General features: G+C 37.9%; 1 protein-coding gene across 1 annotated transcript; it reads right to left on the bottom strand.

Moving 5' to 3' along the window:
• Nucleotides 1–2,334: 2,334 nt before the first annotated feature.
• LOC140238824 (uncharacterized) lies at nucleotides 2,335–37,566 on the bottom strand. The gene is made up of 13 exons (XM_072318723.1): nucleotides 37,256–37,566; nucleotides 30,661–30,949; nucleotides 28,400–28,482; nucleotides 25,012–25,281; nucleotides 23,169–23,228; nucleotides 21,450–21,606; nucleotides 18,611–18,711; nucleotides 15,737–15,907; nucleotides 10,384–10,442; nucleotides 9,346–9,543; nucleotides 7,995–8,107; nucleotides 3,403–3,578; nucleotides 2,335–2,547 (listed from the first exon to the last, which is right to left on the bottom strand). Exons 1-13 carry the CDS (start codon nucleotides 37,523–37,525, stop codon nucleotides 2,335–2,337), a joined length of 2,160 nt encoding a protein of 719 aa, XP_072174824.1. The 5' UTR covers nucleotides 37,526–37,566.
• Between the last annotated feature and the right edge of the window lie 23,382 nt (nucleotides 37,567–60,948).

Here is a 60,948-nt window from a genome sequence, read left to right as displayed (position 1 = left end):
AGCTTATTCTCCAATAACATTGCAGTACAATGTACCAACAATTCAGGAACAATTCACTACATCCTGGTAGCCAAGGTACAGAGTTTCCTTATGTTCCAATAATCACTGGCGCTTAAATCAGTCTGGGCACAGACAGTTGCACAACATTCTTTTATGTGTAACAGTCAGCTCTCTAAAATATGTTTTTGGTTTTCTCTGTATCCATTCATCCAATGGCAAAAAGAATCATCCAAAAAAAAAAATAATAAAAATAATAATAATTGCATAATACTACTTCTGATAACAATAATCATAATAACGAATAACAAAATAATACCATGTTATCATCATAATATAATGAACTAAATTGTAACAATGTACATACTACAAATGAAATTATAAAGGCAATTCAACTGCCCTACTAGTTCTACTTCACTACTTCTAATAACATCCATCACAAAGAAGGAATTACACCTACTTTATGGATGCAAAATCTGATTAAAATATCTGTCCTTTAATAGTAGATAACAGGATCTTCTCTCACCCTTCTAGCACTTGAAATGGTATAGAACCTTCTTGTACAAAACAATAATTGTAATAATAATGATAACAATAATGATCATAGAATAATAATAATAATACCAATAATAACAAAAACAATAACTACAAGGAATATCGTAAGCGAGAAACACAGTAATGCAAAAGTTTGAAACATGAAGCATGAAATATTAGACATAATCATACATTACTTTGAAATTGAGTGAAATGACAATGACTGATTTGAATCAGCAGTTTCAGACAGAGTACTAAATGAAAATTGACGAACTTCACAAAAAACTAAAACTAGTTGATAGTCTGAAAATGACATGGATAATAATTTTGATGAAATGAGCGAAGATACAGTAGCTTCGGTATTTATGATCTGCACTGATGAAATGATTAACAGCATACATACAAAGAAGTGAAGACATTAAGAAAATCATTGTTTTGGTAATCCCATGGTAAAACGTGTCATACAATCTACCAAAAAAAAAAGAAAGAAAAGAAAAGAAAAGAAAACAATTACAGGGCACGGACTTGTCCATGCATAAGACCTTAGAGATAATATATTGTTTGTACATTCATCAACTCAATAATCCTTGAACAATGTTCAGTATGTTCATCCTTTACGATGAGTGCATTCATTTGAGATTCATGAAATCTAAAAAAAAAAAAAAAAAAAGAAATTCACATCTGTGAATAGATTGACATCGGAATAGCGAAACTGGAACGAGGAGAGGTAAGTGTAAAGCACTCTGTACGACACCATCCTGAACCATTTCAAGCTGGTTACGAAAACTAGATGCATACACTTTCCAACGTATGAAAACTTGCCAAGAGCTCGAGAGGGGTAAACCCTCAGCTCAGATATACAAGTGCCAACAAGGGCAAGACAAAATGTACCAAAAGTAAAATAAAAAGCAAAAAATTGGAAAAAAAAATGCTCTTGAAATTTGTTTTTCCCCTTGGAAATTGGAAAAAAAAAGAATGAAGACTTGTTTCTGTAGAAGACTTATTCCAAAAGAGTTTTATATGATTAGCAATAGCTTCAGACATTTTGCCATTGCTGAGAATCCACGATTGGAACCCCCCCCCCCCCCCATTCCCCCCCCCCCCCATCCCCCTTACCCTATTTCCCTGTTCATTGAACATGCCATGGCTAATTGGCCTTCTGTTGGCATGTCAGCATTTCAAACATTAAAGTGAGCCCAACTTCATCCTACAGACATGCCCTACTGGCAAAAAGAAATCACTACTAAGAGATGCAATCTGATGCAGAGTTGTTTTACATTTCATAATATCTTGATTCTTCACATTATTGTACCATATCGGTTAACATCTCTCAACTCACTTCACACTTACAACATCAAAATTACCCACGCAATTACACCTCCAGTCTCACAGAGATACATATTCAATCGGCTCACAAAAAATTCCATCAAAACATTGACAGGCAATCACGAAGAAAAATATTCATCTGGAAATCCCTCAGATGAAAAACGGGAGTGAGGAGATCTAGACAAGTCTCTTGCTTCATGGCAAAGTGTCGTAAACTTGCTCAATACGACTATAAAAGTCTGAGCAAGTAACACACCGCCACCTAGCTACAAACATCTTTGTCAAAACCCTCACAATTTTTTTTAGCTATATCACTAAAATAAAGCTGAAAAAAAAAATGATAACCCTCTTATCGCTTTGCCTTTGCAAAGCTGTAAGGTAAGCAAAAAGGAAATAATTAATCAATAAAAAAATTGAAGCAAATTCGAAATTAAGAGTCTGTCGGTGCTCCCGACAGGATTCTGCGACAATGGAGAATCAATGCTTTCTTCCATTCTCCGGCTCCGATGACATAAACTCCTTGCAATTCACCTTATGGAATTTCTCCCACGCATCCAGCTGGCACTCACGTGAGCAATAGAGGGCGGTGCAGTTGGAGCAGCGCTTCAGCTTTTTGCCCGTCCCCTTGCCGCACCGGTCGCAGGACGGGACGGGCTCGGTGCCGTGCTTCTGGCGGAACCGAATCATGACCTGTGTGCAGGAAGTGTATAAACAAAGTTTGTGTGTTACTTTTGAAGCCCGAGTTGTACTCTGTTTGACTGTCACTGCTTGATATATGAACATCAACGCACATTCTTTTATTTAAGTTACTTTGAAAAGGGATGACACTTTGCTCAAGGTAGCTGGGCATATTCTATTACTTGTTTCTGAAAAACATTTTTTTTTACTATGCTTTGATAAATTTACTAGTTGAAAAGGAAAACCATAAAATGAAATATCTTAATTCAGTCTATGTAGTAAAAAATTAGCCTCATGTAGAATGTCAATAGGTGTGTACACAACAACTGAAAATATATCATGTTGTTTGAAGGTTTGCATAAAGTATATAAGGAAGAGAGGTTTGCAGTAATGCCATGTGTACATAGTCCTTGCAGGGACGGTTGCTTGGCAGAAGAAGAGCCTAGAAAGAGGAGAGTTGAGGAGGGAAACGACATAGGGAAAGTGTAAGGAAGACAAATAGTGACAATTGAGGGGCAGCAGAGAGCTGGAAGTTGAAGTCGCACTAGTGGAGATGGGCAAATTAGGAACAGAGAGAGTTTCAAAGGAATAATATGTGACTTCTGTTGCCTCATTGTCCTAGAAATGTATTCATAGTTCTTTTATCATAACCTCTGACATCCTTGAGAAAGATTTGAGAAATTAAGATCGGAAATTGTTTCAGTACACATGCAAACACATGCAACTACATGTATATACGTAGCAATAGCCATTGTGTGCTCGAACACAAGCCGACAAGATTTTACATTGGTGCTACTAGTAATCAATTCTTGCAGAAGAACTTCAAAATGGTGGTTACTTTCCTCATTTCCCAAGAGGGTAACTCACTTTGTCTTTGAAGGGTACAAAAATGTCGCTGGTCGGTTCTCCGCGAACGCAGAGGGAGATGTCGCATATCGCCCTGTGGTAGTCACGTAGAGTAAAGAGAGCTTTGGCTCTGCGGAACAGAACTTTTCGTAATAAAATGTTGTTGCGGTTGGGGCTGATCTCAGCAGCATGACACACTGCAGGAGGGAGAAATGGGCATGATGGAATGGCAAGTTACATGATATGACCAAAAATTCCCCAATTTTCATGAAAAATAAAAAATCTGTCTCTTTCTTCTTTCTCGCTCTTTCTTTTCTCCTATCTTAATATGCAGAGTACTGCAAACAGCAATACCAGCTTACGCTGAACTTCTATGATACGTACCTGCTTAGACGCCTGTATGACATGCAAAACAATCAAAATAAATCAAGGGTTTATACTAAACTGGCCTCAAAGTTCACATTCAGTCAAAAGCATACAAGATCAGACATGTGAACACATTGGTCCAAATTTGAGAAGGTGGTCTAAATTCAACCCTAACTAGGCCGGGCTATTCAGATAGATCATAGAGCCGGGGGGGCTCCCAGGCCTCCCCTCCAGATCTCGGCCGTCGACCGCGCAATCGCGACGAAAATTGGCACACACATTGCCTATGATGTAATCTACAGTACCACAAAGTTAAATTTAAAAAAAATTATCATCTATGCTAAATTATGCTAATTTATGCATAATGATGCAGGAAATCAGACAATTTGGTATAAATCACTAAATAAAGCTCAAAATGGGCACATTTTTGTGTAAATGTTCTTTTTCGTGTCCTGAGCAAATATAAGAGGAAAAAATTGTGCCAATTGTGCCATCAGGAAAGATTTCTTAAGTATTTTATTGTTTTTTGAATTTCTTATGTATTTCTTTGTTTTTTCGACTTTATGTTTTTCATTGTTTTTTCAATGAAACTTGTCCGTGACATTGTTCTGATCAAGAAAATGTGTTATTAATTGATTTTAATCAATAAAACCCCCAAAATTTTGCCTGTAAGCACAGTTTGCATTGAAATTGTACACGAATTCACGTTTTTGAGCAATTTTGGGTCTGACATGCACGGACATATTTATGCGCAACTTCAGAACCGCGTGCCTGGGCATTGCAAATTTGGTGTCAAAAGATGCGGGAGACTCGAAAGAAAAAAGTCATGAAACGTCGCGGCGATAGCTTTTCGCGTTAGCGATATATCGCGCCGAACGTCGAGGGGGGGGGGGTTTCAGAGGCCCACTAGATAGATGAACAGAATAGATGAACACTGCACATTCGGTGCAGCAGTTGCAACTGTTTACTCAGCACTAACAGCAGTGCAATGGGTCTCTAGTTAGCCGGGGCCAGCGGGGCAGGTGTAGGGAGCAAAAGGGTTACAGTAGCTTCCTGCTGGCGGCCTGAAGCTGTACAGTCTTGATGTTGGGGTATGTTTGACTGTTTATTATTATTACATGATGAAACTGTCACTATGCGAAACTTCAGTTCAATGCAGGTTTATCATAAAGAAAATGACTGCTGTGATAGTTAATTCTGTTTCAATAAGGAAAGTGCAGAAAGTCATAGACTAGCATATGATGATCAACTGGAAGGCATGGACACTCCAACGTCTGAATATTTTCAATAACATTTTTTATCCTTAGGTTATCTTATCATTATGGCATTATTATAGGACAAGATTGATATAAATTTGAAAGAAAAAAGCACAATTCAATTTATATTTTCAGCTTGACAAGATACAAACACGAATTGTCTACTTTCAGGCCATCATCAGTCACAAAATCAGAAATTACACAAAATGTGTGAAATCTAGGTTGTAATTGCCACAGACTTTTGTTCATATAATGAAAAGTACTGATGCTACTGATGAAAAAATCATACAATCTGAAAGCTGAATAAATTCTCTACAACATCTATGTGACCTTTTTGTGATTCAAGCTCATGTTGTATGGAAAAATGAGGTGGTAACATGTAGAAATAAGTCTGCATTGATAATTATGTGACATAAGAGGGCGTCCTACTTAAAATTGAAGTGCGCCCTCACTCAGATTATTATGGAAAATGAAAGTTTAGACCATAAACTTTCAAATGATGTATAACATGACACATTTATGTCAATAATAATAATCAGAAATGGCCATCAACAATCTTGTGTCTGCGCACTGCAAAATGTCTGAGCAGTCTGGCTACGGCGTATGTGACAGATATAGGGTTAAACAGTGCTGTATAAAAAAAAAAATGGCAAAAAATAATGACATTTGTAACAAGGAAAAGTAGAAATTACGCGGTGCGTAATATATGTCCCCGCCGGAAGTAGCATTTAGTAGCAAAATGTACAATATGGGTAAAAAGATCAAGGTCAAAGGTCAAAGAAGTCAAAGGTCAAAATTCTATGTAGAAGTTTTGAAGCCCTCACCTAGTGCCATCACATAAAGCAAACGGAATCGAAATCGGGTTAGAAATGGCGAAGGAGTAGCATTTTGTAGCCAATGTACAATATAGGTCAAAAATCAAGGTCAAAGGTCAAAGAAGTCAAAGGTCAAAATTCTGTGTAGAAGTTTTGAAGCCCTCACCTAGTGCCATCACTTAAAGCAAACGGAACTGAAATCGGGTTAGAAATGGCGAAGGAGTAGCATTTTGTAGGCAATGTACAATATAGGTCAAAAATCAAGGTCAAAGGTCAAAATTCTGTGTAGAAGTTTTGAAGCCCTCACCTAGTGCCATCACTTAAAGCAAACGGAACTGAAATTGGGTTACAAATGGCGAAGGAGTAGCATTTTGTAGCAAAATGTACAATATAGGTCAAAAATCAAGGTCAAAGGTCAAAGGTCAAAATTCTGTGTAGAAGTTTTGAAGCCCTCACCTAGTGCCATCACATAAAGCAAACGGAATCAAAATCGGGTTAGAAATGGCGAAGGAGTAGCATTTTGTAGGCAATGTACAATATAGGTCAAAAATCAAGGTCAAAGGTCAAAGAAGTCAAAGGTCAAAATTCTGTGTAGAAGTTTTGAAGCCCTCACCTAGTGCCATCACATAAAGCAAACGGAATCAAAATCGGGTTAGAAATGGCGAAGGAGTAGCATTTTGTAGGCAATGTACAATATAGGTCAAAAATCAAGGTCAAAGGTCAAAGAAGTCAAAGGTCAAAATTCTGTGTAGAAGTTTTGAAGCCCTCACCTAGTGCCATCATATAAAGCAAACGGAATCAAAATCGGGTTAGAAATGGCGAAGGAGTAGCATTTTGAAGCAAAATGTACAATATAGGTCAAAGGTTAAGGTCAAAGGTCAAAGAAGTCAAAGGTCAAAATTCTATGTAGAAGTTTTGAAGCCCTCACCTAGTGCCATCACATAAAGCAAACGGAATCGAAATCGGGTTAGAAATGGCGAAGGAGTAGCATTTGGTAGCAAAATGTACAATATAGGGAAAAAATCAAGGTCAAAGGTCAAAGAAGTCCAAGGTCAAAATTCTGTGTAGAAGTTTTGAAGCCCTCACCTAGTGCCATCACTTAAAGCAAACGGAATTGAAATCGGGTTACAAATGGCGAAGGAGTAGCATTTTGTAACAAAATGTACAATATAGGTCAAAAATCAAGGTCAAAGGTAAAAGAAGTCAAAGGTCAAAATTCTGTGTAAAAGTTTTGAAGCCCTCACCCAGTGCCATCACATAAAGCAAACGGAATCAAAATCGGGTTAGAAATGGCAAAGGAGTAGCATTTTGTAGGCAATGTACAATATAGGTCAAAAATCAAGGTCAAAGGTCAAAGAAGTCAAAGGTCAAAATTCTGTGTACAAATTTTGAAGCCCTCACCTAGTGCCATCATATAAAGCAAACGGAATCAAAATCGGGTTAGAAATGGCGAAGGAGTAGCATTTTGAAACAAAATGTACAATATAGGTCAAAGGTCAAGGTCAAAGGTCACAACTGAAATTCTGTATAGAAGTTTCAAAGCTCCCATGTAGTGCTATCATATAAAGCAAACAGAATCAAAATCGGGTTAGAAATGGCGAAGGAGTAGCATTTTGAACATTTTGATCACACACGGACGCACAGACGGACGCACAGACGCACAGACGGACAGACGGACACACACACGTACGGAGCCCGTTTCATAGTCCCCTGCTCGAACTCGTTCGGCGGGGGCAATAATACTGATACTCAAACAAACACTGCATAACTAGGTAAAATCTTCTGCGTTTAGTAATAAAAACAGCGGGGCAATCAGTTAACAGGCCGTTAACGATCGCCCCGTCACTGTACAAGCATGCCAACCTCGAAACATTAAACTGCACATTACTTGAATGTGAGACCATTCTGAAGCAACTAATTTTCACACAACAATAGATATAAAAATAAAATGTACTCTTAAATGAATCCCACAAGGATTGGAACAATCATCCCAAAGCATTCCCACTGATTCCCACTGATCAGTTACTAGCCATCCCCTTAAAGAGAGTCCATTTGAATTGAGTTACACATCATTTTAAAGCTTAGAGTCTGCTCTTTTAGAATCTGCCCTCAACTTAAAAGTCCATATCTGGTGACTTTGTTGGTTTTGTGATGCAGGGTAACAAATGAAACTTACCATCAATACATCTGGCAGCTGCTTTGTCACAATCCATGACTGCTTTCGCGTGGTTTTCAAGCATTAGGTGACATTGGGCTCGATTAGAGTAGAGGGTAACAGGTAAATCATACCTAGTGAGATTGTTAAAAGGAATTTGGAGTCATTCAAATTTTATAGTGGGTGGGGGGGGGGGGAGAAAAACTTGCATTGTGAATATATTTTTCTTTTGACAGATCTTTTGAAACTGTGGAGAAATTCTACAGACACATGTGTGACATCAGAAATACAAATTGTATGTGAAGATTAAGAAATATCTGTATGCGGTATATCCATAAGCAATACACATTGCTGGAAATGTCAAAATTTGTATAAATTATGGATATTCATAGCACACTATTGAATGCAGTATTCATACCTCTTGTATTCAAATAATCACAAAAGCTGATCTCTTAATACTATTGATGTTATACTTATGTGCAACTTAACTCATTGAGGATGGGCTAATTAAGCTAAAACATGCATTTCTGACAGACACTTGACCAAGTATTCTCGGGATTAGTCTTCAGAGGTTAATCTGCAGTGGCTTGAGAGACTGTGATAAAATGTGACCCGCTACAACAAAAGGATCCGAAAGTCGGGGGAGGGCAATTTTCTGAAAATGGCATGACATCATTCCCTTGCTCTTCTACTTTAATTTCATATATACCACAACTCATAAAAGTACTTGGTTGCGGAGATATCGATGATCTAATTAGCGCATGTCAAGAGGTTGAGGAAATCAGAGTTTTGAGAAAAACACCCTTCAAAGTTTTCCTTCCAACGCTATCATGATCAAGGGGAGGCGAGACTGTTTTCACCACTTGACAATAGAATGCATGCACCTAGCGACTACCGCGATGTTCATTCAAGCTTAGCGCCAGCGGTCTACGCACGACCAATCAGTAATCAGGATGCCACGCACTGACCAATAAGATCACTCCCTCGTTGCTAGGGGCGGAGTCTAGCTGCGTCGCTAAATCCAAACCTTCGGACACGTTTCTCTTACATTGAAAGTCGGAAAATCATGGCCCAGAAAAACACCGATTTCTTGCCTTTCCTTTGATTATTTCGCTTCGAAATTTCAGCAGATGATAGACAAAACAATAGTACTACAAATTTGTGCAAAGAACAGAAATCCGATTGTTTTGACCAATTTGGATGATGCAACTTCAAAGGGAATTTTCTCAGCTCGGCCGTCAGCGACTTTAGGATCCTTTTGTTATAGCGGGTCGCAAATGAATCCTCTTGTAATGACAGTCACCCACGGTTACTCAAGGCAAGATTCATGAATACGGAAGGTGTTGGTGTAAAGTTCCAATGTCATACATACCAAAACATTTTGTCTTTTCTCTTCTCCAGTGGCGGGCAGATAACGATGGCGTCGGTGTACTTCTCGATGGCCTTAGTGTACAGCTGCTTCCTAAAGAAGGTGTTGCCCTCCTCCTTCAGTACCTCTGCTCTCTGCTGGTTCAACTTTGGACTTGTGGCACGACGATGGTGGAATGCGGCGGTGGCCTGATCGTAAGCTCTGCGGAGAGATGCACACCCACAGAATTTGATTCGTTTTGCTGCATTTCAGGAAAGCCATTATACATTCCCTCTCCTCTCTCTCTCCAAGGGCAAGATAACGTGCATCGCCCTCTCATTTAGATTATGGTGAGGAAAGAAAAAATCTTGCATGCATGCTACTTGGCTGACTCTTGACCTTAAAGATGACCTGAAAAGTCCAAAATGCCACATTTTTTGGTGGTTTGGAGATGCATGTTTTCTTCATAATATTGACTTTTCCCTGTCACTGTTTCATCTGGGTAAGACAAATAATAATAAAAAAGAATATCTCTTTAACTTGAACCATTGGTGTTCACGTCTAATAGCTCGTTTAGTTGTGGAACCTTCAAAGCCTCTTAAAGGCATCATTTAACATTTGCAGATGAAACAAAAACCGAGCTTTAGTGCTTCAAAATACTGAGATAGGGATAGAATCATCTAACATATAAATCTAAATCAGTCTAATTGACCTTCACATATGCATCAAATATGACATCTTGAACATTTTTTAAATCACTGCTCCCAACAGTAAACAATACCTTTAATTGCTACATTGTATACCCGGTCCCAAAACTGGCAACACTATTTTAGGAGAGTTACACTACTGTATAAGTGGAAATTTTCGCGGTGTTCAAATTTTCGCACATCCAGAAAGTAGCACGAAAATAAAAGCACGCGAATATTTTTGCTTGCCATATGTGCCTGTGCGTGATGTCTTGATTCCGCGGAATTAAAAACACGCGAAACTCTTCCGACCCGGCCAAGCGCGAAAAATTAGTCACGCGAAAATATCCACTTTTACAGTACATTCTGGACTTACCCTTTAGCATAGTGTTCATATCCCTTCAGCAAATCAGTCACTGCCATATCAAGATCGTGCTGAGGAGAGGGAGAAAATAGAATTAGATTACAAGGTATATTTGCACAAGTCTGTATTCAGGTATACCAGAGTCAGCATATTGTTATATTAACTGGTATACAAATAACAAATGAAGAGTTTGTTTGCAAAAACCGATAAGTCCATATTTGCCAAATGGAGATATTTGCGATTAAAGGTCAAGAAAAATAAGGAGAATAATAAGAAAATTTTTGCTTCTTTTGACCATAACTTCAAAAATATACCTCTATATGTAGTGACCAATATATCATTTAAAAGGTGTTATTTTGTACTTTATGACAGAGATCGTACTTCAAAATCTTCAAAAATGGACTTATCGGTTTTTGCAAACAAACCCTTCATATGAGTCCAATGGACAGAATATTTCATGATGAAATGATCCATTCAACGAGGCGCAGCCAAGTTGAATGGATCAAACATTTCATCTTTCACCGAATGAAATATTCTGTCCATTGCATGAATGAAAACATTATACAAAAATTTGTTTGATATACAGTTAAACTCGCCTAAGTCGACGTCGCATATGTCGAATAATCGCGTAAGTCGATGATTTTAAAAAGTCCTGATTTTTCCCCATTGACTTACGTGTATTAATTCACTCACAAGTCGAATTTTGTTAGTTGAATACTCGCCTAAGTCGATGAAATTCCAAGAACACTTTCACGGAAAACCCATTGAATTCACTGTGCCTAAGTCGAATAAGATTTTATTGTGTAATAAATCACTTTTATTATTCATTATCTATTACTCATTATTATTTTGTTTGTCAGATGAGCTTGAGGTGACAAAAAAAAAAATGATCTAAAGTATCAAAATTCAAAGCTTGAACTCTCTTCGTGTTTGGAGGTACAGCCCTGTCAGCTGTCGCGCTACGTATGTACAGGGACTGGGCTGTGTATTGCTCCACTCGCAGTAAGGCGTTCGTACAGTACACATGCGTTCATTTACATGTACGGTATTATTGAACTTGCAGCGTAGCTTTGCATTTGCAACGCTGTGCAGTTGAGTGGTATGGATGAAGCTGCTGAGTTTTCAAAGCGGAAAGTAGGGGGAAAGTTACGGGCACGGGTAAATCAGAACTGCACCTCTACACGCATTTCAAGACACGGTATGGTAAACTGGAATCAATCACTGCTCAAATATCGTTCATATTCACTTCCCCAAGGTTTAACAAGTTAATTTGTAAAGTAATCGGACCTGTGCCAATACTAGTGCACTGTCCATGCAAAGTTAGCCGCGGCCCTGCCGGGCACCCGTGCTGCGGCACCGCTCCATCTCTCGGCGGCTCCAGAGTAGACAACATACATGTACATTATACATATGTATGTGTGGTGTAACTGTAAGTCGATTTTTTTTCGACTTACGCACAAGTCGAAAATCGCCTAAGTCGATGTGTTTTGCTCAGTCCCGAGAAGATCGACTTATGCAAGTTTAACTGTACTGCCAAAAAGAGATCCTTGTCATTTCATGTTTTATTAATGTAGAAACAAGAGGGAATCTGAGATTGCAAGAGTGCTCACTGAGCACTTTAAGCTAATAGCACGCCATCGCATGCATGTATACACTGCAAATGCAAGCGCTTTAATTTACACGTAGTGTGCCGGGCTCTCATCATCAGCGAGCGTGCAAAGGAGCAAATCATATGGATCCAAAATTGCATGGTAAGTGGGGCCATAATTGCATGGATGATGACATCATAGTGAAATGGGCCGAATGATCAATTGCAAACAACCAATCACATGACAAGGATCTCTTCAGGTGTTATATAAAAATATATATTAGATGGCTTAGACAGTTTCTGGTATGCGATTGGTCAAGAGCTCGTCACATGATACTGTTTGCGAGGATCGCAAATGTTATATTTTCCCAGCTCGTTATATTTCACCAACTGGTCAAATGAATATATTTCTTCCATGTGTGTCGCCCTCTTACGGTTGAAATAAGAACAATTACACCAATATAAGGGTGTGGGACCACATCGGTAACTGGGACGAGCAAACGATTACTATCGATTGCTGCAGTCTGGATCGATATGATCTGTTCCTGATCCCCCCCCCCCCACACACACACACACGATGTACGTGAGAGAGTAGACGGCATGCACGGCGCGACGCGGAGTACCGTCATGCGCTAGGCTTGCCTGGTTGGGGTAGGTACCGTACCGATGTACCGTTTACTACATGCACGTATCACTCGGCCCGCGAAGTTTGGATTCACACTTCCAAATGGAACCCCGTTTTGTCTATAAACGACGACGAGCTCGATAAGAATTTGGAGGATAAGGATTCTAACTCCACTAAACATCTCCAAAAACAAGCGAGTTAATAGTCTGTGAGACATTTTGTTCAGTTCAGTTCTTAGAACGAGGACAATTCATTCATCTTTATTGACGTAACTTATTTAGACTAGTCTAGATCTAACTGTTGGCCTAACGTTACATCGAACAAGTGGAGGACTACGACACCGAGTAGACTGCTTTGCAAATCACTGTGTTTCTACAATGTTCATCTCTGCAACAGAGTAAAAAGGAGACTGATTTTGAAATTGCTGCAGATTCCTGATGACAGAAGGTAGGTACTAGGCCTAATGTTGTAATGTCTATACCGGTCCTGGCACAAGACAAATTGACTAAAAATCACGGGGAAGAAAAAGATGATGCACTGGGCATGGGGAGCCAATTTGATTCTAACGTTAGTTCTAAATTAGGCCTAACATTTAACAAACATTAGAATCTAACTGTTAGGCTACCTGTACTACGAAACAAATGTCAAATGATAAAAATTGCCCAGCAGTAGGCCATAACGTTAGGCCTAAGAGTAAAGTTAGAATTGTTTTGTGAGTAGACCCTAGAACATCTGCTGATATCTTTTGGACCTGAGCCTAACTTATAACTATAAAGCGTCGTTACTTGAGCTTAACGTTAGTAGGGCCTACTGTCGTTAGAGGACCGCTGTACAAAATCGCGACAGCGCGCACACAGCGTCTGGTCGGGCTAACATGAGCGTATAAACTGTTAGGCTATAGGCTCTTCTGTAAAGCATAATCAAGGGCAAGGCCATCTAATATAACAGATATCGACTGGTAGGGGTGGAATGTAACAATCTTTGGAACGCCAGGAAGTTATATTTTCCCTCGTGATCATATTTTCCCTCAGCGCTGCGCGCTTCGGGAAAATATAATCCCTTGGGAAAATATAACTCCCTGGCGGTCCAAAGAATGTTATATTCCACCCCGTACCAGTCAATATCTGTATAATATTGACTCGTGAATATAATACAGCTGTCAATGCAATACTTCACAATGGCATGAATAGACACAACTGAAATTCCCCTCTCTTGTAGGACATTCATACGTATGGTAAATCAGGTTCTCATGAGCTGTAAGTGACGTTATTGTTGATGTGACGATCAAATGAATGCATTAATCAGACCAGAATTTTGTGTACAATGTTTTTAAGAAAAGAAAAGGGGACTCTAAAGACACTCTTAATCCATTATTCGGCCGAAAATGTTCGAGATACATTGTAGACTACTAAAAAACACACTTTCCTGCCCATTTTATGATCCCAAATTTTTGCGTAATGTAGAAGACTTGCTCTTTCACAAAATATGAAAAAGTCAAGATCGGCTCGGTTGATCCATTTCACCTACAGACTGTACGTGCATTTTCAGTCCTCACACAAAATCAGTGTGTGCGACTTTTTGTTCGTTTTGTGATGCATGGTCACATATATGGTAGCTCTAAAACATGGCTGTTTGTGATCATCAACCAACCAGTGCAATATCTCATCAAAGGTGACACGAGTGCTCCCTGCCATTTTATTCTGTGTCTAAAGACTCCATATGAACAAGAATACAATCATTTTGCAGTCTGTTTTAGGATTATGTTATTGATACCACACATTTGCAAGAAAAAAAAGCCACAGCCTGGTCATAAAATTTATATCACAGGAAAGCCATCTGCTTTCTCTACAACTTTGTCACTGCATTTCTGGCATATACACTTCTACAAAAAGTTACTATGCCTTTAGAAAATAGAATGCTTTCCAAAGCGCTTATACATTGTGCTCTCAAGGGTGCGTTCGAGCATAAAGCAAACCAAAGCAAATCATACCGTACTGTGCCAGATTTGGAGCGTTCGAGCACTCTACAGAGAAAGCGTACCTCATGAGTTATTTTTAAAGGGGGACAAGCATTTTGTAGCAAGAGGGTCATTCACCTGATGTGTTTAAAGGACAAGTTCACCTTCATAGACATGTGGGTTGAGTGAATGCAGCAATATAAGTAGAACACATCAATGAGAGTTTGAGGAAAATCGGACACTCCGTACAAAAGTTATAAATTTTTAAAGTTTCTGCTCAGTCACGGCTGGATGACAAGACTACTATGATGTGATACTATGATGCCTGTGATGTCACATGTGTACAACGATATAAAGAAAGTATAAAGAAGTGAAAATTTCTTGTAATCATGTGAAAACTGCTCTATCTAATCTTGTAAATATTTTGATTCTGTATGATTGATTTGCTGATTTGATCAATAAAGACTTAAAGAAAAAAAAAGGAAAGTATTATAAAGAAAATTCAACATATTTTCACTTTTCTTGCATAACAAAAGGTCACTCCACGTCTCTCTTTCAGAAGGCAGGGGGAATAATATTACCCTTAACTTATGTCAGTAACAAGTTGAAGAAATGTGCACTTTACTCAAAAAGTAAAGTTTTGTGAAATTCTCTTTTTATTTTCCTTATATCGTTGTACGAATCTGACATCATACACTGTAGCAGTCTTCTCATCCAGCACTGATTGTGCAGACAGTTAAAAAATTCATAACTTTTGAACAGATTGTCGGATTTTCCCAAAACTTTCACTGATGTGTTCTACTAATATTGTTGCATTCACTCAACCCACATGTCTTTGAAGGTGAGCTTGTCCTTTAACACGCTTACAGCTGTCCTGAACAAAGAGACTGAACCCTTTGTATTATGACGCATGTTCATTATGATATGCGTATCCTTCGCATGCAAACATTTGGTATGCTTTTGGTACCCTTTTGGAGCACATTGTGAAGTGGTCCACTTTCGGCTTGGTTCAGTTCGGTATGATACACTTTAGGGGCATTTGAGCACTCCTCTGGCACGAGTTCGGTATGGTTCAGTTCGCTTTAGGAGAGTGCTCAAATGCACCCTTGGAATAATGTGACACACGGCTGGTTTACAACACGGAACACAGAGAGTGAAACACTGCCAGAAAAGTCGGCGTACACATTTTACTCACAACATCATTGGAGTAATACATGGGGTAGTGGTGGATATGGTGAGGGCCGAAATACTTGATCATGTGGTATACGCCCTCCGTTTCAACGATGTGGGTGAGGTAGGCGAAGACGAAAAGTTGAAGATCCTGGGAGTTACAGTACATGTGAATGGCCGCTGACCTGGCTATGCTCTGGAGACAAAAAAGAAAAATGAGACAAAAAGAAAAATATATCACTCTGCATTTTACGAAGGCTAATCACTAGCTACTCCCACATAGAGTTGAAAGTGAAGAGTGTGTAAAGGGTTTTTTAAAAATGGAAAGGGACATCAAAGATATGTGTAATTTGACGATATAACAACGAAATGGTGTTCCACAAAAACTACAAAAATCACATTTTCCTTTTTGATTCATGATTCCAAACTTACAAATGATTTAAAAGAAGAATTGCACTTTTAGAAAACAAACAAACAAACAAACTAAAGACTAGGCTGACTGATTTCATCCTTTTTTAGTCCTCACATAAGACTGGGCTGTGCGACTTTCTGTGGGTTTTGTGATGCAGGGTCACAAATGAAGAAGAGGCATGACATTCTCTCTCTGAAAAAACCAAACATAATTGCGAGTGGAGGCCACTCTTTCTACTGTTCACCACAGCCCCTGATTACAGCTCATACAATGGGCCTGTATACTGCAGACCAGTGCCGTATATAAAGAGAGTCTGGCCAACTGCTAATTTGGACGCCATGTCGTTACCGCGCGTATTACGCGTTACAGGGTTAGCGTGTACGCTCAGACGTAACAAAATAACCAAGCCAAATAAGGGGTAGTTAACAATGGGCACTGCGTATGAGCGCACTTCAGTAACGACATGGCGCCTGTAGATCACGGGACCAGCTTTTGACCAATCACAGGCTTCAAAACACATAAGCCAAAAACCGAGTTGGCCAGACTCTCTTAATATACGGCACTGCTGCAGACGCATCAGCACTTACTCGTTTTTGTCCTTGTTTTCTCTTTGTTTACACAGTGAGAACGAAGTCATACAAAGCTGAAGACATACATTGTATTTCGGGTAATTCCAGTTTTTATTTTTCATCTTTTTTTTTAAAACCCCCAAATGGCCAGGATTTTCCACGCCTGTTAAGCCGAGCAAACTTTTTTGACCTCGCTGCTCGCTGACTTTTTACTTTCAAGTCTCGCACATCTTTTGACACCATTTTCAATAAAATTGGGCATACTGTTGCACAATTTTCATTAATATCCGGCATACCGTTGCATCGCTGCCGACCTTTCATACACGTACATGCTTGTCAGACCAAAAATGGCTCAAAGACATGATTTTACATACAAAGTCAATGCAAATGGAGTTTTCTCACCTTATTCGAAAAGAACTGATGATTTTCATTTTCATTTTTTTTTTCTAGTACGTTGTTTGGAATGCTACATAGAATGTTATCACTTATAATTAGGATTCTACAAGTAGGAGCTTTCTTTTTTGACTTAGAGCAAAATGTATGATTTTATGCATATATTAGCATAATTGATTAATATAATGAAAATGTCAATGTCTTTTTCTACAGTTTGGTAGATTACACCACAAGTAATATATGCACCAATTTTCGTGGCATTTGCGCAATCGACGGTTGAAGTATCTCGGGTGGGGGGGGGGGGGTTTGAGATTCAACCCTCCCCTGGCCACAGAACAGCCAAAAGAGCCTGGTCTGGTTCAAAGGGTCAATGAAGGAATGAGAGATGATGGCTGTTCTGAACAGCCGGCAACAGAGGGGGATTTCAAGTTCGGTGCTCGTGCTAGTGCCATCTAAACACCAGCACCGGCGACAAAACTGAACTGAAAATCAGTCGCTGTTGGGGGGTTGACCTCATAATTATGATGTATTTCCACTAGTTAGAGCTCCATCATTTGTGTTGGCAATATAAGTTATTAGGGCGGTGAGTTGGCTCAGTCGGTAGCGCGTCTGCCTCACGATCACGCGGCCCGGGTTCGAATCCGAGTTTGGACTAAGCAATGTTATGTGTAAGCATACCGTCCCCTCTAGCAAGAGGCAAAACACTCTGTCCCTCGGATAGGACATAAAATGGGGGTCCCGTGTTGGCTAGTATGAGAAAGTAACAACTCATGCACGTAAAAGATCCCGCTTCATTCATTCATCGTAAAGAGCAGGGTGTTTAACCCAGTGAAGTGGTCCCACCTCAAATCCAACTGGACCCCATGGACGACCAGCTTAACGTAGCTGAATATGGGCTTTCCAGCCATCTTCTCAGATGGAAAATGAACAAACAAACAAACAAGTGCTTTTTCCCCCACTGGCCAACACTAGCCCCTAGGGATTATCATCTTTGTCAGTTCAAGTTCGGTGCTGGTGTCAGCGTCGATGTGCAGGACCAACATTCATGTCCATAATAGAAGCGCATTGTATGTGCAATTATGCCCGCATACCATACACAAACACTCCAGACATGGCTATAACAGGGAGCAAAATTAAGATTGTTGTGTTTTGGAGAAGGGGTGACATTTTGACATTTTAGTCTATCTTCCTCATTATCTGTCTAAAACTAAGCAGTCATGACTACATCTTTTAATATCTAATTTGAACCATGCGCCATCACTTTCTTCATTGCGCAATTTCTGCGGACTGTGCGGTGGTTTGATGCCAAAACATAGTGTTGGGGATCAATAACTGTGATCAGTGTCACTTGCGTTAATCTGACCGTTGGTGATGGAGCTCGATTCGACGCAGCGGCTTGGGAAACAGCACTAGCACCACTTGACATCACCCACTGCCTTGCTATCGCTGTACATGTAATTAATTTGTCAAAATCTGTGTCAAAATAATAGTGAAGAGCAAATTGATCAACCAGGACATCACTCACCTCCACAGCACCAATTTTACTGCGTAGCATTCCTGGATGAGAGGCAATTTTTGTGGCGACGACAAAATATGCTTTCACGAACTCAAAAGATGAGTAATATACTGTGGAGATGAAATAAGAGGAGAGATTAAAGATAAAGCATAGCTTCCATATGACAGCAGAAACTGCCAATCTTTTTTTTTTTTGCGTGCAAAAGAAATTAATAACGATGAGATAACATGATTTCAGTTGGGTAGTGGTGAAAGTGTGGTGAAAGCGTGAAATATTATCCCTAAAGATACCACAGAATCATTTAATCTCAGAGCATTCCAGATCATGGTTGATGCTTTATAATCGATTACAATTATTTTATTGAGTCATTGCATAATCCATCCCACAAGAGTGAATACAACAGTCAAGCAGTACATGTATCCCCATTCCACCATCAACAGCATGTGCCTTCGAACAATGCAGAATATTGATTGGATGCGAGATATGAATAAAGCGAGCGCTGCGCTCACAAACTCTTATGTTATACACAATAAGGGCACCCAAATGGGGTCAGCGAAAGTCAAAATCTAGTGAGCTCAGCCTTGATTGCTTTATGTCTTCATGAGTTTTATAGCAAAACAAAAGTGCTACCAAGTTGGTAAATCTGTAGTAGACAAAAATACACACAGTTCTGATACAGATAAAGAACAGAGATTGATAGAAGAAATTCTATCTTTTGATCAAAGACACTTTTGTCTACATTTTGTGAACCTGGGATACTTGGTTCCCATAAGGAACGGGTTAAGATTTTGACAAGAAAATTGGTCTTGATCTTCAAACCTGTACGCAAGCCACACTCTAATGGCTCCAGAATAAGCATAATCTGCTAATTGCATCATCCAGTCCATAATGTAATGCGTCTGGGCTTATTATCTCCGCCACGGGAGGAGGTTATGTTTTCGTTACCGTTTGTTTGTTTGTCCATGTGCAAAATAATTCAAAAAGTTGCGGACGGATTCGGATGAAACTTGCAGGAAATGTTGAGAATGACACAAGGAACATATGATTAAATTTTGGCAATAATCTTGAAACTTTTATGGATTTTAAGAAGGATTTTCCATATTTTGGCAGGAAAGGTAAATGAACTTGACCCTACCTTGGGAGTTCAAGCTGCGTATTTCTGAGGTTTTCATACGCGCACTAAAGTGCGTGCTCTACTGTGAGGCGCGCCGCGCAGCTGAAGGTTGATGACGTAACAAAAGCCTTCGATATTTGGAAATTTGGATGATTTATAGCATGCAGTACGTATGGGTGGAAATCACTGATATCTGGAAGAACATGATTATTGGCGGAAATTAGCTGCTTGGCGGAGGTCTGCGCTCTCAGAGTGCTTCTCTAGTTCTTACTGCTACTCTCACTGACCTACAACTATGCTGACAACGCATTCAAATGATATCTCAATTTCAGCTTATAAATGGAAGTTGCATGATACAGCAAGATTTTGCACATTGCATAGCAACTGGCACGCAAGTACCATTCAACGCACTGCTATCTACTTAACACAACTGACAATCATCTGATATTGGGAATTGCAATAACTATTAAAAGAAAAAATAGATTAAATTAAGACAATATACACTGCCTGAAAATTGATGAAACTGTATAGGATGCAGCAAAACCTCACCATATCTACTATCTACGACGTGGTGCTCCAAGCGCATGATGGGATATACCTTTCTTCACTTATGTCAAAGCTTTTTTTTGTGTTTCACGAACTGAACTGGATCATGTTAAAAATGTTAAGACTTTCATAACCTGTAAAATTCAAGCGATTTCACGCTTTGTTAGCTAACTTTTTTCCTATGCACATTGAATACGTTCAAGTTCAAAATTCTAAGGATTCAAGAAAAATTGCTTCCAAAAAAAATTTTCACTTTTGTGCTTCACGTGTCTTATGGGCAATTCCGCAGTTAGGTGGACATGACATGGATAAAAGAAATGTGCCTCTTTATCTTACCCTTTAATCTAGGTATCAACTAATGCCATGGATGTTCACCAATCATTAGGGTCTTTCAAATTCAGTAGATTTTATTTTTTGTATTCATTGATTTTGTGAGATCTAAAACCATCATTTAAAATGTACATGTGGGACTGGGGACGCTGAAATTCACTTAAATGCAAATTACAGTGGGTTCCTTTGAAATTTTTTCCTCAAAGTTTTGCTAAAGGGTAAAAGATGAATACATTTAAATACTCCAGAAGTCATGTGACATTTTGTCAATTACAAAAGGGTGAAATGACCTGCGGAATTACTCCAGACAAATGTAACTTTACTAACCGTAACGTTACTAACCATGCTTTTGGGGGTCTAGCTAAAAAATTATTGATCGAACTGCTAAAAAAATTTGCATGAACATTTGTCATGATGCAATAATTGAAATTAATGCAACACTTTGTTTGAAGTAACTTGAATTTTTGCACACTTTTTGTTACAAGACATTGATTTTTTTGTCATGTCCTTTTTTCGTAACGTTACTAACCAGCCCTTTAAGTTGCTATAGCAATTCTAATATTTCTTGGATTGTGTTCATTCTTTTCTGTATTATAAACCTGGGAGGTGAACATGTTTTGACATAATTTTGACTTGAAGTGAATAAATGGTAATTTAGTGGTGAAAACAAATATCTAAATTTGTTCAAATGTAACGTTACTAACCGCGGAATTGCCCTTATGTATCTCAAGAAAGTAAGGTCTTTGATTGAAGCCATTTGCACAACGTACAATCAAAAACTCTTAACACTTTCTGGCGGGTTTCGTCTATTTGTGAAGACATACAGTCTCCTGCACACGCTCCATAAAGCGCTCTCACCTCCTTTCTCCAGCAGTCCGATGAGGTTATAGGATGATACCAGCCGGTGGCATATGGCTTCGTTGCTGCATAATCCCGACACAATGTGCAGGGTCTCCTTGACGGCGGCTCCGGCGTTCTTGCTGTTCACCGGCGCACTCAACCAACGGATACAGGGCTTCAGCACCAGAGACAGATTAGCATAGACAGTGAGTATATTTCTGTCCTAATCAACTATCTTCACCTGAGATTCTGCACGTATCTAAACCTGGGCTCGACACTAACTTTTTTTTCCCCTCTGGTTTGGCCAATTTTGGTCCCTGACATCTCTAAATTTTGAAATTTCTGGTGGCTTGAAATGAAAGGAAATACATGTTATTATATGAACATCAATTTAAAATGTTAGCTGCCCTGTAGGGCCACCAACACTCAGATAGACTTTTTGGAAGTTTGGTTGCCCAACATCACACTTTGGTGGCTCCAGGCCATGAGGCCACCGTCAATGCTGAGCCCCGTCTACAATCCCGACTTTGACAAGAAACAGAGGTAGCGTTGAATAAAGTCAGAAATTGTACCCCATGTTGGGGTTAAGTGGCAAATTTAACCCTAACTAGGCAAGGGGGGTTCCCTGAATGACCCACTCAACATTTGGCGCAATATGTTGCCATCGCAAAAAGGTACTGCCACAATGTTTCTTTTTTTCTTTCAAGTTTCTTGCATCTTTTGACATCAATTTGCAACACTTGGGAGCATGGTTTTTAAGTTGAGAGTATGCACACCATAAGTATGCCTTTTTGGAGCTTCCCTTAGTGTTTTATGTCAAATGGTCTGGTTTGATGCATGTATTATGCATAAATTAGCATAAATAATAGTCTTGCCTAGTTTAATAGGATTTAAAGACATAATTTGCCATTTGCAGATGAAATGAAAAACCAAGTTTTTAGTGCTTCAAAGTAGTTCTAAAATGTGAGTTAGGGATAGAAACAACCAATGTAAAAATTTGAATCAGTATAATTAATTTGAATTATTGTCAAATATACAAAATGTGAAAAGTTATAATAAAACGTTTCCAGACAAAACCATTATACAGTAATGATTTATTGAGAAAAATGGTGATATCTCCTTATATCTTTAGATTTTACTGCAAAATGTTTACATGGTATATTGGTAGGATGTTTTGTGATACAACTGACCTACACACATGCCTCAAATGTGATATCTCGAACATTTTTTAAATCACTGCTCCCAAAGGTAAACTGTACCTTTAAAGCTGGTAGAGGCAGACAAACATCAACATTTCCTTCCTCCTTTTCCAAAGAGTTGTGTCTCTTTCATAAGTTGGCTTTCATACAAATTGTTGGAGGATTCCCATCTACAGTGTACATGGTGGCACACTGAAGTGACTGACACTTTCCATATACTTCAGTTTTGGAACAAATGGTTTGATTTCCACAAAATCTAACTTAGTTCTTGAGAAAGGACAATTCCTACCATCTTGTGTCCTTATTGAATTTATGCCAGTCTGGGAGATGTGCACGGAATGTATTCTACAGATACAACATGACAAAATTTGATCCGTCCCCGACTGTGTACAGTGGTCATCCCTCTATAAAGTCCATTTCTTTCTTCTTCTTGTTTTTTTTCTGTATGTGCATGTGGCAACTATATGCAGGTTTTACTCTGTCTGCTCCAGAGTGGACGGTGTAGACGTGAAGAATAGAAATAACACCTCATACTCACTGTTAAAAGATCTGGATCCTTGGCGACTAAATCTGTTCCAACAGTATCCACATTACACATCTGAAATGAAAAACATAACACCGAGATAGAAGCTACCTGCTGCATTTGAAATCCGTTGCTGGTTTAAACCTGTCAAAATTGTTTAATACTTGATCATTATGAACAACTCAAAATAAATATGATGCAACAAGATGTACAGGTCAACCCACTGGGGTCAGCACAGCCAAAAACTACACAGACTTTTATTAGAATGACAACCTGTACAGCACCATACCAATTTTTGAATGAAATCCATTGGGAAGCAACACATCATTGAAATCACAGTTAAGTATTTCAATAACTGTTAATCTGGGCCAGTGCTCTTTGACCCCTGCGAGAGACAGATCAGCAGGAGTGCATTCATTAGAAATGATAAGCTGCTAGTTTTTCCTGTGTTATGAGTAAACAGAAAATTTTTCAAAGAAATTCCCCGAGATATGTGACTGGAGGTAAGCATTCCTCAAACTTTATCATTTGAGGAATTAAAGGGTGTGCACAGTCTGGTCGAGTGAGGATTTAGCTTTTAACATTTTACGAGATATTCAGAAACCACTCTATGAGATGTCAAAGAGCATGCAATTCTAAGGGGTATCAACAGTTTATTTGATGAAAATCGGTTTTGAAATGGCTGAGATATCCAAAAACATGGTGAAACAAAGAGATCCTAATAAAGTTGTGGCATGTCGCTTTTTCAAGCACTTTTTTGGATATCTCAGCCATTTGAAAACCAATTTTCATCAAATAAACGTTGAATCCTTCTTAAAGTTACATGCTCTTTCATACTTCATAAGAGGCTTTTCATTATCTCACTGGAGTAACTTAGGAATGTTCAAAACATGAATCCCCACCTCAACCAGTACTGTACAGTCCCTTTAAGTAAAAATAAAACAAAATGAAACTAGATGGAAAGAAAACCCCTCATCTTTACCACCATTCCTTCAACCATCACCACTATCACAAATACCATTACTACCATCACTGCCATGGCAGCCACCTGCACCATTACCATCACTACCACTACTACCACCATCACCACCATCACCACAATCATCACAGTACCACTATCACTGCTGCTACCACCACCCCCTACTAGCATCACAATCATCATTACTATCATCAACACTACCACCACTATCATCATCACCACCACTATCACCATCACCACCACTATCACAAGCACCATCATCACCATAATCACTACCACCATCACAATCATCTTCACCACTATCACAATCAACACTAACTACTACTATGTGTATCACCATCATCACTACCACCATCACCAACACCATCAGCACTATCGACATAACCACAACCACTACCATCATCATCACAACTACAATATCACCACTGCCACCATCACCACTATCACAATCAACACTACCACTACTATCGCCATCACTACCAACACCATCAACACCTTCACTATCCACATAACCACCACCATCACCACCAGACACTATCATCGCCACCACAACCACCATCACCACTACCATCACCATCATCATCATCATCATCATCATCATCATCATCATCATCATCATTATCACCATCACCACTTGACTCACTTCTGTTATGTCGTTTCTTTATCAGCAATAACGTTCGTGTTGGGAACCAGAACCAAAGTGCGCACTTATCAAAGGCACAGTTCACAGGCTGAAGAACTGGGAGACTGTCAGCGAAGGTGACAAACGCACTTGACAGAAGCAAAAACGTTGTTTTTCTTTTTCTTCTTGTCCTTCTTTGTCAAAAAAAAAAAAACCTCATTCATTTTTGTTTTAAATCAAAAGTTTTGAGCACTCACCATAGCCATGGTTCGAAGACTGAAGAGCTGGAGGCTGTCAGCGAAAGTGAGGGCAGCATTTCTCTGCTCCTCCTTATTCATCTCGTCCATTGCGCGCTGCGTAAAGGGCTCCTGGTGGAAGATGGGGAGCAGCCCCTGGGGCCGGTCCCCCAGCAGGTCCAGCTCATACTGCTCCACGCCCCCGCGGAACCAGTCCGTGACCATCTTCACCGCGTTGCCCTTGGTGACGTACTCGCAGAGCCGCAGAAACAGCTCTTTTTTCCTCGCAATCTGTCACGGAAACAATCGTGCGATGTGTCAAACTTACCTGCAAGGCATGACTTTACATGAATTTACATTGTACATTAGGACTTAAAAAGGGTGAAACGGGTCAACCAAGTCAATCTTGAGTTTTACATGTTTTCTGAAAGAGGTGTTTTTCTTCTACACTTTTCCTAAGTTTTGAATCATAAAACGAATGGGAAAGTGTGTTTTCGGGTCAATCCACGTCAAATCAACCAATTTTCAAATAATTTGTAACCCGACCTCCTTCAATTTTCTTTAAACTTGCACCACATGTTCCCCCAAGTGTCTGACGGAAGATTCTGAAATATTTTGCCCCAAGGTCAAACGGTTGCTAAGATACGGCTTCCCTTAGCAACCAATGCATGGTTGAACAATCGAGTTTAAATAAAATTTGCTATTTTTGATTGACTGCTGCAGCCAAGTTAGATGAGTTACATTGCTCATTTTTTGTAAACTGGAAGAACTTTATGATCCTAACATGCACCATACATGTATATATGGCGCGGATATGACTATCCGTTATTGCGCACGAGGTCACTGAAAACGGTGTTAAGCGTTAAAGTTAATGTTTTTGGGTGCATGTCTGGAAGCTGATAACTTCAAAATTCAATTAGCTTAGTACCCAATATTATGCATATTTAAAGACTCTCACTTGCTCTACAGACCCACCAAAAATCGGCCAAAAAGTATGCGTTGTTTTCTCGAAGGGCGCCCTCACAGTTGGATTTTTTTTTTCTCAAAAAGTTGCCAAGTTCAAGGTCACAAATCACCACTAGTCCCATCGAGGAGCGACACCAATTTTTGTGTACTGATAGACATTTACAGGTATGAATATTGTATTTTCATGGGTTACAAAAAAAAAAATGTTGTTACCAAAATGTTTAATAGCTGGTTTATGCATTCGAAAATGGTCATAAACATCCAAAAATTCATGTAAAATGGCATGTGAGATTTTAAGCATTGCACATTTCAAATTGTGATAAATCAGAGATGAAGTGCCAAGACACAATGGTATCTTCTGAGATGATAGGCTGTAATGAGTACCAAAAGGGCATGTATACATCACAAATTAAGTCTTAATAGCAATGACCTTGAAAATGCAGCTAAAAATCACAAAAAACAATAAATCGGTCAATTTTCCTTAACCGTAATGTTGTTAAAGTGTGTTTACATTGATATTTAGTTGTGTGCCCTTTCTTTATTAATGGTGACTTTAAGCTGAAAACTTCAAATCATGTTCCATTTTCATTCTATTTTAAGCTACAAATAGTAATTCAAGTCATCTCAAGATCTTTTGACCTTGACATTGTTTTGAAAATAGCTGTAAATTCTATGATATTAGCATATTCCCAACACACAGGATTTACACCACATTTCAAAATCAATTTTCTGTCAGACAGAATGCCTGATCATGGTTATATTTGCAGCATTGGTAGTCTGTAATGCTTATTTAGAGGATCTGGTATGAATTGATTTGTGGAACATGACAATGACCTTGAAAATATAGCTGAAAAACATAAAATCAATAATCATTCAAATTTCCAGTAATTATATGGTATTTACACCGACTTTGAATTGTGTGTCATTTTAATATTAATAATGACTTATAGCTCATAATTGCAAAATCATCTTCCATTTTTGTTCTGTGTGGTACAGATTAACCCATGAGGACGGTTTGATTTTACCACAACATGCATTTTCCATGTAGACACTTGCCCGTGTATACTCAGGACTCGTCCTCAACGGGTTTAAGTGCACAGTACTTGTACTGCGGAGCCTCTTTTCTCAGTTCACACTTTTCAACAGTGTGTGACTTCTTTCCAATATTTAGATAGGTTAGGGGAGTCCATTTGAATTGAGTTATATATCATTCTAAAACTTAGAGTCTGCTCTTTTAGAATCTGCCCTAAACTAAAAATCCATGTCTGGCAACTTTTTGTTGGTTTTGTGATGCAGGGTCACACATTGCCACCAACTCAAAATTACACCCACACCCAAAACTCTTGACGCATACAATAAAAATCTACTGGCTACCCAGAAATTTTTGGTCATGGCCAAAAAACACTATCACAGTAAAAAATACATTCAAAAAAAAAACATGTCTGCATGACTTCCTGCTTCTGCTGTAAAATCTCTAATCATCTCGGATTTCTTTTGCTCATTTACTGGATATTTTTATCCTGTTTCTTTATTGAGGCTACTACATGTACACTTGGAATGTTTGGTCTTCAGTTGAGACCTTCTGGCTCTAAATTTTCTTGTTTGTTTGAAATCAAAGAGAGCCACCCACTAATGTTATTTTGTTTACTTCGTGTTTGAAGTACATGTATCATATGTGTGTGTATGCGTGGGTGGACGTGGGAGGGGTAGTTCTTGTCAGTTCTATCCTTCCACTCGGCCTCCTTGGACCATAGGTTAAGGACTCCGCCTTCTTGGACCATAGCCAAGGACTCCGCCCACATTTGCACCCCAACCACAAACTTCTGCCTGCCGTGATGTTTGTCTTACTTTTATCATCACTGGGGCGACAAGACCTCGTACAATAAGGCAAATGTTCAGGAGAGCCAAAAAACATGGCGGCCAAAGCACTGTAGTGAATGGGACAGACTTTCCTTAGACATGCCGTGGTGGCTTCATTTTGGGGGTAAGACAGTTAGGATACGGACAGGACATCACCAAACTGATAATTTGACCAATAATCCAAAAAAGTAACTTTCACAAAAACTTCAGATACAACGTCTTGCTACCCCAGCGACGATCATGTATCATACCGTTTTTCAAGGTTGACAGTTGTTTGGTTGTCACTACTATACTAGTTACATTATACATGATTGACCGAACAGATTGTGACAAAATTAGGAAATTAAAATACTGTCTGTGAAGGAAGTGGGTGATAAAAACTACATCTTTTTTAAAGTACTTTCAACTATTTTTTCTTTTAATGAAAATCATGTACGTATAAAGACTACAGCTTCCCCACTGTATGATTTTTACAAATACCCAAACTAGAAGGCCTCACTTCTGAAAGCCATTTCAACGACGTTTACAACTTTTTCCAGATAAACACTTCCTCCATAAATCAAGAGATCACCCATCCATTTACCCTTTTTGCTGCAGCAACGTCTGCCGTAGCACAGTGATATAAAATGTGAAGAGCGAAGGAAATCATCATAGGTCTTGTTGATTCTGAGGGGGAAAAAGAGAAATGAAAGCAAGAGATGTAGAGTTAGGGGATGACTGAAATTTGATGTAAATAGGGACCTAGTTTGTAGTTCTCTTCCTTACAGACTGGCTTTATACACGATCAAGGGTCTGTGAATTGCTTATCAGTGGGGATGATTCCAAGTCATACAAGCGACAATTTCTGTCCATTAAGGTCAAACGCATGAGCTGCGTTTGAGCGCTCTAAAGCGAACCAAAAGTGAATTGAACTACAACATACAGCGTACTGTACCGTACTGTACCAGATTTAGAGTGTTCAAGCGCTCTGTTGAGAAAGCATACCTCATTAGCTATTTTAAGAAGAGGTCAAACATTTTGTACAGCAAAAGGGTCATTCACCTGGCGCGCTTGTACTACTTACAGTTGTCCCGAACAAAGAGAAAGATTCTTTGCATTGTGACACATGCGCATGATACGTGCATGCTTTACAGCGAAGTTTTGGTTAGTCTTTGGTACACTTTTGGAGCACATCAAGAAGTGGTCCACTTTTGGCTTGGTATAGTACGGTACGGTACACTTTAGGAGCCTTCGAGCGCTCCTCTGGTGCGGGTACAGTACGGTACAGTTCGCTTTAGAAGAGCACTCAAAAGCACCTATGAACTATGTATGAGAGTGATATACAGTGTTACTCTCTCGCACTTTTAGATGGCTTTCCTCTGACAATTAACAGCTTTAATGATGAAATACACACACAGATTAACATGTGCAATACACAGGACAAAAGTCAATAACAAACAATGGAATCCCCTTGCAGAATGAAGCTCTTCACCGAGTGAGCAAGTTTTTAATAGTGATAACTTAGAACCCTGTTACACACAGCCGGCCCCAAGTCAGCTTTTCGTATGTGTAAACAGTCACACAAAAGTGGGGCCGGCCTCAGGCCAACTCCACTTCAGGCCACTTCTGGAAGTGGTCTGAGGTCAGCCATGGCCAGCCTCAGGACAGCCCCGCTATACAGTATGCGTAAACGGTACCGGGCCTGAGGCCAGCTTTTGGAGCTGCATGCGGTTAACTGGTCACATGACCTTCGGGAGGGGCGAGAGTGCGGTGGAGTATCGAAACAGAGTAGGGAAAGGCGACATGAGGTGGGCCCATGTGTAAACAGGGTCCATGAGGAGCATAGTTGCTTGAGCCTGCCGGCCCCGAAGCTCATTGTGTAAACGGTCCACAAAGCAGCCTTGGGCCAGCCATGAAAAGCAGGCCTCAGGGTAGCTACACGCAGCCGCTGTAGCGACAGCGGCTGCACCTCTATTCCTTCGCAGACGTTGCCATTTTTCAGTGTGGTTGTGCGACTCCTTCATGAATATCTTTATTAATCGTGGAAAACTAAAATACAAGGAATTATCGTAATCTACAGTTGTATGATAATCATTCAATAATCGGTATGCGATTTTTTGTTTAATTACGTCAAAAACTCACCGAAATCTGTGGCTGAAATCAGGTCTGTAAACGTCCTTATTGCTTCACTCCTCATCTGCGTGTTATTTGAATGGCATTCACTCTTGTATACTACAACGTACAACGTAGGTAGTCGGAGAGGCACCCTCTAGCTCTCCGACTACCTACGTGTCTGAAGGAGTCACACAACCACACTGAAAAATGACAACGTCTGCGAAGGAATAGAGGTGCAGCCGCGTCGCTTTGCGACAGCGGCTGCGTGTAGTTAGCCTCAGGGCGCCTTTCATGTGCAACATTAACACGGATCTTATAAGGTGTACGTACGGTTTGTATTCAAATATAAAAGCAAACAATGACTCTCAAGCCAGTATGGAAAACCGTTACGCTCTTGTTTTTCTTGATGAATGATTCTGTCATATTCTACATGTATCAAATCATTTTATGCCATGTACTTCAAGAGGTTTCCATTTTCATGGATTTTAGCTGGGTGCTTTTTGGTAAAATGAAGCACGCAAATATTTTTGCATGCCACATGTTCCGGTAGTTAATGTCCTGATTCCACAGAATCGAAAACAAGCAAAATCCATCTTGACCAGCTGCAAATACAAAGTATATGAGCACGAAAAATTACTTGTGCGAAAATATACACTCTTGCAGTAATGGGTTCAGAAATCACCCAATTTACACCAAATATCAGATGAATCTACATATACCAAGAAACTCCCCTCTGGGGACAAAACTTACCCATGGCATGCTTGACCACAACGTCCAGGAAGCTCTTGTTGGACAGGACAGCGTTGAGAAAGGGCCGAGTCTTCTCCTCCGTCGGGCAGATATAGTTGCTGCCCAGAATGTTGCTGGTCAGTTCCAGGCTGTGCAGGTGGACGGACTCCCAGGCGTCCCCCAGGATGCTGCTGGCGTCGCTCTGGGTGACCTCCTCGGGCACCTGGATGCGCAGCAGTAGGTTCACGACATCGAAGATGCCGCACGTGATGAAGAGTTCGATGAGCTCTGGCCACTCCATCTTGAGGAACTGAGCATGGAGGAGATGCAAAACTACAGTCAATCATGGCATCAGATTAGTCGAATATTGCTTAATTAACATAAAATTCCTACATTTTCCTTCATGTGTTCCTCTTCTTGATACTCCTGTACACAAACCTTGAACTTCACTTTTTTTTTAAAAGTCAGACCTTTTTTTTTTTCAGTTCCAACTGATTTGAGACAGTATATGCGAGGTTGACTGCATTATGTACTTCAGTTTTAATATGTACATGTACTACACATGTACTGAAATCTCAGCTCTACTTGGTAGCAATTATAAGGTGTTTAAAAATGGGCTTAACGCAGGAAACTGCCTTACAATACAGTACACCTTCATGGAATCGTAAGCTCATGAATTGGCAAATGTGTACCAGCTGACCTTACAGTGCAGCTGCTAGAACTTAAACTTGGAGAATTCTGGCTGCCAGTGTTGACAAACAAGCAAACTGTGCGATTCGATTTTATGGTACGTGTGAACTGTGATTTCGCAATCTTGCACTTTGTGGTCTTTTGCCTGTGTGACTACAGCTGACGAGTCCTCAACAGTTGCAGCTCTTCAAAGGCATAATTTACCTTTTGCAGATGAAACGAACACCCAGCATTAGTGCTTCAAAATAGTTCTAAAATGTGAGTTAGGGATAGAAACAACAAATGTAAAAATCTGAACCAGTATTTACAATCAATGTTAAGTATTGTTAAATATACAAAATGTTAACAATAGATAAATAAAAATGTTTCCAGACTAAACCGTCTACAGAGTACAGTTACAGTTTAATGAGAACCAGAAATGTCGCTATGGCGACTGGTATGCCTCCGCCATAATGCATGGTTCTCCTAAAGGCCCGGTCCCACTGCACTTACGGATGCAAAGAGGATGTAAAGCGTACAAAAAATCTTGCTATCCGTTGGAAAACGCTACGAATCCGCTGTGTACCCATCGCATACGTGTTTCATCCGCTCTATCCATCGAGCATCCGTCCACTGTGATTTCATCCGCGCAAAAAACTTTTAGAACGGATGAACTTTCCGCTGTGTACGATGTAAATCCGCGACATACGAGCAACAAACGTTGTACACACGTGCCTACCCACGTCCGTTCTATTTCCGTTCTGTTACCGCCAATTTTCGCCAATTTTGTCAATTTCTGGAGCGGATGAAAGCGGATAAAGCCATCCCCGAAATTTTGCTCGTCCGCTGTGTCCTTTCTGCATGGATACGCTTTGTGTCCGTCGGCCAGTGGGACCAGGCCTTAATAGGTCTATAGTACATGTGGACAATTTGTGATTACATTTTCACAAAATTGGCACAATATTAAAATAACAATTTTGTCACAAATGTGTTGAATGTTCACCTTCCTTGACCTAGGTTTAATTGGATGAATAGGAGAGGATGTATTTGGAGATTTAAGAACTTTAACTTGACTTTGATCCATTCTGATTCATGAGTTTATGAACTGAGTAATTTTCAAGGTACGGAGAAAAAGTGCAATTTCTGTATTGAATAGTAAATTGTTGTAATTTTCATCTGGCCTTTGACCCTAAAATTCATATTAAGATAATCACTGTCAGGCAGAACATGCATATGTAGTAAGTTTCAAGATAACTTAAACCATTTCTTAGAAATGGAGGAAACAGTTCAGTACTTTCCCTTGATCTTTGACCTTTTGACCTTTGAGGCAAAAAAAGAAACAAGAGACCCGCGGGTCTAGCGCTCACCTGAGTATTGCAAGTTCACCTTTCACGCAGTCACTAATTTAAATTATTCAAAGCTCTACCAAAATTTGATCAGGCATTTGCAAGTAGAAGATGAAAATGTACAATAAGGGCCCAAATTTTTTAAGATTCTTTAATTTGGGGGGATTGGGGCCCCCTTGGGCCCTTTGGGTGGGGCATGGTGCCCATTTTGATACATTGAGATCCTGGCCCCCTAGGGATGCTACCTGCCAAGTTTGATGAAAATCCATCATGAGGTTTTCAGGAAGAATATGAAAATGTACAATTCAGGCCCCCATTTGGACCATCCCAGCCAAACCCCTCCCCCCCCCCCCCCCCCCTGAAGAGGGGCACCACTGGATCTACTATGAACAAACTTGAAACTACAGTCATTAATGTACTCACTCATAGTATTATCTTAGCTCTATAACTTCTAATTCTAGAGAAGATTTTTAAAGATTCCTCCATTTTGGGGCGTTTGGGCCCCCCTGGGTGGGGCATGGTGCCCATTTTAACAAATTGAGTTCCTAACCCCCTAGGGATGCTACATGCCAAGTTTGGTGAAAATGTGTCATGGGGTTCTCAAGAAGAAGATGAAAATGTACAATTTAGGCCCCATTAGAACCCCTCCCATCCCAACCCCCCTACCCTGGGTCCCAAGGGGGGCAGCACCCCTGATTCTGCCATGAACAAACTTGAAACTACAGTCATCAATGTACTAAGTCATAGTATTAACTTAGCTCTATCACTTCAGGTTCTAGAGAAGAAGATTTGTACAGATTCCTTCATTTTGGGGGGTTTGGGCCCCCCTGGGCCCCCCCCCCCCCCCCCCCCCCCCGGGGGGCCCCTGGGTGGGGCATGGTGCCCATTTTAACAAATTGAATTCCTAACCCCCTAGGGATGCTACCTGCCAAGTTTGATGAAAATCGGTCTTGGGGTTTTCAAGAAGAAGATGAAAATGTAACAAGTTTACGCACGACGGACGAAGGGCGATCGCAATAAGCTCACTTGAGCCTTTGGCTCAGGTGAGCTATGAAAAAAAGAATTAACAGAGAATCTCTATTGGGTTATACATGTACATGAATACACCAAGTGTAAAAAAAAATAATCCTGCTGGCACTGCATAAATACATACGAGGGAAATAGTAAAATTTTGAAGTGTTGCCCTTGACCTTTGACCCCTGACCTTTGACCCCATGAACCTTAAATTCTCTAGATAATCACTGCCAGTCAGTACATGTTCCATGAAGATACCTTGAACAATTTCCAAGGTACAGAGAAAAAAGTGAAATTTTCATATAAAATTTTTACTTGACCTTTTGACCTTTGACCTCATGACCTCGAACTTTCACCAGAGAATCTTAATTGGGTACATACACTATTAAAGTTTCAAGAAAATATCTTCAGGCAATGCATAGATATGGAGGAAATAATGAAATTTTACGTATTTGACCTTGAGCATGTGCACCCAAAAGTTGATAGGCACAACTTCACCTCCTAATACACATACACGCCAAGTTTCATTACGATACCTCAAAAGGTTTTTTAGTTATGCTTGCCACAAAATTCATTACGGACGGACGGAAGGATGTACGGAAGGACAACCCGAAAACATAGTGCCTCCGGCACCACTTCGTGGTGGAGGCATTAAAATGATGATAGCTCATTAGGCTTTACTGCAAAAAATTTATATGGTAGGATGTTTTGTGATCCAACTGACCTACACATTGATGCAGCAAAAGTGATATCTTGAATATTTTTTAAATCACTGCTCCCAAAGGTAAACAGGACCTTTAAGCAGCTACACGTACAATGTACCATTACGTATGTGGGTGTACATGTACACATGTACACAGTATGCTCTACGTCTCTACACCCAAGTAAACCCAAGTTAGAATCAGCATCAGCATTTTATTATAGGTATATCTTCTATAGTAGGTAGTCCTGTCGAGACTTCCGGTCATTCTTTCGAGTTGTACATGATCCTAACAAAAACTTGTAACTAGTTACAGCGTACCTGCATGGAGGGTGAATGGACATACACTGTAATTCTTTATGGAAGAGACTGGTGTAGGGAGGACCTGTGCCTGCCCAACCTGGACTTGAAATTCAAATGAAGGACCAAGATTACTGATGAAGAGAGACTGTTCCAAGATTAAACCACTCTTTGACTGAAAGTAAATCTTTTATAAGGTTTCCCCTAAAAATACCACCTTCCATTTGATTAGACAGAAAAATCTGTCTAGGTCTGGAAGAGTTTTTAAATAATTTCTTTGACATATAATGGCTCTCCTTTGGGGATTCTGTGAAGCCAGACATCGTCTCCGCGCAGAACACACCCAAGACAACAAGATACAGACCAATCTTTCAGGTCAATCATTTAAAAGGGATGGTCTAGTTTTGGTTGAGATCGGGATTCAGGTTGAGTGTTGGTTGAGATATCCAAAAAAAAAAGTGTGGTCCTAACAAAAGGTGGGACTCATACTTATTAGGACCACTTTGTTTTATTTCAATTTTGGATATCTCACCCACTGTTTTCAAAACCAATGTTCACCAAATAAACTTTGAATTCCAATGATATGCTCTTACAATGGCACATATGGATGTACAATTGTATGCTCTGTAGACTGTACTTTAGGTCCATGATTTCACTAATTACACGCAAAAAGTTAAAACCTGAATCCCCATCTCCACCAAAACTACTTGTACATAATTTATTTTCTTCACCCCAGAATTTACGGCTCAGTTTTGAACGGTAGATGTACAATGCAGACATTATTATCAAAGAATGGTCAAAACAGACGGCCTCCCGGATGGGACAATACAGCTATCTCACACATGCGCAGATAAAACACCTTTTTTTTTTTTTTTGCCTGATTAACATTCTCTAGCCTATAGACCTCTCTACAAAGGAATGGTTAGAAATAAAAGGAAGAACAGAAAAAAGGGGAAAGAAGGCCATAGTATTGTTAGTACAGAAACTCGAAACAAACATTGGTGTATTAACCCTGGGGCACTCCTTGTACACTACACTAGCCTGACCAGACGCTGTCGCTATAGTATACAGCCACTGGGCTGTGTATACTTAGGCTGTGTAGTATAGACGTTACACAGTTATACAACACGAAGCGTTAGGGCTGGTCGCAATTTCACAAGTTAGCATTGGTGGGGCCTGTTCATGTCGTTCTTTAATATTCAGGAACTCACCATTCATAATAACCTGGAATGGATATAGATCTATGTATAATGTAGACATCTAGGCCCCCTGGCCCTACTAGTACTAGATGTTGTATGGTTGAGGGGTCTAGATATCGCGCACGAAAATTTGAAATGCTCTTATAATAGAAGTTATTCCATAATCGTAACCTGAATTTCTCAATGAATATCACGAAAATGCAGAAAAATCACCTCCCAGAATCTCCTGATGATATGATGACGGAGTAGTGCGCTGTCGCCGTTTGTATGTCGGACTTAATTTTATGCGTTCAATTTCTCGGGGTATGTAAAGGTCGCGCAGCTGCCCTATGTAGTTTCATGCGTGAAAGTGTCTGCCCCTCTCTGCAGCTGTAACGTGCTTCGGCTTTCGTAGAATATTATAAATGATCGATCGAACAAATTACGAATTCTATCGGCTACGATCATACAAACGAGACAAGCGAGACGACATGTCTAGGCTACAACATCCTTTAAAAAATTTTAAGCTAAGGTAGGTAAATTATAAGGTAAAAAATGGGAAATTTAGTGAAAATTTTGTTCCAAAAAATTGGAAATTTAGTGAAAAATTTGTTTGAAATCAAAATTTCTTACCTGCTTCCTTCTCATGTGTAGCGGTTGTCAGGTATGTTTATTCCATGGGCGTATCGGCAAATTTTGCGCTTAGTCCTACGCGTAATATTGCTTGCTATACGCAGTTACGCTATGCGCGATCATTAGGTCCCTGCGCGAGACCTAGTACCCTTACTATACACTACGTCAGAGGTACAGTAATTTACTATCTAGACCCGTCTACATGCATGGTCTAGTAGTAGTACTCAGTACTACTACTAGTATAGACGATCTAGTACTAGTAGTAGTAATATAGTACAGTATTTTAATAACGTTAGTAAAATTTACGAGTAGGCCTACTATGGTCTATAGGATCATGGGATAGCTAGTAGGCCTAGGCCTAGTATACAATACTTAGGCTCTAACAATAACTGTTACTAGTGTTAGCAATGGTTAGATCTACTCTCTTAGAGGTCTACAAGATGAAGATCACACTGAACTTGCAAAGACTTTTAGAGCATTGGTTTCTAATGTTTCTTACTGTTAGTTGTAGACATCTACAGTACTTACTACTTGCTTGTGGGAGGAGCAGCTGTAATTAGATCTAACGCTGTTAGAGGTACTACGGTTTAGGCACTCCTTAATTCGTAATTAGGGTAGGCCCTAAATTTATATTGTTGTAATAATTCACCAACACTTGGGCCACAAAAAAACAAAAAAAAAATCGTTGCAACAAAACACAGAAGTAAAACAGATTCCATATTTGACTAGGCAGTCCTGAATAACGAAAATGACGACAGTTAAGGGGAGCAGTTTACCGTTGTTTTATCAGTCATCATCATAATTCTGACGATTTTCGAGACGGCCTTTAGAACACGAGTTTGCTGCCTCCGCCATTCGTGGTTGCGACCAAGCGTGAGTTGGACTGCTTCTGCTTCTGAGGGGCTGGAGTCGTATGTTACGCTTCGAAACAATTTCCTCAGGCATTTGCTCCTGGATTTTTGCCCATCATTCAAAGCTGATACTAAGATATGCAGCTGATCTTCAAATGTGGACACTTTTCGTTTTTCCTTCCCGTTGTCGCCCATTTTGCCGATATTTCATTGGGTTTCCTAAGCACTGTCGACATCTGTTCCAGTTAATCTACAGTGCTACTTCTGCATTTTCGACTCGTGCGCGTACTGGACGATCGCACACAGTTGTATACATCAACACTGCAGCATGCACTACCGTACTCACGTGTGTAATAAGAATGCCGTGGGTTGCGACATACGCATGTACACATACAATGCATGCATACCACTCACAACTTCATGCATATCGGACGTACACAAAACCTGCTGCTGGTGGGGGGGGGGGGGGGGGGGGGGGTGGTGTTGGTGGTGGCAAAGAGAGTGTTCTGGGCCCCGTTTTATCAAAAGATAAAATCGATTTTAAATTTCCTTTCACACAGGCTGTCATAGACTTACAGTTGAAATAAACTTTATAATAAATTTTAACTCTTCATAAAACAGGGCCCTGGACTATAAGAGCTCTGCACGTTCAGATCGCGAGTTGGCGTGCTTTTAAAGGTATATTTAAAGCAGAGCCTTTGTTTGTACAAGTTGTCAAAGAGATTTTTCTCCTCAACAGCTCTTTGATACCAGTTAGTACAGTAACTGTATTATGCGAAGACTTATTTTGGAAGTCAAGGTACATCCGTAAATTACTCTGCATGGATGTTAAAACGGAACAACGTGTGTATAAGTACACGAAAGATTCAATGTCTTACATGTTTCATAAGTAGAACTACCCAGTACTAGTATATTGTTTCACATCGGTCATGGAATTTACTAGGGAAACAAAAATGGGAGCGTGGGTATAGCTGCACTCTAGTTTCAGTTTCAGTTTCAGTTTTAGTTTCGGTTTATTCAATGTTGTTTTCAGTTTGTGATTCCCGATGTGCAATACTTTTAGTCTTGCTTGCGAGTGGAGTAATTATGAGCATGACCTTTTTATGTTACAACGGAGGGACTGAGAAGGCAATAAACTAAATTCACTGCATGTAGGTTTGAAACATCAAGGATCCAAGATGGAGAATATGGAAGTCATCATATTTTCAACAATTTGTTTTCAAAAAATTCTTTTTAAGTGTGTGAACTTCAGGACCTTTAAGAAGTACTTATTCTTGTATAGTACTAAGAACTTCCATAGAGATTCTAATTTTGTAAAGTGACTCTCCGTCATCAACCACGCCTAAATAATTTTTAGCAGGCTTTTGATATTTCATCAATTCTTGCAGATCTATTTTGGGTATTTTTGGTACAAAAACGTGATGAGACTCGATGGTCCACTTTATTTAAATACAACAGCTAGGTTAAATACAGGTATGAGATCGGAGAGTAACATCTCGGAGACAGGCTTGGTTAATATTACCGTCCTTTTCACATTATCAAAATCGACTTAAGATTATGGTATAGGACCCTCAGTACAACCAATTGGTTTTTTTCCCCCAGTTTTATCAGACTATCAGGATTCACTTCAAATAATAATAATTATGATTATTGTTATCAAAGTTTCCGGAAAATTCTCTTGTCACAAATATATAACTATATTATGGAAAAGTCTTGCAACATTTTTGTTTTCACTATAGACTTCTATAGGAAGTTAGGATACCATTGAAGGCACCGTGGCACAACATTTGTAAGGCGATCTTATAACTTTTACAATCGACTCATTTATTTATTTGTTGTTGTTTTTCTGAAGCATCCCCCTCCCCATTCGGTCCCGAGCCGGGCGAAAGGATTTTTATTTATTTATTTGTTTTTTAACATTTAGGACAACTTATATACAAACTTACCAACAATTCTCTCCCATCTGTGTTTGAGTCCATGTTCATTAAAAATAGATCTGTTTATTTTTACCCTGCCCGGCAATCAAAGTCATTTCATTTTCCATTAACTAGGACTATTTTTGCAAAACCTATGTTTTATTTTTCTGGCCCCAAATGTTTGGAATTCTCTCGATAACAGTATGAAAGAAGCTTTAAGTTTAAAAACGTTCACAATCAAATCGTTCATATATTCTTATATAGCGCAATGAGTTACATTAAATTTAGTATTTTTGATAAGCCTTAACTTTGACTTCTCTTTCTTATTCGTCATACTCATTTTAACCTATTCCTTTTTATGCCTCCGCCACGAAGTGGTGCCGGAGGCATTATGTTTTCGGGTTGTCCGTCCGTCCGTCCTTCCGTCCGTCCGTAATGAATTTTGTGGACAGGGTAACTATCAAAACCTTTTGAGGTATCCTAATGAAACTTGGCATGTATGTGTATTAGGGGGTGAAGTTGTGCCTATCAACTTTTGGGTGCACATGCTCAAGGTCAAAGGTCAAGGTCAAATACATAAAATTTCACTATTTCCACCATATTTATGCAATGCCTGAAGATATTTTCTTGAAACTTAGTGTATACATGTATTACCCAATTAAGATTCTCTGGTGAAAGTTTGGGTCGTGAGGTCAAAGGTCAAAAGGTCAAGTAAAAATATTAAAACTCCACCTTTTTTCTCTGTACCTTGGAAATTGTTCAAGATATCTTCATGGAACATAGTATACATGTACTGACTGGCAGTGATTATCTAGAGAATTTAAGGTTCATGGGGTCAAAGGTCAGGGGTCAAATGTCAAGGGCTACACTTCAAAATTTTACTATTTCCCTCATGTTTATGCAATGCCAGCAGGATTTTTTTTTTTTTTTTTTTTTTTTTTTTTTTTACACTTGGTGTATGCATGTGTAACCTAATAGAAATTCTCTGGAAAGTATTTTTTTTCTTTTTTTTGCCTCAAAGGTCAAAAGGTCAAAGATCAAGTGAAAGTGCTGAACTAACATTTTCCTCCATATCTCGGAAGTGCATGGCTCACGTTATCTTGAAACTTACTACATATTTATGCATGTTCTGCCTGACAGTGATTATCTTATGAATTTTAGGGTCAAAGGCCAGATGAAAATGGTAACAATTTACTATTCAATACAGAAATTTCACTTTTTTTTCCATACCTTGAAAATTACTCAATGCATAAATGTATGAATGGGTCAAAGTCAAGTTAAAGTCCTTAAATCCCCAAATACATGCTCTCCTATTCATCCAATTAAACCTAGGTCAAGGAAGGTGAACATTCAACACATTTGTGACACACTTGTCAATCTAATATTTTGCCAATTTTGTGAAAATGTAATCACACATTATCCACATGTACTATCTAGAAGTTAGGAGAATCATGCATTATGGCGGAGGCAGTCCAGTCGCCATAGCGACATTTCTAGTTATATTTATCTCAGTGATCCATTGCATCTTGTGCCTTATATTGCGTGTGCTGGTATAGACCCTCCAACTCCTCTTCCTTCTCGCCTTTTCCCTGTCTTTTCCTGTTCTCATATCTCTTTTTGTTTCTCCTTCCAAGTTATTTCCTTCTTTTCCTTCACTCTGTTTGTTCTTGCTCTCTCTCTCTCTCTCTCTCTCTCAAGAGAGCTTATTTGTGTTTGTCTGTCTGTTTGTTTGTATAAGTAAGTTTTCATTCCAGTGTTCCACGTCCCACAAGCTTGGCTTTTTAGTGGAACCTTCTTTTCCGTCGTTATGATTACTTACTTTTTTGTTACCTTAACAAAGTGTGTATGTATCCTTTTTTTAATATCATTCCTGTATATACTTTATTGTATTCGACAAACTGTTCTTATCAGATGAATGAAAGTCAAATTGACAACTTGTACCGCGTTGAATCATGTTGTCGGTTTTTTTTTTCTTTGATGGAAATAAATTAATAAACTATTGAATTGAAATTGGAAATGAATTAATAAACTATTAAATTGAAATAAATTGAATTGATTTGAATTGAATTGAATTAAGTATGTATGTATGTGTGCGTTTATTTTTTTCTTCCTAAGATCTAAACTTGCTTTTATGTTGTTATTTATTCATTTTGTCCTCGAGGACACTGCAAAATACAAGCTTGGCTTTGTCTCCTCCATTTCAATGCAATTTTAATTTTAATTCAATTTCATCTGTGATGCGTATTATTGTTAATTTCACGTATTTTTATTCGTTACGACATTGTATTGATACTGTGCAATTTTGTGTATGTATTTTGCATTATTGGAATTGAAATAAACGAAATGAAATCAAATCAAATGAAATCAAATCAAATCAAATTAAATTAAATCAAATTAAATGAAAATGAAAACGAAAAGGACTTGTGAGATCCGAGATCTCCCTCCCTCTACCAGGAGTTATCTTCCCCTACATCGGGTCTGATGATGCGAGAAGGCAATATGTCGATCTCGTCTTCTCGACTTCTTGGGTCAGAGAAGGGAGAGAAGGTTTGTTGTGAGGCCACGTCTTCCAGCCTTCTCAGAACAGAACCACATGGCTAGAAAACAAACTCTCATAGTCATTAAAGGGATGGTACAGTTTTAGTTGAGATGGGGCTTCAGGTTTCCAACATTCAACATTATTTCTGATGATGATTTTTTAGATGATGAGATAGTTATTTTGAAATATGAAAGAGCATTATAATATTCTCAAAGGAATTCAAAGTTTATTCGATGAAAATTGGTTTTGAAATGGCTTAGAGTATCCCAAACAAAGCGATCCTAATAAAAGATAGGACCCACCTTAATCGCTTTGTTTCACTTTTTTTTCATACCTCAGCCATTTCAAAACCGATTTTCATTAAATAAAGTTTGAAATCCTCTTAGAATTGCAGGCACTTCTACATTAAATAAGTGGTTTCTAAACATAGTATTTCACAAGAAAAATAGAATAAAAAGCTGAATCCTCACCAGTCACTCCAACCAATACTATATTATCCTTTAAATATCTCGCATTCTCGGCTTCTCGGACCTGAAAAGGTCATACTGCACATGAGTCATACAGCCAACGAGTCATACAGCCCACGAGTCATATACAGCCCACGAGCTACATAGTGAACCAAAGGCCCACGAACTGGACATCAAGTTATCAACTAAATAGGCCGAAAATGCTCACAAGTTAAACACGTTATATACATGTATAGGCAAATAAGGCCCACTACAACCTTGAAATGGGTTATCATATACAACAGCGGGGGGGGGGGGGGCACATTGTGCCCCCACCATATTTTCGTTTGCCACTCCTACACCCTTTACCCGATTTCAACCAAATTTGGTGACTTTTCCTAAAATTTTTATTGCAAACATTTTGATATATAATTTAGCTATGTCCGATATTCCTGGTTGCCATGGCAACCGTGAACTGACAACCATGTTTGTTAGATTTTGCATGATTTTCTGTTCCAATTTCAGTTAACAATATAATAATGGATGAAATGGGGGTTTTCTTGGCTGTAATTTGCTGAAGGACCAAAATGTGAAGTAATTATGGTTGTGAATTACCCTGAAATGGTCTTCTTATTATAAAATTTCTTTTATTTTTTTATATGACATAGGCCTTATTTGCCTATACATGTATACTTTGTATTACGTTTGATTTTCGTTGATTGGAAATAAACTATGATTGATTGATTGAATATAGATAATCGAAAAAAGAGCAAATTTTCAAAGACTACCCTTTTATTTTATGTTATCTGCACGCAAGCTTTGCCTGTAATATCATTTGTGTATCATATTATCAATCTGCAAACTCAAAATGTAATATTTTGGAAATATGAAATATGATACCAACATAATTATGTACCCATTCCAAGCAATACATCATAGGTTTCATATATTTCTTTATATTGTAATTAATAGCGCCCCCACATGTCGACCTTGAGAAATTTTAACTATAACTAATAGTGAAGGTTGACTTGCTTTTCCTTTGTGGTGAATATGAAAATGATTGATATAGCATAATTGATATAGCAATCATAGCATGATTGATATAGCACTGAGGCCTCCATCCATTTCAAGTTTAATCGCTTATGATGGTGGTCTCCTGCATTCAATTATCTCTGTTGTTTACTGAAAAATACTGTATATTTTATTTCATGTTTCTGTGTATCAACATTGCTCAATGCAATCACCTATGTGAATCTATTTATGTACTGTTATCGATTCATTTCATTGCACTTGTTATTCTTTGTCTTTGTACTTTTTGAAGTTTGCATTCAAATTGCATTTGATTGAATGCAGAAATAAAAGCAAACAAACAAACAAAAACATATCTAATGGGGATAAAAAAATAAAAATAAAAAAAGAAACCATCATTTTAGCGTATTTCCTATGTATTTCTTTATATTTTCGTCAATAGCGCCCTAAGTGGATGACCTTGAGAAATTTCAAATGTTGGGTCATGTAGAGTATGAGTTGCTCTACCCATGTGCCAAATATGACGGTCATACTGCATATAATAAAGAAGTTATATAGGGGGGGGGGGGCACAATGTGTCCCCCCCCCCTTGGGCCTGGAAGGGGTCAAAATAGCTTGGGCTTTATAGGGTTAATGTACGTAGGCCTATAGCGTCGAGCTCATGGACAAGTTTTGTCAGTCCTATATTGCCGAACTCGTGTGGGCCTGTTTTACTTAGTGTCTATAGCTATACTGACCCTGTTTTATTTGGTGTCTAGCTCATGGTATGGCTTGTGAACTGTATGACTCATGGGTGTAACGACTCATGGACTTTTTTGCAATGTCAAGCTCATGGGCATTTTGACTCGTGAGTGTTTAGCTCGTGGGATGACCCCCTCAGAACAGAAAATGCGATAAGGCAAGGTCTCACAACTCGACTCCTTGCATGCCTTCTCACACACGAGCAAGGGCGGATCCACGAATTCCGTATAGGGAAGCGCCTTTACAAAATACTAGTAAAAGGATTGCGTACGCCCCCTATTTTTTCTCTTATTTCTTCTGTTTTAACAAAAAAAATAAATAAAAAATAAAGAGGGGGCGCGCGCCCGGTGCGCTCCCCTCTGGAACCGCCACTGCACGAGGACTGGTTGAGAAGACGTCGAGATTACAGTTCGCCTTCTTATCTCAATTGATTCGAACCCGCAGGAAAAGGTTGAGAAGGGCTCCAAATTATGTCGGCTTCTCCGTGACATTCAAATAATTCCGTGGGGGGTTGTGCTCGCCTTTATAGACACAGGCGCTTTGTTGCAGATGCTGGCTTTGTCGAGCTTAGATATGCTCGGATTGATCACAATACTTGAAAAATAAGTCAATAAGTCAAGAAGAAGAAGAAGGAGAAGAAGAAACTAATGTGCTGAGTTTCTTAATGAACTCATTAATTGACCATGTCGTTCATCCGGAAAAAAAAAAATATCTTCTTATACACCTATTCGGTTTGGGTGCTGATTTTATAATATTTCAGCAATAACTAGGGGACTTCAGTATGTCTAACAACAGTTGGCTATAGACCGCCTGTACCTGACTCATTGCATAAGACATTACAGCTTTTCTAGTTATTTTAGAAGCCCCTATATATTCATGGCCGATGTTTAAGTTTTAGTGTTTTTAAACCGAATGTAGGTCTACAGCTGAGTGGAGAAGACGACGAGAAAGAAGGAGAAGAAGAGGAAGAGGCAAAGAAAAAGAAAAGAAGAAGAAGAAAAGAAGAAGAAGAAGAAGATGATGATGATGAGTCGTGCTATTTGCACTATAAAAATAATAAACACTACCATTAGTCCAGAAAGAGACGAGGTCCCCTATCTCCGCAATGCACTGTGGGAAAAGGTTTCTGCATAAATATTTCGAGAAGAGGCGTCACAACGTAGAGATATGACAGACGAGTGAATAATAATACCGAGACATCGGTCAACAGAAATAGCCGCACAAGGCATCCTGGGAATAGCGGTTATCTTTTGCTTCCAAGTACCAGCACCCCCAGCATCTGAGCCAGCGATCAATAAAATGTCACTGCTTTATGACGATTATCACTTAGAAGCAATGACCTTTACTTAAACCTATCCTCTTCTTCCCGTGTCTGTTTCTTTCACAGTTTTCCGGTCTAAGGAATTGGTTAAGGAATGAAATGGAACTCAAAACAAACGTTAGTATACTGCTGCACAAAAACAAACAAGAAACAAACAAACAAACAAACGAACAAACAAAGAAAAGTGACGATTTCCCATGAATGTTGCTTAGCGTAGATTGAACTTCGAGTAATATTGTAGTATAGTATAATGAACTTCGAATAATTATGAAAGATGCATGTGATACATTTCCTTTCATCATCCTTGCAAATTTTAACGAAAAAGTTAAGAGAGCGAATCACTTATACTTTTTACTCATACAAGTACTGAAGTATTGTATTGAGAAGTCAGTCAGTCTGTATATAACAGCCTACGTCGGATAGATATGTGAAGTGTGTTATATAATATGTTTGTTATAACTCAAAGAAAATGACAGCTTTTTTCCTTTACGCAAAAAAATAAGCCACTCAATCTGAACAGAACAAAGAAGTATATAATTTAAAAGAGTATGATTCATTGAAATGTACTGTGTTCGTGAATGTGAAGGAAAAAGTAACAAAGCGATTCACATCACTTTCTTTTCTTTCACTGTTTAAAAAAAATTCAGTCCTTAGAAACATACCCCCCAAAAAAATGATAAGTATAGTATAAAGAATTCATTGTCATGATTGTATTTCAACTTCTTTGCACAGTTTGCACAGTGTCAGAGAGAATCAACGCAGCAAAGCAAATTTTCTTGTTTTTTTTAATAAAGATATCAATATCATAAGTCACCCAGTCTGTTACAAAGCAAACAATTAATAAAAAGATACTGTCACTGTATTCAGTGTATTGTGTCATATTTGAAAATGTCAGCGAAATAAAAACAACAAAACGGACTACAGCTCATTTTCTTATCAACAGATTCGAAAAGTTGATCAGTCAATTATTTGTAACACACCAAAAACAATGACTTTTGCTATGAAAAGCATAGTAACCATGCACTCTTGTTATTCAATGACAACAACTACAACAAATATGAAAAATTTTACAGAAAAGATTCGGTTTTTAAACAAGAATTTCAAATAAAGAGGGATGCGGATGTCTATCTGACACCTTACAATGAACAATGCGGGCTTGCTCCGTTTGTGACCATGCGGCCAACTGCCATCAATGCTGCCGAGCTTTCCCCAAGCCCAGATGGGAAAGAGCTGGCTGAATTAATAATGTTCCTCCCTTCCGTGGCCATTGCCATTAGGCTATAAAGGAACATTACACCCATGGTAATCCACTCCATAAAGCTGATTTTTACTGGAGGTGATTATGGAGATTTCAAACTCTTTCATAAGAAAATGATAACTCTATTTCACAAGACACCAAAACATTGCTGCACTAGAATTTGATGAAATGAGTTCGAAAAGATATTTTGAAGAGAAGCTATAGATTCCATAATTGGCAAGAACTAAAGAAAGATTGGAGGTGCAAGAGTCGTCACGTATACAAATTACTGATATGATATAATATGCCATACGAATGGACAATATTTCCTGTTTAGCACACAATGTGCAAAATAGACATGAAAAACGCAAAATTAGAAGAATGGAGTCCCTACTTTTGCAGTCTGATATTTTTCTCCTTGGCATGTACGAAATTCAATTAATGAAAAATAGCAATGACGATGAATTTAAATGCAATAATATCGACGAACTGACGAAAGTATATACATTGTTCCCTTATTAACGATTTTTACATCTTCAGCTTAAAAACATCATTTTATCCTCCATAAAGGGACACAGGCAGACAATTACGAGAAAGCCAAACGAAATGATGGTCATGATTATATAGTTTTCAGATATTAACACGACAGTGCACTCTCGGCCGTTACAATGAATACCGTTATAACGACATTCCGGTTACAAGGAAGTAAAAATCCAAGCCCCATTATACACCAAATATCCGCTCTATGTTTTTTATTGTTTATTATTTGTTCGGCCATAACGAAATTTCGATATAACGAAAGAAAACTGCTGGTTACGAGGACTTCATTATTATAACGGGAGTCGGCTGGATCACAAATTCGAAATCATATACCTATATTGCATTCAATACCCCCGACCATCTTGATAGAGAAACGGTCTTGAAAGCGAAGAGTTTATCAACCCACTCTATCATGCAGCTTCTTCCACTTGACTAAGAAGCAAAATAAGAACATTCCCCGGAAAATGTTGGCAGGGCTGGATTCTGTTTTCTGAGGCACGAGGAGCGAGTTCTTACCGTGTCATACATTTTCTTCCAAGTCGTGTATACAGTCATGTGTATGAACATCGCAGAAAAGAGGCGCATTTTCATGTGTCGACTTTCACGAGCCAGATTTACTCTGAAGTATATAAAATCACAAATAAGCGAACAAGTATGGAAATCTTTCACCCCGATTAATTCCCCAGACCACAAACCAATTTGACAGGCGCTGATTTTAAGGGGGATACAAGCACTGCAAGAAACATTATACATTGTATTCGCATTACATGTTAGGAAAAACCTAATTGCTAATATTATTATTACGCTTGCGCCATCTCTATGTGTTGTTTTCATCTTAAGTCGTAACCCAGTTTTATTGGTACAATCACGTTTTTATCAAGGAATATTTGGTTTGCCCTCAACCCAAAATAAACCCTATGTACTAAACCCTAAGTTCTCAAAATTATGATTTGCGATAATAATAATAGTGACAACCTTACAGATCTACATACGCGCGAGCTGTACTCGTGCATCAGGTTGGTAGTATACGGGTCTTGCTGACCAGCTAACGCTGATACTTCGGCGAGGCACGTAATATTGCACAGTGTAATGTTCAGTTTTAGAATGGATGTTCCGGCGCAGAATTTTAGCTTATCAAAGTGCCAGGAAATGGGAATGCCGTAGAATGAAACATTATTATCATCATCATCACCACCACCATCATATTCACCATCATCATCATCACATCACCCTGGATAAATATCATCTATATTATCCAACTGGGTTGTTTCCGCTCTCAAGCGTAAGGTTATAGGATAAACAGTTTATTTTTCTGCAATTGCCCCCTTAGATTGTACCTTAAATTATATTTCTTTTCTATCAATGTACCGTGTAATTTGTATTAAATAATTGTCAATATCTTTTATTCACCAAGTCTATAAATTCTTTTTTTAATCCTATGATTTGTACAAAAGAAAATGCATTCAGCATTTGTATATTACGTTATTTTGTCATGAAATTGCAGAAATAAATACATATCTAATCAAATCATCATTATCATCATCATCGTCGTCGCCATCATCATCATCATCATCACCATCATTAGCATCATCTTCATCATCACTGCAATCATCATCACAATCATTGAACATAATATTCGATTATATAAGGAGTTATGCTAAGTTCAGTGTTTGAAAATCAAATCTTACCTTTTTTTTCTTTTTTTTTTCAAAAGGGCTTTTAACTGAATTATCTTACTCATGTTGGTAAACCAGGTGAAGTTGGACGAGATGATGACACCGTCACAATGCGAAAGTCGCGGTATCATCCGCACTTAATACGTCCGGCGTACTCTTCTTTTAACTTCGCCTACTCAGTATACTCATCAGCAGTGCTTACTGCCAGTTTGACTGCGGTTGGAAATGCGTCACACAGCAGTACACAGTGGTCAATAGATCATCCTGAGAATACTGCAAGATTGTGGCGTTTGTAATAATGTATACAAAGTTCCCACATCTACAAAGACGCAACATTTGCTGTTCTATAATTTCTATATCATTTAAGTTTATACGTTAATACTGACGAGACACGGTCAATTACTTACTAACATCTCTCTTCATAACAACTTGATATAATACTACCAATCACCTTGTTATTTTCGATGTCCCAAATCAAACCAACATAACGTTTCAAATTATGTGTATGTGATGTATGTCATTAAAGGGATCATACAGTTTTGGTTGAGACCTAATTTCAGTTTTCTAACATTTCTTGGTGAGATAATGAGAAACCTCCTATGAAATATGAAAGAGCATGTAATTCTTTGAGGAATTCAACGCTTATTTGATGAAAATTGGTTTGAAATGGCTGAGATATCCAATAAGAGCGATTTTAATAAAGTGTGGGACCCACACTTTATTACGATTGCTTTGTTTTACTTTGTTTTTGGATGCTTCAGTCATTCCAAACCCGATTATCATCAAATAAACTTTGAATTTCTCTGAAAATGGTATGCTCTGTTCTATATCATATAAGTGTTTTCTTGGTATATCGCAAAAAGTTAAAAGCCAAATTCTCATCTCCACCAATACTGTACCATCCATTTAAGTGATTTTAAATACCACTGTCTATACCTGTTGGGGATGTTACGACTTGGTGCGTTTAACTTTCCTTCTGATATAGATTTATATTTATTCGCACGAAAGCGAAGCATTGCAAAGTTAAGACTTTATAAGTTTGCAGAACACTTAATTATAGTCATCCAAAATATCTGTCGGCAATTGCATAAAATTTTGATATCGAGCCAAATAATCGTGCTCCTTTTCCAAAATCACATAAAAGGACCCCCTCAAAAAAAAAGTTTAAAAATTTTAAACGTTGCAGGACAGACAAAATATATCGGGTGCCACAACGGAATATGTGTAAAATGAACTGTTGACTTTGGTAAGAGATTTGATGTAATTTGGTAAATCATTGCTTCGAATTAATTGGTAAAACATTCGCATTTGTAGACATAACGGAAAGGCGGATCAGGGCAATATACCCCCCGGACAGTTATCCCCACCCCCTTCCGGCTAAATATTGGTTAGTGATAAGGTTAGAATAAAGATTAGGGTTAGGGTTAGATTTAGGTTTAGAGTTTGGGTTATGGTTAGGATTAGGTTCAGGATTATGTTTAGGGTTATAGGGTCAGGGGAAGGATCTAAGGTAATTAATTGTCCAGGGGGTAATCGCCCTAGACCCGGAAAGAACATGATAATAGCTGAATGCTATAGCAGAACATATCAGTTTATTAATACCTACACCTTGAAGCGGGATTGTTCTGCTTCTAACACGACAGGATGGGATTCATGGAAGGTTATAGATGAAGCCAAATTCATTTAAGGGATGCTTCAAAGTTTTAACGGGAAACTTTATAATCACGAAACGCTATCTTTATACCGACTGACCTTCCTTTTTTTTTGAGAAAATAATGTAAGAAGCCATGCTTCTAAGAAGACTATTTTGAGACTACAAAAACCTGGGTCAAGGAAACTGCTTAACACGCATCTTCTCTTTAAAACCAACGCCTACACTATCATATAGCAGATGATGATATCCCTAGAAGTGTAGGGGATTTACATTTTATTTTTTACAATTCAATTCAATTCAATTCAACTCAACTCAATTCATTTATTTTTATTTTCATTTTTCTTCCAAGAAAATATAACACAAAATAAATCAGGAATTATATCTTAAGCATACTATTATCTTCAAAGTGTAAAGAGTACAAAGACTGCGACACGGTGGGGGGGGGGGGGGGCGGTGATCCATGCTTTTCTGGCTCGCAAAACAACAAATACAAGACCAACAATAAAATAAAGTAATTTAAACAGTCGCAACACATGCCCCCATCATGCCCCATAGGTTGATATAGGTTTTCCCTGCCAATTTCGTGAAACTTATTCATTTTTATTTCATGTGCTTTCAAATTCGTATGTTTGAAGCGATGAAGTGACTTTGGCAAACGATTTCCCTTTAATTCGTTGTGGGCACCCCCAAAAATCAGTTGTCACAAGTTTAAATTCGGATGTAAGCATGCATTCAATTTCGTGTTTGGGCACGGAATTCCATGTTTATGCATTCGAATCAGTACGATGAGAACGATCATTTTCGTTTTTGAGCAAGCGATGTTCACAATAATTTTATTGAGCATTCAGTTTGGAATGCATGTAAGCAAGAGTGCTTATGTCCAGCTAATCATCGAATGTAACTTTTGTTTTTATCTTAAATTTCATCATCACGATTAGCATTTGAGTATTTGAGAACATCCAGATATTAGTTTTCTTTTGCTAAACATGCAATGTATATATGACTTTTTATCTGCATTGGAAAAACCGCTAAGTGCAATAAGTTGTGAAAATAAACAGTGTTTTATTGTAGGTGATTTTAACATAGATCTTTTGGCCACCACTCAGCATGTCCATAGTTTTACTGATCTTTTAACATCTTTTTCTTTTATACCACTGATTCTAAATCCGACAAGGATAACTCAAGACGATGACGGCTACCCTCATTGACAATATATTCACTAACAATGTTGAAAATATTTTAAAAAGTGGTATTCTTATTGTAAATGATGTTAGTGATCATCTAAGTGTATTTGCAATTGTAAATCATCAAAAATATAAATGTTCCCAATTCAAATTATGTAAACGTTTTGTAGATGATAATAGTATCAATAAATTTAATAGTTTATAACAATCTGTAGAATGGAACGATATAAATGAAAGTGATGATGTTGATGGAAGATTTGATATTTTTATGACTAAACTGTCTACTGTTTATGATGAATGTTTCCCTCAGAAAGAAGTATTGTATAAAAAACAGATGTAAATCCATGGTTTACAAAAGAATTGAAAAGAATGTGTAGAAAAAAAAAACATATTTTGTATCGTAAATACATGAAGAACCCCACAGATTATAGGAAATCGGTTTATACCCAATACAGAAACATAGTTTCCCGTTGTAATCGTCAACAAAAGAAATATTATTATAAAAGCTGTTTTGATAAAGTACATAAGGATATGAAAGGGACATGGCGTATAATAAATGATATTTTGAATAAAACAAGGGACAAAGTGCAATATATACATCTTCAACACAATGATAAGGACATATCTGATCATCAAGAAATTGTTGATTTGTTTAATAATTACTTCAGGTTTATTGGGTCCGATATAGTAGATAAGATACCGAATACATACAGAAAATTCAATGATTACTTGTGTATTAGAAAGTCTTCTGCTTCTTTTTTCTTGAAACCTATAAAGCCAAAAGAATTATTTGATGTTGTTAAACATTTCAAAACAAGAAGAGTCCAGGCTGCGATGAAATTGATTCTTATGTGTTAAAGCAATCTATTCAAAATCTTGCCAAACCATCACTCGCAGTATCCTTAATATATCTCTTGAACAAGGTGTATTTCCCACATCATTAAAAGTTGCTAAAGTTATACCAATTTATAAGAAAGGTGATACTTCCAGTTTATCAAATTACAGACCACTCTCTATTTTATCTGTTTTTCCAAGCTATTCGAAAAACTTGTACATAAACGTCTTCTTTCTTATTTGTGTCATGCTAGGAGTTTATATCCTAAACAATTTGGATTTAGACCTGGGTACTCAACGTATATGGCTCTCCTTGACGTTTGTGATAGAATTGCACAGGCATTTGAGGAAAAGGAGTTTGTTATTGGTGTCTTTTTAGATCTTTCTAAAGCATTTGATTGCATAAGCCATGATATTCTTTTACACAAATTAAGTCTCTATGGTGTTAGAGGTATCGCTTTAGAATGGTTCAAAAGTTATCTACAAAATCGTAAGCAATTATGTAAATGGTTATTCTTCTCCAACTCAGAACATTAATGTTGGTGTGCCACAAGGCTCTGTTTTAGGTCCGTTACTTTTTATATTCTACCTGAATGATCTGCAGTATTCAAGTAACATTTTACACTCAGTTTTATATGCAGATGATAGCAATCTATCTGGCAATGATATCACCAGTACCTGTGCAATATTGAATGATGAATTAGCCAAAGTTTAAGATTGGTTTTTAGCAAACAAATTAAAGCTGAATATTGACAAGACATCATGTATGATATTCAAAACAAGAAACAAAGTGATAAAAGTTAATGATATTAATACTTGTATTGCAGGTATCAGCCTTAATTCCCATTGTACATACAGTAAAATGTTTAGGAGTTACATTTGACGATCATCTGACATGGAAAATCATGCTGAGGAAGTATGTTTTAAAGTATCTAGGGTAATTGGAGCAATAGATAGAATTAAAGTGCAATAGTTCCTCCTTTCATTCTCCTGCTTAAGTTTATATCATACCATGATCTTGCCTCATTTTATGTATTGCAATATCATCTGAGGGAACTGCGCTAAATCTCTTTTATACCGTATTTATATTTTACAAAAACGTGCAATAAAAAATATTACCAATTCACAGCCCCAAACTCACACAGGTCCCTTGTTTAAAAAGCTAAAATTGCTTTCTGTGTATGAAATTAATAAATTTGTTACCTGTACATTTGTAAATAAATTAATCTCATGTGGTGTTCCTCAAGGATCTGTTTTGGGTCCAACACATTTTTCATCTATATTAATGATTTGCCCAATTCAACTTCATATTTTAATTTTAGATTATTTGCCGATGATTCTAATCTTTTTCATACTTTCAGAACAAATGAGCATAATATAAACTTAGCAGATGTTAGTAAGAATATAAAAGATGTGATTGTATGGTATAATTCAAACAAGCTAACAGTTAATATTAATACATCTAAGTATATGATTTTCAAAAGCAGGCATAGAAAAATTGAAATATTTGGTCAATTGTCAATTAACGAATCCGTTTTAGACTCAGTTGATTCAATATTTTTTCTCGGAATCTGTATTGTTGAAAACTTAAATTGGAAGATAAACACATCAATAATGTATGCACTGTTTTAAGCAAAAAATAGGACTTTTGTACAGGATACGACACTTCGTCTCTAAACAAATACTGCTAGTGTTATACAATGCTTTCATTCTACCTCACATAACATGCGGATTGGAGGTCTGGGGCGGAACAAACAAAACTTTCTTAAATCCTATTCTAATTCTACAAAAGAGAATGTCGAGAGTGATAACATTCCAAAGTTTCAGGCATCACTCAGCACCTTTATTGTATGAACTAAAATTATTGGATGTATTTAAGGAACATAGATACCTAATTGGAATATTTATCTATGATCTATCGAATGATAACCTATCCCTCATAAAGCATCGTATTATTTTTCTCATATTGACCATACGAAACAAGAAACAAAGAAATGTGCAATTTTAAACTAAAAACTGTCAGAACAGAATTAGGGAAGCGATCAATAGCATATTCAGGTGTTAAAATATGGAACAATCTTTCAACTGATTTACGTTATACATCCTCTCGTAAAAAATTTTGTATTAAAAGTCTTCAAGAAGAATTTATTGGAAGAATACACATAATTGGAATAAACTTGTTTACCTTGTAATCCACGAGACAAGAACTTCAATTCTAGTAATATAAGTAATGTAAGTACACTAATCAATTTCAAAATGTTAATCTTGTACATAGTGTAAATACACTTGTTTATAATGCAAATAATTTTCTTGTTGAATTTTATATTCTTCTTCTGTATTCAAGGGCCAACGTCCACTATAGCGTTGCTATTTGTTGGACCCTTTTACCAAATTTGTTAATATGTTTGAATTTTCATATTCGTATTGATGATAAGTTTGATTCTATACTTTCATGTCTTGTATTCCTGTTAATTGTATTAATATTACTATATTCTCAATGATTGTATAAATTATCTGTGATTGCAAACTTGAACTTAAGTTTGGTAATAAGTCATTCATTCATTCATTCATTCATTCATATTCCTATATTAACAATATCTTGCCACATTTCTTAGACAACTGCTTCATTGAAAACAATACTCGTGTTGTATACAGTACTCGTCAAAGTAATAAGTTATATATTCCATTTTATAAATACAATGCTTCTAGAAGTATAAGGTGTGCTGGCCCACTTTTGTGGAATAACTTACCAGACAATATTAAAAGTACCATTAGTCTTTCGTCATTTAAAAGAAAGTATAAACAATTTCTTTTGATTCAGTAATCTCGTTTGACACACGCATGAATGACTGAGATATATATTGCTTGCCTAATCACTTGTTTATTGTAATGTTTTGTCATCTGTATAGTCCAATGTATTCTGTAATGTTTTGTTCTGTGATAATTGTACCATTTTTAATTGTCAGGGATTAGCCTTTGAAAGGCCTTTATGGCCTATTGTTGATTCCCCACGTGTTATATATTAAATATTGCATTGCATCTTGCATGATGTAAGTTGCGCTCGTGTAATCCATGTTTGTATGTCTTTTTATCTACCTTGTGGAAATAAATGAAATGAAATGAAATTTAAAATTCAATGTAAAGTCCTTATTTCGTCACTGACTTTCTCTGTTTGTACCCTATTTCATTGATATCATCATATTGCGTTTATAGCCTTCATTTGAAATCTCTATTTCCATTATGATCATCATACAAATTTGTGATCTTCATTACAATTTACATACTTATTTGCATCAACATGGATGGATGCTGCAAAAGCATGGATGAATGATTGTCAAGTACAGCATTTAAGACAATTTAACATGTGAAATATGAGGAATCTACATAGAAGCATTGCTTGTAGGGTGTAGATTCCCAGATGCTGATGTGAGATTAATTTTTACTTGATATTTACAATTGAAAGGAATGAAAATTTGTGAATTGGGGAAATATAAACGTCGAAGAATTAAAAAAAAAAAAGACAAAGATGAGACAAAGAAAACAATGTCCCCGACACAAAACTTCTGGAGAGTTGCGTGATCACCCGAGCGAGGTACAAGTCAGATACAGTGTACAATAGCAAAAATACAAAATACGCACGAAAAAGGTCCAGGAGATAATAAGAAATCGCGAGCGAGGCACGTGTTAGATACAATAACAGAAATACGAAGTATGAACAGAGAATATCGAGGAGGATTGAAAAATAGCTATAAGTATGAATTCAGAAAAACTAGTTTAATTTATGCTTCAATGAATAAGAGACTTGGATTGGATTATTTCTCTATTCAAATCATTCCAAAATTTAGGTCCTGTAGTAGTTATTGGTTTTTAAAGCAGATACGGTCAGTACAGGAGAGAGATGAATAGAATATTTTTGTCTTGTAGGGTAAGAATGGACTTCAGTATTTTTTCACAAACATTGAAGAAAATACATCGCGGAGACCACCTGAGTTTAACTGATATATAAATGATCCAATATTGAAATAATATAAATCCTGGATCTTAAGTGTTCTACTGGAGAAAAAAAAAAGGTATTAGTGTGTTCCAGAAATGTAGCGAAGTTGATTATCCGTATATTATGGCTCTTTTCTGTATAAAAAATAAAGCATGAAGTCTAGTTGTACAGCAGTATTAAAATTCCCCATGCCAGGATTCCATAACCTATATAGGGCAATAAAAACTGCTGGTATCATCGGCAAAGAGTAGAAAATAGAACGTTGATTAACCCATTGCCGAAAATGTATGTGCATTTAATGATGTAGAATGCGCAAATGCGAAATCGGTTGCCAAATTTGTAAATTTGGACGAAGAAAGACGATTTGATTGAAGATGTTTCGGCCTCAGCAAATCTAACGAGAATTAATGCTTTTAATGTGAAATTGAATGGCGAAAGAATAAAATTGGCTGTGGAAACCTATAATAACAATAATAATCAAGGCCTTGCTTTACCCAGGGTAGCCTCTTTAGTGTTGCCACTGTTCTATTAAATTGAATTGAATTGAATTGAATTGAATTGAATTGAAGTGAAATTTGAATTGAAAGGGTATTTTATTCATCAATATCCATCGCAGCCCGGAGGATGAATTACAGACATTGTTATTAAACAAAGGACCATGAATACATTAAAAATACACACAAGATACAGTGTAGCAATGTGTAAAAAAAAAAAAAAATGAATGCAAAAAAAAAAAAAAAATTTCTACCAGAGGGTCCTGCTTTATGCCGTCATATATTAACCTAGCGTTGCCAGGTACCTATTTATACACCTGGATCGAGAGGGACGTAGTGGGTAAAAACATCTTGTCACTGGGCACTGGGCAGGAATCGAACTCGGGACGTCTCGAGTCCTCCGATTGGGAGTTGGGAGTCGCAAACACGTTATGCCACAGCGCCCTCACAGCGTTTCGGAGAGGGATATCATTTCATTTGATTTAATTCAATTTAATTTCGTTCATTTTCATCTTATCATATTCATTTTATTTTTTTTTTCCAAAATGATACAAAATTATTGCAAAGTAACATCAGTCCTTTGTACAAGCAAATGAAAAGGCATATTGGGATAATACAATATTTCTGAAACAGATGGAGGTGAGGCGCCATCGACCCTTGATCTAAACAAGTCCCAAACTGTGAACTGACACGAACTCTATCAAACAACACAGTGTTCTTGTTATTGTAATTATACGCGAAAGTCAGTTTTGTTTGTTTTGTCCTTTGGTCCTGTACCAGCGTTTCCGTATTACAGACGACAGCGATGTTTCGAACCTTGAGATTTAAAAGAGGTTCAAGTGGATTATAAAGGGTCATTCTTTCTGGAAAGTCCCCCTCCAGCGTGAAAGAAACTTTATCAAGAACAAGAAAACGAACGAGAAGAAGAACGAGGAAAAAAAAAAGAACAAGAAGAACAGCAGCAGCAGAAGTATTATAAAGCAACGGAACCAAATCTCCATTGTAAACAGGAAACAAAAATCAGAACGAAACTAAGCAACAAAAAAAAACCAAACAAAAACTTTATTGTACACTATTCAGCTATTATACTCACATCAATGACAATGCCATTTGAAACATAGTTTTTGAACTATTAAGGATCAAAAGTGGGAAATGTTTTTCGTAACACCTACTATTTCATGTCCAATTTCAATGAATCTTGCCTGTTCTTTCTTTTGTATGTCAGTGTATGTGCGACGGCTAACATCAGTATCGAAGGGCATACAGTAGCCTATATAGGCCTATTTTTCACTTTGAATATTCTTAAAAGTCTTGAAAGCAAACAGCAACAAGAAGATGTCTAAAAAGTTTAATATGTGTGTAAGTTTATGTGTCTATAGTGCGTTCATTTGACTGTGATTCTTGTTTTTCTCAGTTTAGTGGTTTAATAGTACGAATCTCCTCAGAAACATAAGTACGCGTGTAATAATAAGCTTGATTCTCTTTATACACTATAAAACATAGTAAATAAAAGACAAAAAACACGCACGCACAAAAAAAACCCCAAACAAACCAAGAAACTTAACATTGCACACGTTTGAACTCTGTCTTTTGTCACTGTAACTTTAATAATTCTACTCAGTTAAACTGTTTGACTATGCTTCTAAACCAGGGCATCAGTGCTTGTGTATAATGAGTTGATGAATTCATTGGTGAATGGGAGGAGTGTCGAGAGCTTTAGTGTTGTCTTCCAAAGAACCATACCATCTATTTGGAGTATCATTCTGAGAACGTTTGATGGATCGTTTCTCTTCAAGCGCCGTCCAAAATATTTGCGATCCGTAACTTCGTGGCTCTCTCGACCCTCGAAAAATAAATTTGACATGCGACTTGAAGAGAGGCTTGACGTTCATTACGAAGGAGGGAACGCTACATCTTTCTAACCCCATGGGGAAGAGAAAGGCTGAATCGCTGCTGTCTCTTGCTTTTACTCGGACATCACTTACGTTCATGTCAAGAGAATGGGATCGCAAATTATTACTTCCGATCACTTTTCTGTTAACGGTCCCAGGACACCCATTATCTGTTGACTTCTAAAAAAAAAAAACCGACAACAAAACTGATGTGAATAAGTCTACAAATTACAACTTCTATTTAAAAAAAAAAATCAAAACATGTATGGTGATTTTTATAATTATTTTTATACTTCATTGTTTTAAGCTTCGAGCCTATGTAGAATATCTGATAAGACTATTTTTGCCTTTCGTGACGTCATCAATAGTGCAGACAGCTGTAATAAGTATCAGGGGGCCTAAAATGTTTTACTTCATCTTGGCTAGCAAAAAACAAAAACAAAACAACAACAACAACAAACTCTAATTAAATAGCAAGACATATCTTGTGGAATAACATCTCTATAGAAAAACACATGGAAACCATTCAATCACGATGATATGCTGGAAGAACTCTGTGTAAAAATGTCCTGGAACTGAGAGTACGGCAATAAAAGGTGTTGAGCATAATTACATTCATTCAAGCACTTGGCACAACCTAGCACAGGTTGATACTGTTCTGACTATTTTTATAGTTACCCGGGGCGAACCACGAGGAGCCGGTCGGCACCATTCACCTGTTTTTCTTGTTGTGGTAGGTGTTAACGACAATGTATAATACCTGCATTACTGCAATTGATGAGCGAGTGCATCTTGTTTCATTTCATTTCATTTCATTTCATTTCATTTTATTTATTTTCACTTAATAAAACATGCATACATGAAAATGTGACAATAGTATAACAAGTATAACATGAAAAGTGACAAAATAGAGAAACAAGCAAACAAACAACCAAAGTTATCAAGTGAAGGGGTTAATGAGAAGGCGCTGGGCCTTATATAAAACTAACCCCGGGAAAGTAAATACAGTGTATTGTCTCTTTTTTTCTACAAACTATAACCAGTAACTGAAAAAAAAGTCAGCACACGCGCGCATATTCGCATACATACACATACACAAACAAAACATACACAAGCACATTAACAATACACAAGATGCCATTTACACAAACACACCCCTGTCATGCTCCTCTACTATTAATTCAGAATGATATTGAGTAATTCCAGAATACTTTTCAAGTAAAATACGCTTGAAAGCTTTCTTAAAACTTATTACTGTCTTCTTACATTTCACATCAGTATGGTCTAGATGCATACCAGTGGGTCTACAGTTATTCTTATTTCGGCTGACTTGAAAATGATGACTGTTAATGACAGTCAGAATGCAAGCAAAATGTTTGATGGATAGAGCTTTAGAGTGGATGCAGAAAATGAAATGATGAACAATATTGTATTAATTAATCAAATGGTACTTAATGAAAATACTGTAGATCTTAATCAAAGTCTGTTCATCATTGCACCCAAAAGAAATCAACATAATTGAATTGAATAGAATTAAATTACTGAAACTACACTGGTCTTACACTCGAGATACAGTGAACAGTGAACAAACAGGTAGCAAAATACAAAATATGATATAAGGCTGGTCATTATACAAGAAAGTATGTCAGCATTATTCTGTACATAAAATACAATGATATAGCACGTGAAATACGAATTCAAGGAACCGCAAAAGCAAAGCTTGTGGCCGCGTGTTCCATGATCGGACCATAATCATATGTCATTAGACCTTTAAGGAAACTCGTCTATATACACAGTATAAGAAACTGTGGAAGATTAACTCTGTATAATAGCTGTTTATATGGACGTCAGAATTTGGTTTGTTGAGTCTGCAGTTGCCCAGAGAGGACGTTAATGGCTTCAGGCCAGAGGTCGGCCAGTGTAATTCTGATAATAATGCCACTGTTTTAAATGTCACAGTCTCCGGTGTTGTGTGCGAACAACAACAACAACAACAACAACAACAAAATATATCTAATTGCACCATTTCATCTCCATCGTAGAGGAAATGAAAGTCAGATGAAATTACTATGTTTTGAATGTCGTCCTTCTTTTTTTTCCGATTTAAATGAATTTATTGGA

The sequence above is a fragment of the Diadema setosum genome, chromosome 15, assembly GCF_964275005.1.
Source record: "Diadema setosum chromosome 15, eeDiaSeto1, whole genome shotgun sequence".
In the NCBI taxonomy this organism is placed as follows: Eukaryota; Metazoa; Echinodermata; class Echinoidea; order Diadematoida; family Diadematidae; genus Diadema; species Diadema setosum.
The sequence above is the reverse complement of the archived record's forward strand: the minus strand, read 5'-3'. Positions and strand labels throughout refer to the sequence as shown.

Bases quoted from the DNA above. Each gene is read 5' to 3' on its own strand.
- LOC140238824 (XM_072318723.1), bottom strand. From the start codon at position 37,525: ATGGGCGACAACGGGAAGGAAAAACGAAAAGTGTCCACATTTGAAGAT. The intron at 9,544-10,383 runs GTAAGTCCAGAA...ATCTCTCCGCAG, and splicing joins TATGAACACTATGCTAAAGG to AGCTTACGATCAGGCCACCG. The intron at 2,548-3,402 runs GTGAGTTACCCT...TCCTGCACACAG, and splicing joins TTGTACCCTTCAAAGACAAA to GTCATGATTCGGTTCCGCCA.